Below are 62,298 nucleotides of genomic sequence, written 5' to 3'. Positions count from 1 at the left end.
ATGCGAGGTAAACCCTGCCGCTCACGGTCCTTTAAATCTACTTTCTGTCTAATTAAACCCCATGTCCCTGTAGACGGGTTTCAGGGTGGGGGAGAGATAATTAAGAGCGGTGTTAACAAAAGATCCAGAAAATTACCGCTGAACTGGCTCCAATAACAATTAATGCGCTTTAAATTAAATTCTTAAGAGGTGGAGAACAAGTGACTTCCATTCCAAGAGAGTATTTAACTTTCCCACGCATCCACTGTTGCCCAGTTTGCACTGCAGAAACACGGGGCGCTCACAATGAGCAAAATGTCAACATGGGGAAAGTGATTGTACGAGCTGGCTTGAGCGACAGGGACTGCGCACACACACACACACACACGCACACACACGCACACACACACACACATTATTCCCAGAGGGCTGTTTAGCATTACACAGCCCCTCGGGAATTTATGAGTTTTTATCACCTCCTGATGGCGCCCGTTAAGTGATTTGTTCACCTACGGCCCCTAAAGAGACATCTGTTGTTTTACCGTCGGCCATAACCTCCCGGGGCTTCCACCGTGTTTGAACTGTCTCTCTGGTTATGAGCCCGGGCTTTCGACATGCAAGCCACGCTTTCAGTGCAAGGCGAATAAGAGAGAGGGAGGGAGGGAAGGAGGGATGGGGAGAGTGGGATGAGAGGGGGGGCCGGGAGGGGAGCGGGGAGCAAACACCTTTAATGGTCTCTCATTCGCTCCCAAGTGCAAAGCATCGGATCAATGCAGGTCTATTGCAATCACATAATGGGAAATCAAATAGCATTATCCCTCCCCTCTTTCTCTCCATCTCCTCTCTCTCTCTCTGTCTTATTCCTCCACACATCTTTTTACTCACACACACATCCCGGCCAACCCCCCATCCCCCCCACCCCCTCTCTGCCCCCTCTGATGGGAATTCAAACACCATCTCGTCCCAGGAATATAGACAGTGTTTGCTCCTGCACTAAGTGAGCTTTTTATGAATCTCCAGCGTCGGCTTAATTGCCACTAAAACGTCCCTCATTCGCGTGTAATAACATTCAATAACAGGAAAGACCTTCCCAGCGCAGCGACTGGGGCCATTTAACACATTTTTACTGTAATAAATTACTGCCTCAAATTGGCCCGTAATCGCTGATCCTCAATCAGTGACGCATATCACCTGTTATTATCCAGCACTGTGTACCACGGACATTTTTATAGAGGACATAAAACATTAGAGGATCCAGCTTTTTTTCCCTATTTGATTTACAAGTCACAGGCTTCTCTTTTCACATAAAGATAAACAGAGCCACTTACTTGAACACGGGCCTCGGTAAGATCCAGACGCATTGCCAGCTCTTCTCTGAAAATAAAATGTATAAAAATAAAAAAAGAGGAAGAGACAGAAAGAAAAGATTCAAGGTTACAGGCCACCGTTTGGAAGAAACGTAGAATTGCTGTTTTGTCCCCTCCTGTTGTTCACTGTCAACAATAGACGACCGAAAATAGGCTTGATTTTTTTGTTCCCCTCCCTGGCATGGACTGAGAAAGACGCCATAGCCATATTCTATTTTCCCTGTCACGGATGGGTAGAAATAGGTCTAGTGATTGTTAGATTTTCCATAGCACAGGCCTGTCACTGTAACAACATAATGGTTGAAATAATGACATCTAAACTAGCCTGCCACAAAGCAATTGAAGCTCCGTTCAGCTGCAAGATGGGCTTGCAGTGTAAATTAGACCTACAAGTCGCCTTAAAGTAAATCGATTGGAAAATATGAATAATCCCAGTGGTAAGAAAAATCGAAAATGTAAGTTCTTGTGACAGTAAAGCTTTTACTTTCAAGCCTAAAATGCGGGTGTATCAATTAGCCTGTCACAATCTAATTGAGTAGGAAATAGGTCTGGAATTGTATTTAGGCCTAAAGAGTTTGTTTTGTTTTCAAGCTCTATAAAAATCTTAATAATGTGTTTTTCTGAAACATGTCTACCAGTTTAAACCCCTGAGGAAATTCATAAAGCTCTGTAGTTCACACTGTGCGTGTTATTGTGTGTGTACACGTGCCCTTGGGCTTGAGGTTAGGCCCTGAGTTTTTTTGTTTGTTTGTTGCAGACTGTATTCAGCATATCATGTCCAGCAGGTAACTTGAGCTGCACCGGTTAATTATTCCTCTTGAGAATAACAGCGCTTTCATTTGTATAAACAGGAGCGGATACAGATGATAAAACGTCCCCAGTGTTAGCACTTGCAGGCCTATTGTGTTCACTTATGCAGGGCACGGGTTGGGTGTAGCCTACAGTGTCCAGTTAAATTCAATTCAATTCAATTTTTTGTTAAAGACGTGTCGAATTATTTTTGGGAAACGTTAGGGGGCTGTTTAGGCTATTTAAAATGAAATGCTGTTAGCCTTGTTATTACCTACATCCATAGAATTATTAGAATACACGTTAAATGCGTTGTGTCTTTATGCGCTTCTTAAAATTGTATTCGAAAAGTAGCCATTAATCGGCTAACGATGATGATGATAATAATAATATTATTCTTTTAAGACACAATCAATTAGTGTAATTATTGTTTTATAGGCTATGCATGCAAATTCTTAGGCCTAGTTTTATCATTTAAAATTTTTAAACACATAGGCTAGGTCTACAATGCAGAATTTGTATAATTTTAACAGTAATAATAATAATAATAATTTTGGGGAAGACATTTTTTTTATTATTATACAGCATTTTTTTCATGTTTAAAAATCTAAACAAAATGCAGTTTAATTTCTTCTGACCTGGTGAAGACGTCTGGGTAGTGTGTCTTCTGGAAAGCCCTCTCCAGCTCCTCCAGCTGGTAACTGGTGAAGGTAGTCCTGTATCTTCTCTGCTTCCGTTTCAGCATCCCTTCCTCCGAGTCACTGCCCGCCGACAGACACACGCTGTCCTCCCCGTCCCTCACGTCCCCATCCCCGGCGTTCAAGCTCTCTCTCTCCTCGTCCTTCGGGGACAGAGCGGCAGCGTCCCCGCAGCTCTCCTCCTCCTTCCCTGCGTCCTCCTCGAATTTCAACGGGTCGAGCTCGACCAGTCCCAGGCTGCCGTCCTCCGAGCCCTCCCCGGGGCTCTGGTCGCCCTCTCCGCGGCTTAGCGACGCGTTCTCCCGGTAGGACTTGCTGCGACTGATGCTCACCGGCGGCGCCTGGCTGATTTTGAGGCTGTCGCTGGCTTGCTCCAGAAGGAGCCGCTCCCTGTCCAGCGTCTCTGCGTGGTCGTGGAGGTACTTCCCCCCGGCTCCGTACAGCCGGCGGAGCTTGGGTGGCAGGTGCATGTCAGTGCTGAGAGAAAGGGTGTCCTTCGTTGGCCCTGAGATGGAAGCGTGTCAAAGATGTCAAAATAACGAAATGGCAGTGAATACGCAAAGCAAACATATTCCTCTAGCCAAATTAAAGTGTAATACTTCTGTAGGCATCTTTCTGACTTTACAACAGCTGTTTAGTAAGAAATATTAGGCTAATTAAGCTAGCCAACTTTATGAAAACAAAATGATTCGCTGTAAACGTGTTTAGCCTACTTGCTGGCTAAAAAAGAAAAGAAAAACTCTTCTTGACGCCTTAACTAGCCTACAAAATTTGAACATAAAACTAGCTCATTTGTTACATGTTTATCCCTTACAATGCTCAAAAAAAAACTATGTATAGGCTAGCCTATCTTTTTAATTTCAGCCCAAAGAAAACTTACTGTCAGCCGTCTTGTCGAGCTCCCCTCTGCCGGGCAGACCAGTCAAACTTTGCGCCCCTATCAGTCTGACCTTACAAGGACTCCTGCGGCCCAGAATGCTGTCTATGCAGTAAGAGGAGAGCAGCGTCGGGGATTTACTGCTCTTCCTCTCGCCCCGGTCGTGGATATCTTCCTCAAACTGACCGCTCATGTCGACGCTTCGGTTCATCTACTTTCTGTAACGCCTGTCAGTCTCCCACCCTCTCTCTCTCTCACTCTCTCTCTCTCTCTCTCTCTCTCTCTCTCTCTCTCTCTCTCTCTCTCTCTCTCTCTCTCTCTTTCGGGGTCCGGTGGTCTCTTCTTCTTCTCTCCTCAGGCCGGAGTGACTGTTAGAACCGGGACCGTTCACTCCTCCTCTCTCTCTCTCTCTCTCTCTCTCTCTGTCTCTCTGTCTCTCTCTCTCTGTCTCTCTCTCTGTCTCTCTCCTCTGTCACGCTCTCAGCTAATGACAGACAGCGGTTTGGCTGCCTCGCGCTGAGCTCCGGTCTGCCAGGCGCTTCTCCGCTCCGCGCTCTCGCTCACTTATCTACGTGTAGGCTGTTATTGCGCGCCTGATTGGCTCCTATGTGTGTATATGGGAGAGAGACAGCGCGGAGCTGCTTTATATATTTTACGATTAAAGTTAATTTGAGGAAAGGCCACAAAATCCGTCATGGAGTGCTCTTCCTCCGTGGAACGAACTCAGCAGATAAAGTTACAAAAGCTTGTTGTTTTTTTTCAAATTGTCTAACCTTTAAAATGTTTATAATTAGCCTATGTGTGAGGGGCCATCAAAAATCATATATTTAAAAAATAATATTCACTTGAATTAAATTATTTGATAATGACAACAATGTTGCAACTGCACATGTGTGTTTTATAACATTAATCATATGCAACAATTGAGGCCTAGCAAACACAATAATCAGCCCAATGACTGTTGGTCAAGAATAAGCAGGCACCATAACACAAGATCACAATGTTCTGTCATTTTAACATGTAACAGTAAAGCACATGTGTAAATAATAAAAGCAATGGTGGCTGAATTACATTTCTGGCTCACGGTCAAAGTATCTTCTATGAAAAAGGACTATTTTGTACCTCTAGTCATGTCCATATGTAGGTCTACAACAGGATTACAGTATTACATCAGTACATCAATACAGTGTCAACATCCATTACTGTTGCTATCAATTCTTTAAAGTTAAAGTTGTAACCCCTTTTTACAATTACCATCTTAAGGGTTCAACTAGACTAGGCCTATATGGGCACACTTTTATTTGATGTTATTTATAGGCTATTGTATATTAATGGTAAGTAGTAATCGAGATAAAAATATTAATAACAATATAATTGTTTTAAGACACCAGTATTGTAGACTAGTGTAATTATAGACGTTTTATATAGGCTTTGCTAATAATGATGATACTAATATTATTAGCCTAATAAACGAAAATATTAAATATAATTTAATAATAGCCAGTTTTTTGTGATGATTTATTTGATATAACGACATGATATACATTTTTTCCTCAGGCCAAACAAACACTAACTCTTGAATCCTTGTGCCAAGTTAAAAAAAAAAATCTGGCGCGGAGTTTGTGTTCAACCTCAGAGCACCTGCGATGACAGCCATGTCATAGGCTAGATTGAGTCACAAATAGAAATATCAACATTGGGATCTGAATTTTTCCTAAACGTGTTTCAGGTTGTAGCATCTGAATATTGAGTTTTAACAGGAAAAAATAAGCTATCAATCTATCTATCTATCTATCTATCTATCTATCTATCTATCTATCTATCTATCTATCTATCTATCTATCTATCTGTCTGTCTGTCTGTCTGTCTGTCTGTCTGTCTGTCTATCTATCTATCTATCTATCTATCTATCTATCTATCTATCTATCTCTTTTTCTTGCTCTCTTGCTCTCTCTCCCTTCAATTGCCTGCTCTCTGCTGGAGTTGTGGATTGACTTAAAAAGTGAGGGTGGCGCGACGGTGATGAGACGCCGCACAGGGAGTCGGGACAGCACGCAGGGACTCCGCTGAGGAGAGGGGGACAGAAGGAGAGATGGATCGAGAATGTAATTTTAAATGAAAGTCTATTTAACCCGCTGTGAATGGCATGACCCTTATCCTCGCCTCAGAGCCCATCACTGTTAAAAGGATCATTTTCAGAATTCAATCCAAAAACTTCAGCAAGCTGCAATTTACTCTCTCTCTCTCTCTCTCTCTCTCTCTCTCTCTCTCTCTCTCTCTCTCTCTCTCTCTCTCTCTCTCTTTTCTTCTTCTTCTTCTTCTTCCCCTCCGTTATGTATCTGCACGAGTTAGAGCATCGCACCAAACGAAAAATAACAATAAAATATATGTCCAGAAAATTGCACACGTTATTCTTTTTTCTCTTTTATATATTTTTAAGCGATAGCTTTATGACCCGTTTGTGATTGAAACTGGAATAAGAGCGCCATTGATCTGTTTAGTTAAGGTGCAGGCACTTAGTAGATTCAGTGCAGGTAAACCCAACTTTTTATTTTTTATTTAACAGCCTTACAAAAATGTAACCAACACTGATGGAAGTAGAAAAATAATGCTTTTCTGATTAACCTTTTTTTGTGTAGCTAAATATAAAGTGTATGTTAGAAGACACAACAGAGACAGTCGTCGTGTTGTCTTCTGCATTTATAGCTAGTATTCCACACGGATCGTGTCAGATTCAATCCATCTGCAACTTATCGGTGTCAAACTTCCCAGCTTGTTTATTTGCACGCGCGTCATTATAATGGGTGTAATAACAATATAAAATGTTATGCCTATTCCTGCGCGGTCACAAACAGACGTGCGTAATACAGACGGGTATTTAGAGTCGCTCTGTAATTTAGGGGCCACAATTTGATTCATTTATCCGCGCACTGTTATTAACCCTGAGGAAAAAGAGATGTCAGCCGCCATTTCAGCCAGCAGGACATCCGCGCTTTGTTTAAATGCACTAATTACGCGCATACATTAGAGGGGGACGGAATAGTCTGAGCGCAATTTTCACATTTTCAATTTTCCTTTTATTTGACGTGCAGGTGAAGAGATGGCGAAGAGAGGCCGCCTTCCGTTTCAGCACCACCTCAACACCGCCTCCCCTGTATTTGCATAACATCCTAACTTGATAATATCCAGGGGAAACACCGGGTTGCATGCTTTCTGCTCGTTCAAAAACTCAGACACTGCCGCTGTGCTACTGTGTATTGGTCTGCAGGCCTTTCTGGTGCCATGCACCTTGGCCATTTAATTGAAACATATATTGAAGTCAGAAGAGGATTTGGTGTATTAGCCTAAAAACATGGCATAAGTACATTTAACAGCTCTTTCCTAAGTGATGCAGGCTATCTCTGCTCCCTTTCAGACTCTCCAGTGAAAGCCACGGAGGTGATATAGGCTAAATGATGTCTATCACTTAGGACCAGTAGGTTGTGCTTTGCCTTGCGGGTCATTCAACTGGCGCCATCTCCTGGACGGAATAGCAAACTGCTTTAACTGCTAAGACCCATTTATTATAATAGCCTATAACAGAAACTAAAAAAATAAAAAAAGTAACATTGATCTGCCTTCATATTGCACAATCCAGGATTAGGAATAAAGTCATTTATTGGAAGTTGAATCCCACATCCATACAAGAGACATGTATCCGTTATTTATTTTGCATTCAGATTTCTATTATCCCACAAGTGTGTCCCTATACGCAACACGTGTAAATACTGGTCCACAATGCACTACTAATGCACCAACTGGCTCGTGGCCTTGGTGACAACGACTCATCCTCCATCCATCCTCGTGCTCTGACATAATTGGACACTTGCTCTTGCTCGAGAGGCCAAGCAGAAAAAGAAGGAAAGGAGGTAGAGAGAGAGAGAAAGAGAGAGAGAGTGTGTGTGTGTGTTGGGAGGGGTGGGAGGCTTTTAAGGCGCGCGTAAGCAAAGTTAATTAGCGGTTATTAACAGCCAGCATAATGAGAGCGAGAGGGAGTCAATTTAATGACTTTGTTAGAGCGAGTTCAGAGCGACAGGCGATGATCGAAACAACAAAGGCGAGCGCGCACGCTGCCATCATCCGTAATTTCCAGCGGTAATGCGGTCTGATCAGAAACAAAGGGTTCTAATTTCGTTCAACTGACTCGATAATTTGTCCTTATGTAAGGAAAATAATTAATGACTTAATGCTTCAACAGAAGTAGCTTTCTTTGGGGGGGATTTCGGAGACCTCGTTTGCTCGAGAAGGTCGTAAGGAAATCAATTTCCAGGCCTATAATTATTTACATCACGAATTTAAAACGTGGATGTGTGCCTTTGCTCCCGGTTAGTTAGTTAGTGTGCAGACGAGTGAGAGTCTATTAGGAGAGGATTGAAGGAGCCTCCAAATCTTCTTCCCTCAGATAAATTGTGTGTGGCAACAAATGAGCCGCTTGTCATAATGTAGTATTGTAGTTTTGCCATGAGAACACAAAGAAAATCATGCAGAATTTGAAAGAAATGCAGGTTTTTAAAGCTACATGTGAAGCAGAATCAAACCCAAAAGATACATTTGATATTTAAGACTCATCATACCAATGTTGGAGGTTTTGGTGACAGATGATTGGCTACCGAGCTCTGCTGAAGTGAAGGCCCTCACGCCTGTACCTGTTCCCGGTAATGTGTCAGGTTATTGTGGATACTGCATCGCAAAATTATTTGAGGCGTGTGCGTCTTTACGCATGATTTCATCATTCCACAGATGGGTTGAGTCGGAGGAAAGATGTGAGCGCTATTATCGATTGCGGGAACATGAGCCGCCTGCGGGCCACTCTTGGATTCATGGCAGGTGCATAGGTCACCCACACGAGAGCGGCAATTTCACGGCCCCCATTGTCTCCACTGATTACTGCTTTGATCACAGGAATCAAGAGCCCGAGACTCTCGTAAACCCACTACGGAGTCCAGGAGCTCGTGAGCTGAAGAGGTCATCATCATCATCATCATGGCCATCATCACCTGCCACATCATCATAACCGTCATCATCATCGCTAGTTGACCATACAAACCTGGGGTGCCGTGTGCTTTCACAGCCGCGTTGCCCTTTATTGATTGCGTGCTTTAATTTTAATTCGATTGCGCGAGTGTCAAAAATTCCGCAAGAATCATCCTTGTAATGAGATAATCAAAGTAATATATGCAAATCAGTTATGTTGCCAGCTTATCAAAACCAGAGTGCCCCCCCTCGAGTCTGAAGAAGTCCATTTATTCAGTTAGTGGCAATACCTTGCGCAAATGGCGCGATGCAAATGACAGTTGATTAGACTAAATTAAGAACCTTGTTTCTCCCTGACCTTGTCTGAGTTTTATGTAAATTCTTTTTTTCTTGCTTTAATGTGATAAAAATGCACTTTACACCCTGGCCTTTATACATCTGAACAATATTTTCATGAGAGAAACAATGTCAGCCTCAAATAACTCACTGTTTCAATAGCTTGGATGGTTCTTTCTGATCCTGTCACTTTTGTGACAGGATCAGAAAGATCCTGTCAGAAAGATGTCTGTCTGTCTGTCTGTCTGTCTGTCTGTCTCTCACAAATCTCAGTATACCTTGACCCTGGTCCAGCTCCCACAGCGACAGAAAGTGTGCCGTTATAACTTCCTTGCTGTGGGGGAGTGTGCCTTGAAAATAGACTAGGTGTGTGTGCCTGAGTGTGTGTCTGCATGTGTGTGTTTACACAATTATGTGTACTCATGTGTGTACCATAACATATTGTCTTAGGGGACAGTGAGAGTGCAGTTGAGACTTCCTCTCTGTGGGGTGTGTGAGGCCTGTAGATGGGAAAGGAATAAATCCAATATAGATTGCAGGGCTGCGCTGCCTCCCGCTGGGGACCCTCAGACTTGCAGGCCAGGATCGAAGTGCTTTTCTCCCCCTAAATTGGCCTGAGAGGCCGCTGGAGCAACCAAGCTACACCCCCAACACTGGGACTGCCTACGACCTAATGATGGTGCTGGGGACAGACACATGCATACACAGAGACAAGACACGTGCAAGTGTACACACCGAAACTCGCACACGATCATTGCCATTTTGATATAACATCAGTCACACACTTGCACCAGTCAAACACACACTTGGACAAGAAAACCACACCGATATAAACACACCCTCCTCGTTCTCTGATGTTGAACACACTCATTCCTTGTCCGAAGACCATTCACCTCAAGTTTCCCTCTTCACATCTCACACCACCCCTCAAGACCACCTAGCTAAACTGCAGATTTAGAGGAGGCATCCTCACCACCTGTCCACACACTCTAGAGGGAGGGGTGAATGGTATAACTGGCACCACACTAAGTGTCTGGACTGATACACATTCCTGCCCTTTGGTTCCCCTACAAGGAAAACACCACCAGCAGCCCAGCGCCATTACGCTTCCTGCCAAACATCCAGCCACTGTCATTTCGGTTCTGTCCAGGGAGCTAATTCTATTCGCGATGAGGTGTCTGATGTGTTGCTGGGTCGAGTCCAGTGACAGTGTGACACACAATCTTATAGCTGGAAATTTGTTGTGGCTCAGTATGCCTCATTACCAGCTCATGGGGTGTTTCATGTTAACTACAGCATGCCACCACGTAGCTCATCTAGAGGGTAACAGGTTGCAGAGGTGGATACAAATATATAGAATAATGCATATCTATTCACAACTCACTTTGAACTGACAACTGGAATTGCTTGTTTTTTGGATGCCTGCATGGTGTGAATACCATATTGCTGCAGTGACCATAGCTTAACATCACCATTTCCAACTAATACTGCTCTTTCTCTCATAAATGCACTTGAATTATTGACATTTATAAACAATTTCACAACAACTTCCTGTCTACAAAGGCACAGAGCAGTAAAGTTGAGAAAACATGCTTCTAAGTTTTAAAGCTGGCCAGCACTAAGGTTGTAGTAGCCTACCTTAATTAAAAAAAAATATCATTACCATAAACCTAAAAATTATCTAAAAAATGCTTTGAAAATGTAGTCTACAAACAGTAGTAGTCTACAAACAGTTTATTTTTTAGGAATGACTAACTGAATTAACAAGAGACGATGGTTAAAAATTTAAAACATTTTCAACTACAGACGATAGCAAGGGGAAAAATAAATAAGTAAAGGTACTTTTAGCTTTAGCTAGCCATGGTTTGCTTTCCTAACATTTTACATAGATCTATTGCTTTAGCTGTCTTGTTGGCTGTCTTTCTTTCTTTTCCCACATATCAACAAACCTGAGTGCAATTGGCTTGGTTTTTAGCTTGCTTTTGTATTTCTGCAAAAAACAAAAGCTGTTTTAACAGAAATTAGACATTTCTATGAGGATTTTGATTACGATTCAAGTCCTAACTCAATTTTGAACACATATTTAGTTACTACATATTGGATATGTAGGGCAGTACAGAGCTTTTCTGTTCACATCTTCTCCTTTGCTTCATGTGCCATAGTACTTCCTTTTAGCGACTTAAAGGAGAATTCCGGCCAATTTTTACATTAATCTTGATCGCTATAAATATGCGAGTACAGTCGATAGAAAAACAAAATCGGTGCGGTCAACACGCAGTAGCTGCTGCTATGTCTACGAGCTTCCACTTAGCTAAAACGGCAGTTGTCTGGGCAAGTTTTAGAGTGCCTTTGTGCCTCTTAACAGACACAAAATGCAATTAAAATGTCTGTGCAACATGAACAGGGCCCTTACGTGACAACAAGATGCGTTTTCAATTCAGACCTTGTTTAAATTCACCTACCCTGTCTCTATCCTGCCGGTAGCTAGCTCGCCCTACTACTATCGACTGTACTCGCATATTTATAGCGATCAAGATTAACGTAAAATTGGCCGGAATTATCTCCTTTAAAGGCGCTGACACACCAAGCCGATAATCGGCCGTTGGACAATCTGGCGAGGTCAGTGACTCAAGTCTGTTCGGTGTGTTCCGTGCCGTCGTCCGTCCGAGGGGCCGTCGACTCAAATGACCCATCTGATTGGTAGAGTGCTCACCCGGAAGCAACATTACGAATCCCACTATGGCCACGCCAAGACCCGCCCTACGAAGCAGCTTGATTGGTTGGGGTTAGGCATTTGACCTCGAGTGGTTAAGGTTAGGGTTAGGGGATTGGTCAGGGGATAGGACCTGTACACGTAAGCGTGGACGCCTGGCCAATAGTAGTGTGTGAATGCTATTGAAGGGCGGGTCTTGGCGTGGCCATAGTCGGAAAAAAAAAATCTTTTAAACTGACCTTTGTCGATCTGAAATGAAGACAGATTCAGCAACTGCATGGCCTATTTCTCGCTTAAAATGTTTTCAGAAACACGTTTCGGTGAACTATTTTAGTACAATATGAGATCATATTTTGAACAAGCCGACATGATAGTCTGTCTTTGAATTTCTGGAGAAACTAGACCCACGTGACGTTCGTCCAATCAGCTGCCGGTTTTCATTTTTGGGCGACAATACAGATTAGCGCCGCCTGCTGTTATGGAGACATATTACGTCTCGTCGCTTTGGTGTGTTCTGAGGCACTTTTTTGACCAACTCGGGGAGACTGATCAGTCCAACTGCCTTTTCTGCCGACTGATCATTGTGTCTGCAGCTTTAGAGACCCTTATCTCCTTCCTTGTCCATTTATCTTTACTTATCTTTACTGTACCATCCTACATCTTTTCTCTCATTCCTTCTGTCCTCTCTACTATTTTCCACTTTGTATTTTCTCCCTTTCATCTCCATCACGCCTCTTGTCTCATGACACTAATCCACCTTTCACCTTGTTGTCTTTGCTATGGTGCATTACATTGTTTTTCTTACATCAGCCCTACTGTTAGTGGCTATTTTCATGTCTTGGTTTGATTTATAACTCATCTGTGGCTGTGTATCAAAGAAGAAACTCATTTGGAGATTGTGTTTCATGCGTACGGTATTTGCTCTGCCATAATTCAGCACAAATGCATACTAAATACCTTGAATGCAAAGGCAAACGCATGCATTACACAAACATAAGCCACAAACAGATACACAACAAAATCCTTTTGACATCAATAATTGGTAAATCCTCTGATTAACTTGTAGGAATTGTCCTTAGAGTGCTTAAGTAATTGTGTTTGTGTGTGTCCTTTTTATTGCATGCACCCCCATCTCTTTAAAGCACATCTTTATAACCAAGCAATTCCAAAGCAATTTTCTCTGTGGGAGGAGAGTGTAATTTTCTATTCTGTGACACTGTGATGTGTAAGAAACTGGGAGCTGGCGCTAAAAGGCGTCTGTAGCGTGTGTCTTGGTGTGGGTGTGAGGCGCTTTAATGGCCAATGCGGGGCGGGTGGCGCTGGTGGTGAGCGGGTGCATGTCAGAAAGGCCATCATTTAATGACTCCCAAATAGTGCCCTCCTTGTTAGAGCTATCGTCCTGGAAACACTAGGCTGTGAACCAGGAGAGCGCCACACGCTGCAACAGTCTTTTATCTTCCTATTAAACCATTTGCATAACATTACCACGATAGATAGGATTCAGGAGATACTCAACCTACTCAGGGAGAGACATACTATGTATACTACATGTCCTTGCAAATCTAATCAGCGTTAAATAGAGCTGTCAAATGTGTGTGTGTGTGTGTGTGTGTGTGGATGTCTCATGTCAGGAGTCATTTAACATTAAGCTGCAATAGTGTGTAACAGGGCTGTAATTACAAGAATCTAAGCTATTTCTTGTTAGATGTGACATCCAAATACAGCAGTTAGCTACCAGTGATACACAAGATGAGAGGCCAGTTGGTGACAGCCCACATCGTGTCCACCTGTGTTCGTCACAAAGTTTTTGTATTGTAAGTATCTTTTGACCATATTGAGCAATTTGTACGTCGCTGTAGCAACTCTACAGAATACAAAGACGTCGCCAATCAGAACAAAGCGCATCGCTACCATCAAAAGAAATCTGATGTGGTTCGCAATGATGGTTGAATTTTGTGTGATATCAGCAGGCTGACAAACGTCTCAATTTCATGTTTTGTGTAAATTCAACACCTGTCTATACTGTATAGTGGTGTTTTGCTTTGTGTCTAAAAGAGTATATGTGACAGCAGCTTTCCCCATGCCCAAAGGAGAATAAAGACAAGACAAATAATCTCATCAGAGTAACGAGCAGGAAAGTGTGTAAGCACACACTAATTAGTTGTTGCTACTTGCTACTGCCTGATTAATTTAATCAGAAGTACACAGTATAATGCACTGGTAAAAGCATTTTTTTAACCACTAGAACTCTGGCTATACAGTATATTGTCTTTAAGGTTTGACTATCATTTGAAAATCCCTGAATGTATCTGGACTATATAGATGATACATATTGTAAAGTATACTATATGTATGGCATTGCAAAAGCAATAGACCTTTTTCACAGCAGACATGTTGACATGTCATAGTAGGAAAAGCACAGGTGTATTCAAAACCATTAATGATGGCTGCATTCCACTTAGGAGAGGCCCTGGTATTGGGCATGCTGACTCACTGAAATAGCTTACTGGGACACTTGATGGAATTTAGCCATTGTTAAGGTTTCAGCTGTGCTTTTCCTACTATGACAAGTCAAAATGTCTGCTGTGAAAAAGGTCCACAGTGCATGCTGGCTGACTTGATAATATATAATACCATAATATTTGTAATCGTAAAGGCCATGCACACCCTGCAACAAACGTGTGCTTGATTGACATTTCATTGGACTCTTCTGTTAGCTTTGTTGCACCAATTGGGGCTGGACAAATCACACCTTTATAATTCTTACTTGTGCATTGAGTTTGGGGACTTTACATTATTCCCACAATTGATTCACCCAAATCTAATTATCCAGAATAATTGACAACAGCTGTGTAGGTGTGCAGGGCCTTTAAAGGATCAATACACCCAAATAACACAAAAAGGAAAAAACGCTTTTTCTCAGATAAGCATATAGCCATGTAGACTTAGTTTCACAAGGCTGAGGTCTTCTGTGTTTGAGAGTTCTGCCACCACTCCGATACAATGTTGTTGTTTTTTTTGTGGTGCTATCCTAATGGAAACAGCACACAGCGAGGTCTTCATTGTCCGTAGTATCTAGGTGATTGATTCTGAAAAAGACACATTGCAATGAGTTTTATTTTTTATTCATTTCATTTTTAAAGATTAGAGCAGTACATACAAAATTACTTTCATGTCCATTGTATTAAGGTGGTAAAATAAGTCTTGAAAGCAGATATCTGACAACATTGGCCAATAAAACCAAACAATACTGTGTGTGTGTGTGTGTGTGTGTGTGTGTGTGTGTGTGTGTGTGTGTAGGTGAAACTACCCTTTAAAGAAGGTCCGAGTATAGAAAAAAAGAGGTTAAAATAGCATATACATTGTAAGTAGGAATGAAGGTTTGTGCACTTGTATTTGCTATGATGAAAGGCTACAGATGCCACACAGAATATGCTAGTGTGCGTGTTTGAGAGAGAAAGAGAGAGAGAGAGAGAGATTGCTTGCATAAACAAGCAATCTCTCTCTCTCTGTGCTAGACTATGCCAGGTGAGTGTACCATTTACCATCACGCCATTGAGTTCAGCAGGCATCTAATAACAAAGCATTTATGGCCCACTTACACATGCATAGATATAACTATCAGTAGGCAACAACAGTCTCCTCTCTCCCGTCTCCAGCTATTCCTGCCTCTCTTAAAACACACAGGCACCATCCGGATTGGACCCAAATACTCTAGAATTCTATCATCAGAGTCGGGGATGAAATTAAAATCACTCAATTTCTTTCTCCATACAAGGAGCAGATCAATTTCCGGAGACGGGGACGTGATATTTTCCTGCCATTGGGCTTTCTCGTCTTTGGCACAGCACCCTGACTGGCTGCCAGCGGGGGGCCCGGGCCTGACTGCACGCCTCGCCGGAGAACAGTTACTTCTGCTGTGGCGAGTTTATTTGCGCCTCGCTATAAGAATTGCCATCATTTACCCTTCCCCAACACCTCCCAAAAAGAAAAGAAATTGACAAGAGGGGAAGCGAGGCAAGACTGAGAGAGGCGAAATTGATTCTTTTTGATACATGCTGCACGGGGGACATTAGGTACCCCTCGTTTGACCATCTATTTCAAGAAATGAACTGAATACATTTTTGCCTAAAGTAATATATAGGCCTTTTGGAGGCCTTCTGCTGTTGTTCATATCAAGAGCTTGCTGCAGCATGCAGAGGTTAACCTGTGTATTATGCTGGGTTTTAGGAGAAGCCAATTAATCGAGCAGCTGTACAGGAATGATAACTCACTTTAAATAAATCAGTAAGTCAGCGTGTGTTAAGCATGACGAAGTTATAAGGACATATTGATGAACCTGTGGAGCATAAAATCCAGAGAGATGGTGGCCCCCAACTTTTCAGGCTGCTGACACGTTTTCCGCCATTGCAGTCTAAACACTTATTTTTAGAATAAACTACTAAACGTAGGTTACAAAAAATTTGGGACTGGTGGCCTAAACTGAAAACTCTACTAATAGATTTTTGCGTGTAGATGTTTGTTTTGCAGGACGTGAGGATATGCATGCCACCATTGTTTGCACAAGCAGTCCCAGGGTCACCCCAATTTGACCACTATAACAGACTAATATTGTGCCTGTATACACCATCATGTATAGGCTGCTTATTTATTCTTACTTCCTTATAGCCTACATATGCCTATAATATTTATATTACTAGCTATAATTAGTTGATGATAATCTAGCATCTTCTCCCTTTATCAATATGCAAAAATGTTCTGATAGGATTACAGTTGTGAAACCATAACCTGAGATACAGTCTTCCTTTCCATCGTGAACTGTATAAAATAGTTCCTATTGGTTACATTTATGTTGCATTTTAAACGCAGTCTTGGGTCTTGTTTGTCTTGGCAGTGACACTGGTCCTTGTTTGCGCACATTTTGCCCATCCGACCCCGTCCTTAAAACTTTGCACGAGACCCTGCTGTTGCGTCACAGAGCCCGTCAAGGCCTAATTAAAGCCAGATTGAGAAAGAGCATGAATCCAGCCCCTTTTTCCACGTAGTTTATATACTGGCATGCACGCGCCCTGCAGTGGATTTTGGTCCAAGGGAATTGCAAGTTAATTTGTAACCACTGAGACACTTCAGGACGCTACAGGAAAGTTTTAACACACAGCACAATGGCTGGATTCAAGGTAAGGCAGCGTTTCTATTTAACATTATTTTCAATACTACGATCGCGCCATCATTAACTATAACAGAAGCAGACCCACTGGCTGTAGGGCGGCGTTGCCTTCGACCAATCAGAGTGGTGCATGCAGCAGCTGCCCAGCTGTGGTCTGAGACGCCTCGACAGTCACAGAACAATAATATTTCAGTGGAAAAGCCTCGTGTCAATAAAAACAACATTTTACATACATGTATTTTAGTAACTGCCATTAAAAGTTTCAAACCTCCAAACCATTTAGTGCAGCATGGGCTCTCAGTGTAGGCTACATTCATTATTTCAGTGGTTTGTCGATGCAAAAGCATTCTTATAATGTATTTCAGTATAATGTCTAAGGCGTTAGTGGAGTGTTGTGTCAGCTCATTGGCATACGTTTTCACTCAAAAGCATTTAAGAATGAACGTGACTAAATTACTTATTACCCGATTATGACTGACAGTTCATGCGATTTTAACCTTTTTGCCAAATGTTGTTGTTGATGTTTTTGCCCGTCTTGCTACTCTTAGTTGATTAAAACATTACATAACATTCTTTCTCGAAGAACAACCTGGAGACTCAAAAACGCTTTTACGCACGCACCAAACACGCATGAACGCGCACATATGGAACCCATAGATGCCTGTGAGCGTGCTTTTTTGCTGACCAATAATGACTCAGCAAGATTTCTTTACATTGTGCCAAGTTTCTCTGTTGTAGGGGAAGACATAGTTCAGCCATAGTTGCTTGTGATCAGTGTCAGTGCAGTGCAGAAGAGTAATAATCCTATCATAATTGAAAATATTGATCAAAAAGTACTGTGGATAATTACTCTGTCGCTGTAACACAATAACACAAATAATGGATGACTGCAAGGGGGAAATTTGGCATAACTGCAGTTTGTTTTTATCATAGATCTAATGTGAATCAATGTGACAACAATTAACAAAAAGACAAGCCTTAATGACAAGCCTTCCAATTTAATTATAACCAGCATGAACACATTTATCCTGCATTACAATGAAGCTGCATGGTGTTTACATGTGATTTTTTTATTTTATTTTTCACTTTAACTTGGCTTAACTTGAATGTCGCTTGCAGTACATGAGCGGTTTTGGGAACGAGTTCTCTTCTGAAGACCCTCGCTGTCCTGGATCTTTACCTGAGGGACAGGTAACACACACACCCACAAAAAAACGCATTGGGATCATTGTTTATTTAGTCATTTTGATAAAATGTTTTGCTTAGTGAATTGCATTGGAACACCACTGGAGTTAGGAAGTGTGACTCTTTCATAGTCAGCTTCAGCTTGCCTTTCTTCCTAACATCTATTGAGTCACTCTTAATCATTTGACTAACTGGCCTTATGTGACTGCAAAAGAAAAAATAATCACACACTATATTGTGCTTCAGACAGACCTGTGCGGACACATCACATAACACAAAGTATGAGCACCCTGTCTTAACACACTGGATTCTCTACAGAACAATCCTCAGGTCTGTCCCTACGGCCTCTATGCTGAGCAGCTCTCTGGCTCTGCCTTCACCTGCCCGCGGCCAGCCAATAAGAGAAGGTATGCATCTATTCCTGACATTTAAATCAGCTCACTTAAGACCAAAATGAAGCTTAGACATAAGGAATGACTTAACATTTGTTATTTTTCTTTCTCCAGCTGGTTGTACCGCATCTTGCCATCTGTCAAACATAAGCCTTTTACCGCAGTGCCCTGTGGAAACCTAACAGAGAACTGGAACGAGGTGGAACCTGACCCTAACCAGGTATATAAGGGCTCAAAATGTTTGAGTTCCTGCTAATATTCTAAATATTCCCTATAACACTTGTCTGCACCAAGGAATTCCTTTAAATTCTCTGTATATACTGAATAAGTAGATTCTGACTCTGAGTTTTTTTCTCACAGCTGCGATGGTTGCCGTTCACCATCCCCAAATCTACAGAGAAGAAAGTGGACTTTGTGGCTGTGAGTTTTTTCCTCCCATATTATTTTTTCATTAAAGATGCTCAGTTCACTAATTGTTATGTTGCAGGGTCTGCATACTGTCTGCGGTGCCGGAGATGCCAAATCTCGCAACGGCATTGGCATCCATGTGTATGCCTGCAACACCTCCATGGTTGACAGGTGAGTCTGTATTTGTGTGCAAATATGTCTTATAAGAAATAGATGCATTTCCACATATCAAACAGCTATATGATAGTTAATATTATGATATTATAACTATAATATTTGGGTATACTTTAAAGATAATTTCTAAGCTCTCTCTCTCTGTCTCTCTCTTTCTTTCTTTTTGTCTTTTTCTTTTTCTTTTTCTTTTTCTTTTTCTTTTCTCTTTTCTCTCTCTCTCTCTCTCTCTCTCTGTCTCTCTTTCTCTCTCTCTCGTTCCAGGTGCTTCAACAACTCAGATGGAGACTTTCTGATTGGTGAGGAAAAGGGCTGTTGGTGGTTTTCACTGTGATTCATCACGAGAACAATGATAGCTCAATCCTTGGCCCTTCTTCTCCTTCAAATTTTCTTTTCTCTGTTTGTCGCTCTAGTCCCCCAGCAGGGTAAGATCTTGATCACCACGGAGTTTGGGAAGATAATGGTCGAGCCGAACGAGATCTGTGTCCTCCAGGTGAGGTCTATGTTTTTCATTTCCCCAGTTTTCACACAGAAATGTACCACTGTGTCTGCCCCCACACCCCACTTACCATATTTTGAAAGACATGGTTTGGTACTTCTTCAAAAATTACCGTAAAGATAAATAACAGTACAAAGAGGTTTGAGCTACAGAAAGCCTGACCACCAGGATGCAAGTTTTCCCAAACACATTAGTCCATGAACCCATAAGTCCCCCCCAGCCTCGGTACATCCCACATGTGATTCATAACAGCTGTTCATATCCCCTCACCACCACTTCTTATGTTTTTTCCAGCAAGGGATGCGCTTCAGTGTGGATGTGTTTGGAGAAACCAGAGGCTATATACTGGAGGTGTATGGAGCCCATTTTGAACTCCCTGACCTGGGACCCATAGGTGTGTGTCTGTGCGATGTCTCTGAGTGTGGATATGTGTCTCCTATGTTCATCCTTTCTTTAAAGCGGCCACCAACCTCTTTGTGTTTGTTTCTATTACCTACTGTAAAGTTGTCCAAAATATCTCAACAACTATTGAACGGATTGCCGTAACATTTTGTTCTGGCATTCATGATCCCCAGAAGATGAATCCTAATGACTTAAGTGACCTCCTGACTTTTCCTCTAGCGCCACCATGAGGTTCAAATTTTAGATTTTTAAGCGAAATGTCTCAGCAACTATTGGATTGATTGTCATGAAATTTGGCACAGATATTTAATAATAATAATTACATAGCAGTATGGAAGCAGCGATAGAAGAGAAAGACACTTATGAGTTTATTCTAGATGGGTGCGGCCATTGCAAGGAGCATTGGCCCCTCAGCACTAGTGTGTAGAATTTCAATGTTTTGTGTATGTGTGCATATGTATGACCATTCATGTATGTTTTGCAGGAGCCAATGGTCTGGCCAACCCAAGGGATTTCCTGTGTCCAGTTGCTTGGTATGAGGATCGCACAGTGGCCACAGGTTACACCGTCATCAACAAGTACCAAGGAAAGCTCTTCTCCTGCCAACAGGTGTTTTTTTTGGTGATATTTTCTGTTTTTGTGCGTTAGTACACTCACATGTACACAGACTCATATGGCATACTTGCCCTATTACCGTATTTAGGTTTGCATACGCTTCAGAAAACACCATTGAACCGCAACAAAACAGGAAACTGTCCAAGTGAAGCATATGATCCATTAACTGCTCCTGCCGATTGAATTGCCATCCCTGATGATTTAATATCCAAGTGTTAGCTGTTATCCATTCAGCAGGTTTCCGCCTCGGCTCCCTTATGAGCCTTAATCACTCATAATTAGCTATGGCATTCTGGAGTTCTAGACTGTGTACCTGTGAAGCTTTGCTTTGTAGGAAAAACCTTTTTCCGAGTTAAGCATTCATTTCAGCATATTTCACTCGGGGAATGATCCGCCCCTCCCCAAATGTCCTGTTGGGCGCATAATTGGATCAACACATAATGTCTGAAAGGAGGTTTTTCTACTGAGACAGGGAGGAGGTGGAAGGAGAGGTTTTTTTAGAGGCAGGGGTTGTTACTGTGGAAACCATGTCAAACCACACTGTTATTATTCATTGTATAAACTACACAAGGGCACACAAGTCTTTTTTTGTAGCAAAACAAACATTTTTTCCATCTCTCTCGCTGCCTCTACTTGAGTATCCATGCCCTGTTATGTGCTGGGTGTCGGAGGTGGAGGCTGCTGGCTGCACCTGACCCTCTTTTCCTGGTGTCCACCCTTCCCCGAGCAAGGAGGGTGAGGCTACAGGGGTAAGGAAATATGGTGGGGGGACGCGGGCGTCATCTCAGGGAAGATGCTGCTGCTCCCGTCTGGTCCTGCTGTTTTGTTCCCCCGCAGAGTGCTGAAATTGCTGAAATTAACTTATTATTTGCTCGACTGGGCCAATATGTTTGTGTTTTGTGTGCATGTATGTGCAAGTGCTTGCTCTCCTCCATTTTTTCCTTCACTTTAATCAAATGTAGTAGAGTTACCAAAGATGAATGTCCAAGAGATGCACTGGGTTTCCCGAAGGCCTTTTGGTATCGTAGCTACAGTAAATCTGTGTGGTTAAGGCTTGCTCTTAGTGTTTATTAGTTATGTAATGTGTATGAATTTACTCACGCACGTGTTTGTGTATGCATGTGTGTTTCATTGTTTGTGTGTACTAGCTGTTCGTGGTAGTGTACGTGAGCATGTGTGCGAGGAGCACGGAGGTCACTAAGGAGGCAGTTTGAGTTGTAATGAACTATATTGATTTTAGAGCTGCTGTTGAATGTCTTTTTCGCAGTGGCATTATCAGAACAGAGAAACTATATGAAATTGCTGTAGTTTTAACAATCAAGATAAAGAAATATCTCTGCACCCACTGTTATTGCCCCCCCCCCCCTCCTCCAATAACTGTGCCGCTCCATCAAAATGCTCAAAGTTTGGGAAAGTTTGATTGGGAAGCCAATTACCCCATAATACCTGGAGCCTATTATCACAAAGAACAGGGGGAATGAAAGAGAAGAAAGAAGCACACCCTCTTTCACAATCAACCCTTTTCATTATGACCAGTTTTTTTCTCTTCATGTCAAGAAGTACTCTCTGTGAATTTAAGATTACAAAGACATTATTCATTATTCCTTGTGAAAAGCTCAATTTAAAGTCTCTTGTGTTTACCGCTTGGGCAGACTCGTCTTATTTGTTTGGTTCTGTGCTCTGCACGTAGGGTTTCTCTCCATTCAATGTGGTAGCTTGGCACGGGAACTACACACCTTACAAATACAACCTGGAGAACTTCATGGTTATCAACGCTGTGGCCTTCGACCATGCGGTGAGAGTCATGTTTAAAGACACACTCCAAAATACTACACTACTTTTCAATATACGTACAAGAAATTCATTCATTTCTCTTTGAAGTCTTAATTCTCAAGTCACATATTGATCTTCCTGTAGGATCCATCTATCTTTACTGTGCTGACTGCCAAATCTACGCGACCAGGTGTGGCCATTGCTGACTTTGTCATCTTCCCCCCTCGGTGGGGTGTGGCTGACCGCACCTTCCGTCCACCATACTATCACCGTAAGACCATGATAACACACACACACACACACACACACACACACACACACACACACGCACACACACGCACCGCACACACACATACACACACACCTTGCTTCAACTCTAAAGTGGTTTGTTCACATTTTGCAGGGGAGGACAAGAAGACTTAAACAAAGAATGAGACAATGAATTTTGAGAACTAGGTTGTTGAGATGTGGCTAAAATTGAATCCTTATTTGAATGGAAATGTCCAGTTCTGTCTAGTGAAGCTCATTGTAGTGTATCATGGAAATAATACAAGCCAGTCAGAAGCTGGCATGTCCATTTACACAACCAGTTTCAAGACAGCAGGTGATAACAATCCACCCGCTGTACGGCCACAGCACCTTTTGTCTTTTTTCACCACAGATATATAAGGCCATCTAGTGGAAATCATCGCCTTTCATACAGCAAAGTGTACACGTTAGTGTTGTTACAGCGCCTCCTTCTTGTCACTTTAGGGAACTGCATGAGTGAATTCATGGGTCTGATCAAAGGCCACTATGAAGCCAAAGAGGAGGGCTTCCAGCCAGGAGGGGCAAGCCTCCACAGCGCCATGACCCCACACGGCCCGGACGCTGAATGCTTTGAGAAGAACAGCGCCGCTGAGCTCCAACCTGAGAGGGTGGCTGAGGGAACCATGGTAAAATAAATATACATATAAAGCTTCAAGGTCAACTAGAGAAGCAAAATTAAAAGTTGGAAATCCAATCAGTGCCACCAGTGATTATATCTGTTACATGCATTGTCTTCCCTTCCTTCAGGCTTTCATGTTTGAGTCATCCTTCAGTATGGCAGTGACCAAGTGGGGTCTACAAACATGTCAGAAACTTGACAAGAGCTACTACCAGTGCTGGGAATCTCTCCGCAGCCACTTCAATCCCAACTGGAAGCCCAGCAAAAAGTAGAACAAAGTGAGATGAAATCTGAACCAAATATTGTTATACATGACAAAAAAAAAGGTTGTTGGAACTTGGATTTCTTGTGTTGTTTGATGACATTACAGAAGGTACAACATCATTTATTTTATGCAACTATGCAGGAAACTATGATTTGAGTTGCACTATAAAGATTCATACAAAGATTTGCTGTGTGTAATGAATTACGCTGCATGAATAGTTTCTGTACATGTCAGTCATGCTGAACATGTATGCCTTCTGTATGGCTCTCCTGCTGTACTTTCACAGTTTGGAAATGTAATACACCATTAAATGGAAATTTTAATTTGCTGGAAAACTGAGTGTTAATGTGATTTGTCAAATATATAACACATTTTACCTCTTATAAATAACAAGGCAAATTTATAAGCAATAGAAGGCAGCCTTCTCAGCTCAACACACTCCCAGGTTTTGCTGATGCAGTGGTCTGGTATGACCAGTAAGTTGTGGTGGCTAATGTTGGCAAACTTCAGATATTTCTGTAGAACAGTCACTGAGTCATTTTACTGACTTGAATATTCTTCTCTACTGTGCCACTCACTGATATCCAAAATTCACCACTATCCCATAATTGTCACTTGTGGTCACAGTGGTTGTCTAGCAAGTTACATAGTCACATACAGTCTCCCTTTAAACTAGCTTACTCATGGGCACAGCAGTGATCATTGATGATGAAGACGTGTATCTCATTTACTTTTCCTGTCCAAATTGTAATGTATGTGGCAAGGGATTTTAAGTTGGTGATCTTACTGTCAACGTTTTTCCCTTCAACTAAAATGTAAATTCACTCTTGTTGTCTCCAAGGTGAGCCTCCCTGCCCCAGTGTCTACTGGTTAATATGCTGCTCTAATACTTGTGTCCCTACCCTGGTCTGTGAACATGTAAATTGTGCCCACCTTCACAATATCATGTTTTTCCCACTTTTGCCTCCACCAATCCAAACCACATGACTGTTTTTGACAATATAATTTTATTTGGTTAATAATAATTACACACGCAATTGCATCACTAGAACATAAAGGAGGTCTTTAGACATCGGCGCTCATGAAGACAAACTGAACTTGCGCTCGAGGGTTCCAGCCTTAATCTGCTCCTCCTTCCTATCCTGTAAAACAGACGACAGACGATGGGTTAATATAGTTTCCATGGCAACAAAGTCATATCACCCTCTTCACCTTCCAGACATTTTCTCAATAGCATGTTCTATGAGTGAGCATTTTGTGATTGTCGAGCAGTTTTTTCCCTCCCACAGAGGGAGAAGAACATGATAGCCCAGTAGTGTGACAATTGCACCAAATTTTCTCAAAAATTTCTATTGGCGAGGATTTAGAGGGTGAATCTCCATGACAATGGGGAGGAAAATGAAAGGAGGCAGCATTTCAAATGAAGCTTTTATTTCAAATGTAAATGGAACTGGGAAAAAATCCAGATCAACTGCGCATCTACAACGGAATAATGTGTCCCAATCCTCAACTAAATATCTTTTCAGATCTATGATGCCATTCATGACCAAGTACCACATTTTTGAATTATTTTAGGCATCAGTGTATAAGATTGGCTAATAAAACTTATTTTTAGTGCTATAACATGGTAAAATTACCTAGTGTTACCTAGTTACCATGCCAATATGGTGTATATGCATAATATCAAATAAAGCACTGCTGTTTTGACCACCAGTTTGGCACTGAGTATTGTTAAAAATAACAGCAGAAAGATGCAATGCAAAGAAGACCACAGTAGGGATTGGAAATAAAGCTCAGACACCTGTAGAACAATGGCACTGACTGAGAGAAAGGACTTTAACCTACTGTACCAACATTTTTTGGGCATATCTTCTTGTCTTATTTCTGGTCTTATATTTGGTTGTAGTCTGTCAGTCTTTCTCCTGGTGGAGAATGGAGAAATGGTTCTCTAAATATCAATATTTGTGCCCATGCTTGATGTATTTTGATTCTGTGGGCTGCACGATATGAGGAAAATATCTAATTGTGATTATTTTGACTAATATTGCAATTGCGATAGTATTCACGATATTGGAGGGAATGATCATTTTTGTTTAATTATTCTCTAGGGCTGGGCAATATATCATCAAGATATCATCTTAGATTTTGGATATCGTAATATTGTGAAAGGACGTAAGTGTTGTCTTTTACTGGTTTTAAAGGCTACATTACAGTAAAGATGTATTTTTCTGAACTTACCAGACTGTTCTGTTATTTGCCTTTTCCCCACTTAGACATTATGTCCACATTACTGATGATTATTTTTCTAAAATCTAAGTGTGAAGATATTTTGTTAAAGCACCAATTGTCAACCCTAGAATATCGCCGCAATATCGATATCAAGGTATCTGGTCAAGAATATCGTGATATCTGATTTTCTCCATATCGCCCAGCCCTATTATTCTCATTGTCATTAAAACATATTAAAATGAAAATGATTATGATGATTGATGAGTGACTATAATCACATTTTTTCTTTAATCTGTAGAATACAATCTATAGGCCGGGACGTCCCTGCAGCACCACAACACTTCATTCAGAATGGTTTGACACATATTTTGCCTTTAACAAATATTGCACACCCCCTGCAATTAGGATATTGCACTAGTCCATATTGCGATTTCGATATAATTGCGATTAAGTATGCAGCTCTACTTCATACATTAACATGTGCCTCTGAATCTGTATGAAATAGACGTTAGTTATGCCAAAATCTGGTGGTTATTAAACCTATTGCTTAAGGAGCCACCGGTAAGCCGTGCCATTTATTCATCAACACTGAAAATCAAGCAAGAGTGGTCAGTGCATCTTGTCTCATACCCTGTCTGTCTTGAAGACGTAGTAAAGGACGAAGAGGGGCACAACTCCAAACATGGCACCCATCAGAGATGTCTTGAAAGTGGGCTTGAAGGTTAAGTAGGGGTTAGCGCGTGCGTACACCCAGCGTGTCAGGGCAGGGTCTTCCTGTAAAGACAGAAGTATACAATTCAATTTCAATGATCGCCCTGTATAAACGGAATTGTTGCAGATGAGAAAAAGTTGAAAGTCAAAAAATGATTTACTACAACAAGACAAGAGTATAAAATATATAGTATGACGACCCTAAAGCCCTTTATTTTAATTAACACAATGAAAAATCAAAACACATTAAAACAGCTTTAGGAGGGACAAAGGGAAAAAACTCTGGATAAGCAACAGATAAGGGATCCCTCTGCCAGCACAGACCTTTTTCATAGAGTTTTAACATGTCTTGAACAAAGTACAGGTGTAAATAAAAAAATAAATAATGATTGTTAAATTCCATTTAGCTCTTTTGATTTTAAGGGTCATAGTATTGTGCATGCTGGCTCACACTGTCACAGCTTAATAGGACTCTTGAATAAAAATAAAGCCACCGTTAATATCATTAACACCTGTGCTTTTCTTACTATGACCATAGTCCAAATGTCTGCTGTGAAAAATGCCACAGTGTGTAAAGAATAGACAGCAGTTGCCGTTGTAGTAGTACAATACAGAGAAACGCAATGACAATGATATGTATTAAGTAAATATGTACAAATTGACTAGTTTCATGTACGCTTGTATGTTTGTTTCAGTATGTTAGTGTTAGATGGGACAAATGAACATGCTTGTAATGTTAATTACGAGTCTACAACTGCAACAAAATAGTTAACTGGTTAACGGATTGAAGCAGCTGGAGATGCAGTCTGCACTAGGCTCCGTTTAGTTGTCGCAATTATCTCAACTATTTAACTTTACTTAAAGTAGCATTTTCAATTGGTGTGCATTAACTTTCTCTAGCATATGGCTACACTGTAGCATTTGAAACCATTTAGAAGATATACTACAGAAAGAAACAATACAGATACAAACAGTAGAAGCGATACTGTGACGTTAGTTTTGTCAAAAATAAAACAATATTAATTCCAACCACACATTAACACAACATGCACATAAACAAGCGACGCTAAACTATACCGACATTCTTTAGCTAGTATTACTGGGTTCGTGCAACTTGTGTGCCCTGGAATGCTACGGTTAGCAAGTAACGTTAGCCTGAGCCATTTAAGGGTGACATTGCTCGCTAGCGGGTAGCCACTTACAACGAGCTCTTTTCTGTGCGGGTTATTGAGTTGCGTCTGATACTGCCTCTTTAGATTCGCTCGTAGTGCTGCCCTGTCTTCTTCGGAACGCCGGTGATTCGGCGAAAGGTTGAAATACTCATTTGGATCCAGTGTTTTTGGCCGACTAGCCAAGGGCGCCTCTCGGTAGTCCGCCATAGTTGTTTGATGACGGATGGAATGGGGCGAACGCGAACTCGTGAAATCTCGCGTTGAACGTCCGAATCGTCACCATAGCAACGTCAAACTTTCTGCCGCTGCGTGTGTCTAATGAAACAATGAGCGCAAATAACAGAAATCAAGAAAAGGACGAGAGCGTTCTGGCTGAAAGCGATGATGACTTTCAGTATGAAGAAGTATATCTAGAAGACGACTGGAGTTTGACAGAAGGGGAGGAAGATTTGGAGGCAACGGTGAAAGCTATCCAAGACCGGGCAGAGGCCAGTGCTGCCGCCGCCGCCGCCGCCGCCGCTGCCGCTGCTGCTGCTGCTGCTGCTGCTGCTGCTCCTCCTCCCAGCCCCAACGCGACCTCCATCACACACCAAGCCGAGGCCGTGGATGACTTCTTACGCAACTTTCTCTTTCAAATGGGCATGACAGAAACACTTGATTGTTTTCAGACTGAGTGGACCGAGATGGTGATGAAAGGGCTGGTGGATACAGAACGGGTTGGTGTGGTACCGGACGTGTACACTGAAAATCAGCGTCTGGACAGGGAGCTGAAAAACGCGAAACGGGAGGGGGAGGAGTACAGACTGGCAGTCTCTGCTGGAGCTGAGACACTGGCCAAGGTCCAGAAAGACAGAGACTTCCACCGGCTAAAACATAAGCGTGTTGTCCAGGAGAAAAACAGGCTCATCGAGGAGATGAGAAAACTCAAAGTACAGTGCAACAGCTACAAACCTGCAGTGAAGCGGATGAATGAAAAATACCAAGCAGTTATAAAGCAGACCATGCTGGTGACTTTGGAGATGGACAAGGCCTTAGGACAGGCGACCAGAGCTCAGCAGCAAAACATCTCCTTCTGCGGGCCTGCGGGGGAAGAAGGAGCAGCCTGGACAGGAGAGCCAAGTGTCAAAGGGACAACTCATCCAGTGATCCGACCAAGACCTCCTACATCTGCAAATAGTCCAAGGAGTCAGACTAGGGTGAAGCCGGTGAAGGCAAATGTTTATTGAAATAAATATTAAGTCTAACAGTCTAACTTTCCTATAGCAGGCTGTTAAGCCTCGCTGTACAGTTTTGAGGTACCAACACTTTCCTGAGGTATTTACAGTTTGTAAGACTTTCTGGTTTTATTGTAGTTCAGCAGGAAATGTTGTACTTTGTACTGCACTAGGCTATAGGTTATTTACTGACCATTAGGCCTATGTGTGTAAGATAAGACTTTACACCCAAAACAGTACATGATTAGGCTATATAAAATAGTATGCACATATTTTATTTTATCCCCCATTTCCATTGAGATATTGACACATTGTATTACACGAAATAAAAGTTTTTGATTCTTCTGCCTGCATGTCCAATATAAAAATGTTTGATTAATTATTTGATTTATTATTTTGTTAGTTTTACCTTGATCTCATGTCCATCATGTTCTACCCAGTCCTGGGAAAGCTTTCCTTTTAGCAAAACACTCTAACAATGATTTAAAAAAAACCTATTGTTATATTACATCCATATTGTTTTCATATACAACCATATATATGATCATATCCATAATTTGTCTTTTCATTATTGTCAATATACTACTTTACTGGAGGTAGGGCTGGGCGATATGGAGGAAATCAAATATCACGATATTTTTGACCAAATACCTCAATATCGATACTGCAACGATATTGCAGTGTTGACTATTGGTTCTTTCACAAAATATTTACACAATGAGATTTTTAATAAAGAATCATCAGTAATGTGGATATAATGATTACGTGGGTAAAGGTAAATAATAGAACAGTTACAACAGTCTGGTAAGTTCAGAAAATGACATCACTTTACTGTAATGCAGCCTTTAAAAGCAGGAAAAGACAACAATTATGCCATATTACGATATCCAAAATCGAAGACGATATCTAGTCTCATATCACGATATCGATATAATATCGATATATTGCCCAGCTCTAACTGGAGGTCTCTAAGACATTCATTTAATCAGCCACCTGTCATTGAAGTTCAGACATGTTGCATTGTAGAATATAACCACAAGAGGGCAATCTCTAGCAAGCTTTGGTTACATAACCACAGAGTGAATATCAACTAACTGCAGCTTCAGGTTAGACTAGAAAAGGGAAATTTGTAGCAGCAGGGAATCTGCTGAGCTGCACTCAAAGATAAACCAGTAAAGTACCAGTGTCATTCCTGCTCATATGTGTGCTCATTTTTCCCTTTGACAACCACAGAAATGCTACCACTCAACAGCATGGGGTTTGGATGGAAAAAGCCACTACACACTGTAGGTAGGCAGTAACATTATGGAGCTAATATTGCTGCTGCACTGAAATTACACTAAACTCCTTGTGCAAAGATCACAATCCTTATATTGGCACAGTGCTACATTACTTTCCTAAATTCTTTGCAGCTATGCTTTATTTTGTAAGAGTTTATCTGGTTGTTGTACTTCGTTTTATTACACCAGGATGATGGGATTTAAGTAAAGCTGAACTGTCATATAACACGTTCACAGATATCTCTGTGGCTTTACAATTAGATTATGCAATACATAGATTTAACTCCTTACACAGAAGTTCTTTTTCTCCCTCTTCTCACACTTCATACTGGAGTTGTAGAGTACAGAGATGCTGAGAGAGCTCTTTGATCTGGAGAGGCGAAGCTACAGTATGTGTGACCAAATGATTTATTGTCCTCTCAGGACCTCTAAAGCACCACCCGCTCTGCAGTTTTGAAACATTCATTTATGACTTCAAAATTCAATGTGAGACCACACTCCTGGGCCAATAGGCCTTCTCTCTCTCTCTCTCTCTCTCTCTCCGCTCTCTCTCTCTTCTCTCTCTCTCTCTCTCCATAATGTTCAGAGAGAGATTTAGCCTGAAATGAAATATTAATATGTCTCTGCCCTGGCTGGCATCAGAGTTGAAATTTGGGAAGTTTCTGTGCTGTGTGCACAATAGCAACAAAAAGTCTTTTTTTCTCCCCTATTTCTTTACTTACAGCCTGCGTCCTTCATTTCCTCACCCCTTTATGTCTTCCTTTCCAAAAAACATTTGGTATTTTATTCTTTATCGTACATCAGTGATGCTGACTGACGTTTATGTGGATGCACTCACTGTTCAAAGCTTCTGACAGATAATCAGGAGATAAAGATGTGATATAGACATGGAGGCAGTTAGAGACTGGGAGATGGAACATGAATGAAAAGGCATGGAGGATTTCTATCAGCAGTCTGTGCCACCTTGCAAGACGTAATCACACCCAGTAATCAGAAGTTGTTTTGCGCTGTTTTGGTCTTTCAAAATGACATCAACATGCTTGGAAAGTAGAAGTAGGTTTCTTTTTCGACCACAAGCTATAAGTACTTTTCTCCTTGTTCCTCACCAATGATCCCTGAAGTGGTTTGTAGACTTAGAGACAATGACCTAATGTGTTATGCATGCTCTTTGGTACTCATACTATTTCTTTGCCCAGATACTCTATTAAAGGTGCTCTAAGCGATGTCACGCGTTTTAGGCTACAACATTTTTTGTCACATACAGCAAACCTCTCCTCACTATCCACTAGCTGCCTGTCCCCTGAACACACTGTAAAAAAACAGGGTCTCTGTAGACAGCCCAGGCTCCACAAACGCCAACAAAAAAACACTGTGCCAACCTGCACCACGAAACATAATCAGTCTTCCAGTGTTCCAGCCAATAACCGAAAGGATTTGAGTGGGGGAGTTGGGGGGTTAGTGCGCAGAAGCACGGAAGGGAGGGAGAGGGGACAGGATGAGGAGGAGGGAGGGGCGAGTTAGCCTCGTTTTGTTTGAAAATACTTCGAACGTCAACAAGAAGTGCCATCACCCAACATCACTTAGAGCACCTTTAATCTGCTGCCCTTGAGGAATGTTACTAAGGAATGTTATGTTCCTTACCACCCTTGGTTTCATCTACAGTAGGCCTACATAATTGTGCCAATTTAGAGCTTTTGTAAATTTCACAAATTAAGCAGGATGTTTCCAGCTAACATTTTGTACCTCATATACCCATACTACCGTTTTCAGCTGGCCCGCCTCTCCCTCCCTACTTATTCCTCAGGTCTGAAGAGACATGGTTTTCTTTCACAGCCTTTATAAGAAGTTTTCAACTTTGTGGCTTCATCTTGAATACGTCAGGCTGATTGAAATTCCTCCACTGCCTGCCTGGCTCCCTGTGCTGCCCCCTCAGCTCCTCTCTCCACTGACAGCCCTGTCCACTTCACAGCCCGCAACGACCTTTGTGTCATACCAAAGAGAAAGGAGAATGAGAAGGAGAAAACTTACGTTCCAGCCGACTTGGCTCAGGCTAAAGCAAACCTGCCTCTCGTCCCTTTATCTCTCTGCATCTGCGCCTATTTCTCACTGAATCATTTGTCTTGTTTATGTACTTAAGTACACCCAGCTTTGAATTTTGATTGATTGATTGAGAGAGATTGCTTTAGCCTAGTTACCAGCCATATATATGATGTGTTGGCTCCTTATTCCTCGATATATTTTTAAGAAATGCTGCTTTCCCAATTCATCATCAATTCTCTCTGCCTTCCTATTCTTATCTATATCTATGAAATTGATTCACCCTGTCTGAGAGTATTCTCTTCTTAATAAATCAGCTTTCCATGGACCTATGTAGTGGGCAGCGGGTCAAACTCAGCAGTATTTTCTGCTTTAATGTACTGAGCAGGGCAGAGATGGGGCCGTGGCAGTGAATAAGCAGGCATCCATCATCTCCGAGGAGAGCTATACAGATGAATTGCCCAGAGACTGCATTTTTCTTTCAGCTATGCTCGTCTCAGCCCTCAACTTTTACATCAACTTTCAGATTTCTCTGGCAATATTCACCCCAAAGCTAAAGAGATTCATTGCCTGTGAATTACTATGTGGGGACCCCTGATGCCTGGGCTGTCGAGATCAGTACCAGCATGTTGTCTTTGGCATGTGAACACCTTGTAAAACCAAGATTAAGATTGTAATTTCTTTGCTTCTATTTGGTTAAAGGACAATTCCAGTGCAAAATGAACCTAGGGGTTAATAACACATGGGTACCGAGTCGACCATTCTCTGGGATATGTTTTCATGCTAATCGAATGTGACCAGTTTTAGCGTGAACCGCTAATTAGGTTGTAACGCTAGTAGTCGGGGCACTGTTAAAGTAAAAAGAAATCGCTAATTTATACCACTAACAAGGCTCAAAATAGCACCACACTTCCACGGTAGCATAATGAGGGTCCCTACATGTAAACCGAATCATTGAGAACTTTGTAAGTGTACAGACAGTTTATTATAAAGAAAATATTATTTTCACCCATGATTTTTGTGAAAATCCACATGCTATAATTCACAAATAACGAAGTGAAATTACACCAGTCACCTCTCGTTGAAATCATCCAAACTATATATAAATAGATCCTGTGTTAACAAGTTCGATAAACATTTATTCCAGGCCGTAAAAGAGACATAACAAACACACCAGGCCGTCTTTTGAATAAGGAACAAACCCATAAACTCCCAAGATCATATGAATGAAGTATAGACCACTACAAATCTACGAAACCCCTAACTACTCAAAAGAGAACGCGAATCACAAGCTCAAAACTTCTCCATATAAATTTCGAAGAACAAAATAAAAAAATAAAATTCTGCAAAAACGATGATACTGGTTTTTTTATTTTTCTTATTTACTTATTCCAGAAATGTGACAGGTCAAAGTCAGGGGCGAATACTTTAGGCACTGTAGTTTATAAAGACAGTACCGTTCGCGTATACAGGCAGGCAAATTCAACATGGATTATAGGTCGAAAGTTGAATGAACGAGTGCTTATGTCCTTTCGATTTCTTAAAGGTTGAGTTGTTGTTGCCCATAACACGCTAGCATTCTGCTAATGAATGCTGATTGGTCAGTGAAGGACTGATTACGACCAGAGATCCTGCTTGACGGCGAACCAGAATGTCAGAGTGAATATTTTGGCATGGTCTTTAAAACATTAGCAAACCTCTTTCTAGCATGTGTATTGACAGGGAGAGCCGAACCTGTCAGCTGTGTTGTTGATGCCTCAAGAGAACAAAGGAAGTGACTCAGAGCTTGCTGTAAAGCAGTATCTCTGGCCGTACGATGTGTATGACGACATTGACATTTGAAAAGGCGACTTTAAAAAAATCTAACACCCAGCAGTGTGTATTTTCTTTGCCTCCCCTTTTGAATGCAACATTCAAATTACTAGACAAAAAAATTATATCCTGAGAAAAGTGAATTTTGAGGGGTATAGCTCCATAGAGTCCCATTCATTCTGCCCTCGCCCGTGAGCGCCCTATAGTGGAACCAGAGTGGAACTGCAACCAGTTCAGAAGCCGGAAGTATTGAGAGAGTGGAATTTTTTCCCTTATTAGAAATTCTTTGATTCTACCTTCATATAGCATACAGACATGATATCAGGTTAACTAATCTAACCCTTGGTAAAATGTGTTGATCAAAACTATTCCTTTAAACTAACTGTATCCAATTGAAACCATTCACAACATCATAGCAGGGGTACACTCTATGACTGTAGCATCAACCTTTTGCATTAACTGTAGTTCATGTCATTAGAGAATGTGACTACAAAGTTTGATCTAAATTAGATTTCAGCAGTGTCAAAGACATTTTGTAGACCTTTTTGTTTTTAGCAACAAAATGAAGGCAATGCAGTTGGCAGACTGCCTCTGGATGTGCAGATGAAGGCTTTGTTTATAAAAGGAAGCTGACAGATCCTGGAAAATCATTGAGTTCTGCATTGGCCCATAAATAACCCTCCCGCTGCCATACATGTTGAAAGGTCAGCAGGCTAATATATTGAGCTGACATCACAACACTGTTACTGAGGACTTACACATATCAGACATACATCTTGATTTGTCTCTCTGTCTTTCTGCCTTTCCTTCATTAGGACCAGAGTGATGTGACAGGGCCGGGCTGCTGTGACAGCAGTTAGAGTCTTGACAGGCAGAGTAAGGGAGGCTGTTTGTGGGAGGTGATGTCAGGTAGAAGAGGGGTGACAGAGGTGAGGGAAGACAGCCTACGCCCTGTATCTGATCTGATGGGAAGTGGCAGGACATGAAGAGAAGCAGCCAAATTCTGCCTGAAAGCGTGATCATAGTGTGAGGTCAGCGGGAACAGGAATGGACGAGGAGAACCACTCTAGGAATACTGAGTAGGGTTAAGGAATACCTTGTCTTGACTGTCAATCACAAATAAATCACACTTCACAGAGAATCTGCAGTTGCTACAATACTTTATTTACTTTTACGGCTCGATGCAATGATGTTAAAACATAATTCCAGTTTATTCCAACTTGTGTTGATTTTTTTTTAAAGTTTTGGCCTTACGCAGTTATGATAACATTACAGTGAGCAAAGTAACTGCTGTGATCTAGGAACACAGCAACATTGCTACACTGTAGACTGCCAGTCCGAAAAACACAAGCTGTTTGACTATCAGACAGGTTGTAAACAAGCCAACAGTAGAAATATTTTAGGTGTGCTCACTTTTGGTTTTACCTCCAAGTATAAAATGTTGCTAATAATCCCTCATTGCGTAGGAAAACTTTATGCAGTTTATGTCAACAAAGAACCAAGAAGTATATAAATGTGATGGATGTTGACAACAGTTTGGCCATTTTACCATTCATTTTCTCTTTCAAATAAAAGTTGGCTAAGACTGACAATCAGACTACATTGCCATTTTGTTTTATGTTATTCATTGAGCTTGACATTGTGTTAATGTTAGCCAATTTGAAAAACCCGCCAGTAGTGATATCAGTCCCCTGTCCCACCAAAAACCTTAGTGGTTGCTAGGAGAAGTTTTAGCTAACCCTTTTCACCTTATTCTAAGAAATATGTAAACTTTTTGGGGAATACACTTCTTACCAAGAGTTAGAAAAGAACATTGATTCTGCTGCGTCGGTCACTTCCAAGCTTTTCCATCGCTATTTTTGATAAATGTAGCTAACTAGCTAGTAAGCTGGTGTCCCCATTCTTATTACTGCTTACTAAGCGGTGAATCGTTTCTCTAGATGGGCACAACCGCAGAACTATCTGAATTGCTGAACAAATCAGAGATGTGGCTGGTGATTTAAAGTGTGGAACCAGGAAAAGTCTGGCTAGGATTTAGTTTAAAACCTGTATAGTCATCTGTCTGCTAGTGTTTTTTGACCCATCACCCTTTTTTCAGCTATGTTGACGCCATTTTTTTCCCTCCTGATTTCAGCAATTAACTCGGTGAGTCCATTTTATCACCAAAGCTACAAAAAGACCCAGTTTGGTATTATCCTTTAAATAGAACAACACTGTAATTCAAATTGCGATGAAAATAAAATACAAGACAGTGAATTTCATCACTGGATGGTTCTGCATAGTGTAGTTCCTGACTCAGGGTTAATCCTATATCTCCCTTTAAAGACAAACCATAGAACTTGTTTGTGACTGACTTTTTCCACATGTTGTTTGGGATGAGATGCTCCTGTCAACAGAAACTAATACTTACGCTGGGGTTTTCCGCTGCTTGAAAAGGATGTTGACTGTAAGCCACTAACTACATATGAACCTGACTGAAGCTTTTATGGGAAATTGTGACATATCACTCTGCTTGCGCCATTTCCGACCACAATCCTATAGATTGAAGGCTTCCAAATAATTTCTTTCTAGTGATTATCATCAGCTTTGTTCTCAAGGGGATGACTGAACCTAAAACAGGGAGGAAACAATGCCACACACCATTACACCAACCGCATTGACTGAAATAAGCTGTAAGGATTCCCTTTGTGTTGACCTCACACAGTCACACATGCTCAGATTGAAGTCTGAACTTTGATTTAACATTTATATCACTGTTATATTATATATCACTACAATTATAATATTGATTTTTAGGATGGATCTGTTTGTGTGTCTTTGTGTGTGTGCTTAGTGTCTACAACTGATGTGCACACACTCAGCCTTGTTCCATTAGGTCATCAACTATGAGTTTTCCCAGGATGCATTAGCCCAAGGGTACAGGCAGTTAGTGATACCCTGCTGGTAGCTGTCACAGACTGTGTGTGTGTGTGTGTGTGTGTGTGTGTGTGTGTGTGTGTGTGTGTGTGTGTGTGCGTGAGTGCTTGCATGCGTGTGTGCGTGCGTGCGTGTTGATGAAGATGACAGGGGAGTGGGCTGAGGCTGTTTCTCTTGTTGCCTCTAAATAGGAATAATAAGCGCTTGGTCCTTATCAGAGCATCACTGTTTTCTGAGAAATCCGAATGGCATCCTGTGGTTGTTTGTCACCAAGACAACACCAAGCTACCAGCTAATTCAGGTTATCTGATGGGTATGTCAGCAGCTCAGAACCTTACACTTGTCTATATTCTCCCAGAGCAAGCTGCTGAAGCATATTCAGCATCACTTATGTGCTCCAGAGAAAATGCCAAGTTTATAAATAACATTTTGTTGGGTTATTTTTTCCCTTTTGCTCTCTGTTTGTGTCTATAAAACCATATTAAAATGAGACCGAGTACTGCTTACCTACGTCATGAGCTTAGGGCTTTGATCGGTTAATGAGCAGAGGATGAGTCATCCTATTCATTTGGATTGCCCTACACTTTTACAAAGGCTTTTTTCCTCATCAGATTGCCTCATAATCATACACCAGATTTTTCTGGTGGCGTCACTTTGGGTGGTCCCCAAGTACAATTTTAGATGTTATTTTTGCTGCTTTTATTTTGAACCCAGCATACAATCATTACAGTACAGTCTGATATGCTGTAAATAGGTAGGGACCCAGATGCAGAGCAGCCCACAGAGATCAGATTTTGTGCACACATTTACGTCAGTGTCCTGCAGAAATACTCAAACAAACCTTCTGGTCCAGACCATATTCTGTGTTTCCATTCCCGGCCAAATGAATTAAAAATGACACAAGATATTTAAATAGACAAAGTTTGACTCAGATGAAACAGATGGTCTGGAATACATTTAGATTTTTTTCTCTCTCTCACACACCCAGGCTATTTGCCCTTGGCTGCAGTAATGTAAATGGATTAGGGCCTTTTATAGAAAAGAGGTTCCAGCTGTATTATTCTGCTGCCATCTTTGCCAACCATGCACCATGCATGTAACACTTGCCATCTCTGAGGAGGACTTACAAATGCCAAACCCCATGATACTCAATTTTATGAATTAGTCCTAGGCAGTTTCGCCGACCCTTGAGTGGGAAATGTAACGTGTCATTCTGGGTAAGACTTTGTGTGACAATGTGCTCCAGTGGAGCATAAAGTGCTTAATTTTCAAAGACTAAGACCATACAGTATGTCTCTACTCAACTTTTATTGAAATCCGAAGAAATATTTCTGCAAAAATATACCCCCAATCTTCAGAAGGAATCTGTGATTAAATAGGTTACAACAAAATGGCAAACTATAATATTAATATGGGATCATTCATGATTTTATAACATGCAGGAATATATTAGAAACTTAAAATAGTATATAAAAAGTATCCGTAAGTGCAGACTGGCTGATAAAAATAAGATAGCTTTCAAAAATAAACACGGAAGTTGTCAGATTTTCACACCAATCTTCAGTGTGTGTTTACATGTTCTTTAGGAAAATTCGGACACATTTGTTATGTGCACACCCCTTATCCGGCTTTGCCACAATGAGAAAGCACATTTTATTTTGCAGCATCCATCTTCTTTATGCTTCTTTTGGGTCTGTCGTTCTGTCCATCATTCAGTGGATCGCCCTGAGAACACACAACAAGTCATGTAAATATTCTTTGAATATCGTAAGTTTGTGTGTAGGAGAATAAACACTACTACTCACCAGGACAGAGAAAGCCCCAGAACGACCTGAATTCCTCTTGGGTGGCTCGATCTTTACCTGCCTTCTTGCTCTTATCACCTGGAAGTGAAATCCAAGATAGAAAAGTGTCTTAACATCTCACATTTGAGGACACAAACTTGTTTCAGCACACTGAAAGAGATTTTGAACATTTTCCAGTGCAAAAATGAAAGGACGTTATCAGAATGATATCAAAAAGCCATTTCAACAAACAAGATTAAACCGGCGAGTAGACCAAAGTGATCCAATAAAACCAAGGTGGCCTTATAACTCTGCCTGCATATCCGGCCTTTTTGCCCCAGCTTTTCCTTTGCTCGGGGGTTGTCATGGAGACTCACCTGTAGGGGGTTGGATGTCTTGTCGTTGGTAAGGAGGGAGAAGGAGCCGAGGCGGGATTTAATCTTCTTCTTTTTCTTATTCGCAGCTTGAGGTGTCAAGTGCCGCCTGGACCTATCAGCCTGATACACAATGGACACTGGGATTAGTATATACATTGCTATATCCTGTACACACCCTTTGTGTTCTTTTTAAATCCACTTAATTGATTTACAGTTTGGATAACACACAATTCCCAGCCCAGAGTTTTGAATATTACATCTACATCCCTCCCGATGCTCTTATATGGTACTTTTGTATCACTTTCATCAACAAATAATGTGGTTTCTGTGGATCATTTCTGTATTTCAGCATATACAGATGATTCAGGATGACTAAAACTTCACGGGACCTTTTTAGCAGCAGCAGCCACCGCTGAGAACCAGTCCCCACCCTACCCCGCATTTGGCGTCACTCCTGTGACTCCTGTGTGACTAAAGAAGAAGTGGTTTACCTGGATGAGAGTATTAGGGAAGCCTTTGATGGAGACGGACCCAGGCAGGCCTGAGTGGCTCTGGTTGGTGGGACCCCTCTGCTCCAACTGTCTTTTACGTCTGAACATAACCTACAAGGGTAAGACAGTCACAACCACATCCACAACCACAGATGGAAACAACAACTCCTGCACGTCTCTCCCTGTTTGGGAAAGTGCATCAAGTGCAATGTGAGCTGGATACTGAGTGGAGCACATTCTCATCTTCTCTCATCCTGTCTGTCCTTGTCACATTTAGGCAGTCAAACTCCAGCATTAAGGGGAGGAAACTGCAAAATTATTATTGTCAGTGACTCCACCATTTCCTGCATTTCTCATTGATCTGCTGATAAACGAAGCACTGCTATTGATCCACTCGTTTTCCTAATAAATGGACTGTCACATTAAGAAAACAACAGGTTTCAGTTTGCCATTTAGGACTTACAGTCTGTTACAGTGATTGCAGTTGACCCACATTTGAATTATTTTTAAGGTTTATTATTGTGGAATGAGCTTTGTGCAGTATTCCCTTGTCTTATGCCTGCTATGTAATTCCTATGACCATGAATCAGGCTCCCTCAGAGTAAAATCGGCTCTGAACTGGATCCCTGGCAAACAGGAACTAAAGGATTCAGACTGGAGCAATATCCTTAAGTAGAACAGGAGTACAGGACGGTGGCACATACCAGTTCTTCAGTCAAGGGTAGCGCCCTCTGCTGCTCGTGATCATCGTACTGAGAAGTGAAGGAGGAGAGGATCAAGAGTGATATTCTTACACTGCAGCATGATTCAATGCATTCACAGTTCAAACACTACTGACTGAAAAGCTGGCCTGTGCATTGTAAACAATTTATGAATATGTGACAATTTAGTAATTCCTTCACAGTCCTTCACATTGGTTATGTTTTCATTTATTTTTACTGTGTGAAAATAGTTCACTGACCCAGACAAACCATGACACATTGTCCTGTCTAACAAAATGTCACATTTATGTCATTACTTGACAAAACAAATAATTCTCCAGCACCAAAGTCATCATACATGGCAGCATTTTTGGCTAGGTGTGTGTGTGTGTGTGTGTGTGTGTGTGTGTGTGTGTCTGTGTGTGTGTCTGTGTGTGTGTGTGTGTGTGCGTGTGAGAGATAATAAGCAAAATTCAGGCTCCATTTAAACTTGACACAATCCATCTGGCTTTCTGCTGTTATGTGTTGACGAGTCCCATAAATGAGTAATTTAATGTATTCCACTCTGGTATAAATACAAGGAAACTAAACCAAATGTAGCCTCTGAAAAGATGCTGCATCGGTTATTAGTTAGTTCCCACCACATTTGATTTACAATTGCGCATGCTGTAATTAAAATACAAATAACTGCTGCATAAAAGCACAAATGTGGCAAAAACTCCCTCAGATGGAACAGAATTTCCAATGAAAACTCGTGTGAGTGAAAATCGTCTTCACTCCTAGCAGCTATGCAATCCGTTGTCCAGATGAGGGTGATTACTTTGGACAGAACATGAAGACTGTCCACAGAAAAATGCCAACCACAAGTTTAAAGTATAACAGCTGTGAGCCACATGAAAAGCCAAAAAAGGGAGCTGAAAGATTTTTTTCCACAGAGGGGTATATTTTTGGTGTGGTGACTGTAAAAACCATAACAATGAGACTTTGTTTCTGTTAGAAGAAAAAAATTATATGTATCCACAGGTCAGGGTTAGACTGTACATGTCTGCTGCCATCCTGACACACACACTTGACCACTATTATCGTCACAGCAGCCACTTTCGAAGGAGTCAGAGTGAACTTACATTCCATCAGAGTTACTGGCTTCCTCTGACCACTGTAAGAACACTGACCACTGTGTCTGAGCAAAAATGTAAAAACTAAATCAGTACGCTACTGGTCATTTAAACCTAAACTGAAAGTACAACCTCTTCAATATCACTGTTCTTTTCATGAATTATACTGATTTTTGAGGTAATTCCTAAATTGTTATGCCAATCACATGGAGGAAATGTTGGTTAAAAAGGCAGATGTGTTAGAGACCAAGCTTTTTAAGCTTTGAGTCAACTGAGATTTGGCTTGTACAAAAGCGACAAAAATGGCTAAACTATTTTATAAATTCACTGCAATTTTCCCAAATTTAAAACACTATAATCTTAAAATTAAAATCAAACTGACTTAACGTAACATTAGAGATGTAGCTCCACGTTTCACTGCCAGCTTGCATTACATAAAGTGCTCTGTAACGTCCTTGCTGAGGGAAAAAATGCTGATAATTCAGATTCTTTTCACTTTCATTAGAGAGAAGGGTTTGTTATTATGTAGTTTGCTCCAGCAAACAACATTTAAATAGCCTTAAACAGGCTGCACTTACCTCTGTAGTGTCACAACAGCACAGATGACTGACACATAATGAACACCTCTGGTTACCACTGTCCTTCCCTAACTATCACATCCATTAGAAGTGCGTCTCTTACCTGGCCGTCTGCGGTCTGTCCGCTGACACACAGCTCTCCCTGTGTTGCTCCTGAGCAGTCGAGGGCGTGTGACAGCAGGCTTGCTTGCAGGCAGAGCACGCAGAGCCAGATAGTAAACCCCATGATCCAGGCAGGAACTCGAGTGTTCCCAGCCCCTGTCAGCTCCGTGCTTTATACTCTCGGCTCTGCTAATGGGGAACAGATGCAGGGGAACGGGAGGCCATGCCAGCTTCACGCAGACAAACAGCCCACCGCAAGCCTGTGCTCTACGCCAGCCAGTGGCCTGCGGTCCTGCAGAAACATGTCAGACATCTTGAGGGGCCTCCCCTTTAAAAGCTGCCTCCCCCTACCCCGCTCACCCAACTCAAAGAGAAGGACATTTTCCACTTATGCCTGCACTGTAGCTCCTGCTAAACTGTGTGTGTGTGTGTGTGTGTAAATCAGAGAGAGCACAGAAAGAGTAGAAATAGAGAGAGAGAGAGAGAGAGAGAGAGAGAGAGAGAGAGAGGAAACTTTTGTTGTCAAACCTCTGTACATAAATGAAAAAATGGGTGGTTTGGTTCTTGTAAGGTCTTGAAGAAATGCTGCATTATGCAGTGAATTAGTCTGCTGGCTCAGTGTAGCTGAATCACTTTCCTTGTGCTTTCAAAATGTACAGTATGTACAGTGGCTGTTTATACAGTTCTGCACGTATCCAAACACTTCAGTAAGCCTTTTGGAATTACAGTAATTACCCCTCAGTAGGCTTCTTGGTGGAATATACAGCAGCTATCAACACTGTCAGTCCATCTTTCAGCTCACAGACTTCTGTTGACCGAACACTGGCAAAGGATTGTCAGATGTGGATAGCAATCATTATGGGTCTATTAGGGAAACTACTCATGATCATTTTGGAAAGAAAAACTGAAAAAAGACCTAGTGTGTTAGATTTAATTTCCTCTTTAAATTGTATGTTTTACATTATCAGGAATACATGTTGAGATAGGTTAATGTACCTCTGTGGGAGTTTATATGGCCTTTAAAACAGCACACCATGAAGAATGCATCTCCTGATGTGGCATGTTACACATGAATAGGCACCCTGTCTCAAGGTGTATTGCAGAATGGAAAGAGTGAGTGGGAGTAGGAGAATCTAGTCTAATGTCTTCAAACCTCAGGCTGTGGGTCACAGAGGAATTGTCTCCTGCTAGGATTGGAAACATGCACTGCTGTGAAAATTGTGGAAATTAAATAAGCCCATTCACCACTTCCCTGTGCTCCGGCGTATCAGTGAAATATGATGCATCTTACTCAAAAAAACTTGCATCAATAAATCTGTAATCTCTCTGACAATTTTCCATTGAGTCACCCTCAGCACACACACACACACACACACACACACACACACACACACACACACACACACACACACACACACACACACACACACACACACACACACACTTTTTTCTTTGACGTTGTGTCGGAACTGTTGTTACAAAGTTCTCCCTGGAGGTTCGGAGAGACTACACTAGACAGCTGCGGGCTAATGATGTGAATTGATGGAGAGGATGTTTAGTCAGAAAATATAGGAAGGGATTAGACCTCAAAACAGCAAACGCTGCTTTACTTGGCAGCCAATCCAAAATAGACTCAAGTCTAGGAAAGGACAAACATTTTACTGGACAGCCCAAGCAATTCATTCCAGTGTCAGACCTTTTGAGAATCACAGTCTGTGCTTCAGACAAACATCAGATGAATTCTCGTAAAATGGTGCTGAAATCAGTTACCAAGGTTACAAGTTTGCATTAGCCTCTCATAAACCACAATGTGGTCATGTTAAGAGACAGTAATCACAGCGAAGAAGAGTTATTTCATACCCTAAATCCCTGTTATTCCCTCTACACTTTCAAGTTAAAAGTAACTATTCAATGCATCTCAGGGAGTTCACTGTAAAACAAATTGCTATGCAGAGCCACTCAGTATTTGCCCTCCTCTGCCTCCCTATGGGGGAAGAGGCAGCGGCTCTGTTTTGAGCTGCTGTCAGTGTCTGAGGATAATGCTCTATGGCCAGCAGCTGTTGACCCTGTGAAAAAAACCAGAGATAAGAAGACTGGCCATTTGTGACACAGAAATACTTGTAGAAATGTGTTTGTATCTGCGTGTGAGGGTGTGAGGCAGAAGCATGGCAGATGAGAGAAAACAGGAAATGTGAATTACGAAACAACATCTGGATTAAGAGACATGACTCATAAAGTAATGGATGTTTTGGATTATGTAATTGAAACATCGACTCTCTGACGGCCACATTTGCTAAAGGGTTGGTTCACCCAAATTACAGAGAAACATTTTGTTTCATTTATGGTATCTATTCATGCAGATATTTTTGTTTTATTTGCCCTGATTTTGAGATATCTGAAAATAACGCTTCTGGCAAATACTATGGAGGTATGTGGAATTATGTTGGTGGTGCTGAAAGCATTACTAAAAAAAAGTAGCCTACAATAGGGTTGTGTTTTTCCAGACACATTCTCCCTGTTAGTCTACTCTGTATCTACAGACCTCGCTGTGAACCATTTTTACATCAGGACTATTTTTTGCCAAAAGAAATAGTCCTGATGTAAAAATGGTTAACAAAGTGGGATTAAGGGTAAATTAAAACATTTGTTTTTGTTGAAAAATTGCAACTCTCAAGTTAAGATGGGAAATGCCTTGATTCCATGTATAAAGAGAACTTAGCTTATTTGCTTTCTTGCCACTATAGCCAAGAGACAGTCAGCTCATTTTAGCATAGCATAAAAACTGGAAACAGGAAATCAGCTAGCCTGTCTCTAAAACTAAAAAATACCCCTACCAGCACCTCTAGATAAACATGTTAGTTAGTGAGCTTTAAAAGTGCTGGTAGGCAGATTCTGTACACTTTGGACAGAGCTAGGCTAGCTTTTTTCCACTGCATCCAGTCTTTATGCTAAGTTAAGATAACTGGTTGGTTCCTAGCTGATATCGAACGAAAATACAAGAGAGGGGCAGGCTATCAAGTGTTAGCTGTAAGCTAGTTAGCAAGATGCGTCTTTGCGTCAATATGCGCCACTTGGTGAATTTGCTTCTAACTGTGTTTTTCCAGTTGCTGTTATATTCAGTTGCACTGCCTCTTAAATTTGCTTTGCATTCTGTCTGAACACAGTAAGAAAATCAATCTTTGATTTGGAAAAGCCATGCATTCTCCCTATCACATAAAGGGATTGTCTTGGTCCTCAGCTCAGTGCTTTATAGAGCAATTTTGCTGTAAATTAAAAACTACAGCTACCCTTTATAGCTCTAGCCTACATATGTATGTATGTGAACACTAAAACAAATAATAGCCAGTGTGAGAGGAATTGCTTTGCTCTTGGCTTGCCATTAGATGAAATGATCATCTAACAGTCAATTAGCCTCCTTGTGCATCAAGGTGACATTTGTCCTATTTAGGCCTCCATTTGGCAACCCAAACTCAGTCATGCTCCAAATAACATTTCCAGTCGTGTCTCTGTGTAATTGTATGCAGTGTCTGTTTGGCAGATGAAGCCAAACAGACAATATGACTTAAAGAGCTCAAGATTCTATTAATCTTTAATATAAATAAATACCAAACTTGTGTTTTTATTTTAAAATTTTTGCACCAGCCAGCTTCCCTTCTGATGCCTTGTATAGTATTTTTTCAGTCTAATGCTGACGTACACAATTATAATACAAGATATGCCAAATATTTACATCTTCCAATATTCCGTATTAGGCTCTGTCAATTCTCTATTAGATACAGGGGAGCACAGCTATGGAAGTTATATCAACACTGCATTTCAGTCAACTTCCGTCAAAAAATTATAAAAAGAGGCTTAGGAACAGTCTGATTAACCAAACTTTAACTCTTTATTGATCTGAACTATTCATATCTGATTTTGTTTGACCTTTCTGTCTCTCATAACTACTCACACATAAGTCCACATATCCTCATTCTATCTATATTCTTGTCATTTATTTTATGCCTTTATTGTTTATGTAGCCAACCTTATGATTGTTTTTTTAAATTCAGTGCTTACTTGCATTCAATTTGTTGTTGTTTGTTTAGGACTCTTGTAATTGTAATTGCTCATTATATATTTTTTTTCTTCTCTTCCTTAGGTGAGATTCCTTCTATAAGCCCCTAGGGGTTTCCTTAACGCTTTAGTGTGTAACTTTTTGATATTAATGAATGTCCGTTACATTAAAGCCATTGCCAAATGAGTTGCTACAAAGCTAATTAAGACTACCAGCTCCACACAACTCTCTCTGTATTTATCAGTATGGTTATGTTCAGAAGATTGTGTTGGCTACTTTTGCGTGCAGAAACTCAAGTGAAGATAATTACCTCTTCTGAAGAGTCCATTATCCATTTTTTCTATATTTTTTTTTTGTTGTATATATTTTTTTAGGAAGGGTGGGGGCTTTATGTCTGATGACAAAAGGCTTGTATCATGTGGACACGCCAACTTAGAATTCCTCATGGGTGTGACAGAAACTACGCACTATAGCTTTAATCTCACCTTCACAATCTTTATTTTATTACTTTATTGTGTTACTGTTGTCTTGATTTTATTGTGCAAAATAAACAAATCCAAATTCAAATATTCAAGAGAACTCCTATGTGTGGGAAGGGTAGCCTAATGGGAGAACAGTGTGTGTATACTTTGTCGGGTCATGTAGATAATAACCTCTAGCTGAGAACTGAAATTCATGTCCCCGCCTTCACTCTGTACAACTGGACAGGCTTTTAAGTCTGATTATAAATCAATACTCCTCTACAGCACATTTTCCTCTTCTCTTTCTATGCAGCTGCTTTGGTAACAGCTTTGTGAAAGGTGCGAGTGAGAGAAAAGCAGTGAGGCTTTCAATCCTTTCATGTGGAAACAGCGGAGGAAGCCAAGGACGAGGCTGAGGAAAAAACGGTACGGCTGTGCTGCAATTTATGTATTTGTCATTGAACAAAGAGGGATTATTATTACGTTTCACTTTCTGTTTATGTGTCCTTGACTGTTTGAGCATTAGAATGCAGAGAAGTGCTCATTTGTTTCAAAGTAAACCTTAAATATATCATCATTTACAGACAGTATTTGTCTTTAATCTCACATATGATGCCCGCCACAGACTAAAGAAGCATTCGGCAATCACAGCCCTCATTTTCCCAAAACCAGACAGATGAAATATGGCTTTATTCCAAATGCAGTCCTTTAGATCTGTCTACAGATTGCCATAATCAAATTAGACATCAAAGCTCCCAGAAAGGGAAAACATTCTGTCTGTAGAAAATCAATTAAATCACAAGTCACTGTGGCTGGGGGTTCTGTGGAGACATGACGTCTCAAGGGAGTCAACACATAAACACAAATATCTTTGAAATAGTGGAAAACTCCTATCTTACTCCACAAAAAGAAGAAAGTGGGCCAGGTGCATGTTAAAACATTTGCTTGGTAACTGATAACAAAATTGAAGGATTTAATATGACGATTGACATTATGTGACAGTTAGACATGTGTGCTAACATTTATTCTGAGGATGTAAGCAGGTTGCTTTCCAGTTGTAAGCTTTGTTGACAGACATAGTCTTGGTAAAAGGAGCACTACAGCCTAAAACACTTCAACACAGAAATTAAACAGTAGCTATTTTCATAATGCAACTTCAATCTTTGGGTCAATTTTGTTGATTGTCAGTGTGTCAAGTTTGTTTGTTTTAAACCATAGCACTCCTTGATAGTGATTTGTTTTTCATGGCAACCCCTCTTACCCACTTCTACACGCACACCTGCTACCTTTTCAGCTTAAAATTAGACAAGCTATCGGTTATAAGAACCTATTGAACCAACAAAACAAATGACACTGATGTAACTTGTACAAACATCAATACTAAAGGTCCCATGGCATGGAAATGTCACTTTATGAGGTTTTTTAACATTAATATGCATTCCCCCAGCCTGCCTATGGTCCCCCAGTGGCTAGAAATGGTGATAGGTGTAAACCGAGCCCTGGGTATCCTGCTCTGCCTTTGAGAAAATGAAAGCTCAGATGGGCCGATCTGGAATGGTTACCTCCCCTTTCTCTGCTTTGCCCGCCCAGAGAATTTGGCCAACCCATGAGAGAGAGACATCATGGCTTTCAAACGAGCAAAGTGGTAGTTGGTCAAGGCCACACCCCCACCCTCCACCTTGCCCCCCCTCTCTCCTCCTCAATAGCTACAGACACAGAAATGGCACATCCTAAGGAAAGCTCATTGTGGGACTGGTTCTAGTGGCTGTAATTCTGCACCAAAGTTGAATTTTGGGAAAGAGACTTCAGATACAGTATTAGGGGACCACTAAGGTCTATATAAAAGCATCCAAAGAGCACCATGTCATGGGACCTTTAAAGTGATACATGTAGGTTTGTTCTTAATCATTCGGAGTAAGATCATTCAGAGTCAGCAGCTTTTACTGCCTGTATAAAGGTCATCATACAAGCCATTTAAAAGGAAAGTCTTTTTTTGCATGACCTTACTTGGCACAACTGCAGCCTTTGATAGCTTTTCCTTGCAGATGAGGCACCCCGGTGTGTCACAGCTAGCCTTTCCTTCTCCACTAAAAGCCTTAAGCCAAATAGCTTTCACCCAAACAAAATGTAAAAATGTAGTAAAACAATGGAACTGAACAAATCCTGCGACACCCTTTGCCCATCACTGAATCTTAGAAGCCACAGCTGTATAGGGTCATTGCAAAGCACATGGGGAATGAATAAAATCACAGCACACCGACCAGTGTTCAGTCAGCCAGAATACCAAACAGGATATCCAGAGAGAGTGTCAAACGTAGTATGGGTCGGGCCCTCTCACTATCTCTCATTTATTTCCCATCCTCTCCTTGCTCTGGTTACCATGGCAGCAAGGAGTTGGATTCAAACAATGCCACTAAGGGTTGAGGCCGTTGACGAGAGGAGAGAGCTGACCATATCTGTATCTGGGTTAGACAAGGTGTGGACATGTACGCTGCTGTACGGCTCTCTCCAGCTGCTGCCACACATGCATTATTACATACATAACCAGAGTACAGTCTATTTTTGTTAGGTGAATATGGATCCATAAAGAACATTGTTTTTCTCTGGATGTGTTGTTCAGATGCACATAGGAAGTGAAATTCTCTTTTTGTCTCTGTGAACATGTGGAATGAATTGAATCTGAAATATTATTTGACTACTAACAGGGCTTTTTTGCATTTTGTCCTCCAACACATGTCAGATGTCGTTGCTCTGAAAGTGAGGACTGCTACTTTGTCCACATACTAGACTATATACAAGACTTGCGAGTCCTTGACAATCAGCAACAAACAACCCCGCTCCCCAGAGGGGGATAGCAATCATGTTTGCAAAATTTCAATGTGGTAAAAATCATTTGTTTTTATTCATGTGCTTTCACTTTACTGTCATAGTTTGTTGTAAGTATCAAAAAATTCATAAAAGTGCTCAGTTACACCACAAAAACTCTTATGTAAAAATCTTCACATCTTGTAATTAAGGAAGCTAAAAAAAAAACACAACTATCTGCTATCTACCAACAGAATTACATATCCCATTCAGAAGCATGTACTTGTAAACTACCTGTGGAATGTAAGTCCAATATTGACGCTCCTTTCAGCTCTGCTCAAGTCTCCACCAACTCTTGAGTAACATATCTGGTTCATTAGCAGCTAATTTCTTTGCTATGTTTACCAGCTAGCCACTAACTTTGTTTCTCTGCCATTTGTTGATGGGCAGAAACAGTATCGCAGCTTTTTCTTTTCTAAAATCAGCTGTGTGCTGCAGCTTTAAAGGAGTTTGACGAGAGCTTTTAGATGTAAGTTTGTTATGGGCCATAACAAAATAAATGAACTGAAAGATGCTAAAACGTAGAGCTATGGGGAACTGCAGAGTTTGTGATAATTCTCTGTCACTACGAATGACCCCTTACAAATTGCAGACAGTAATTTGATCCATTGTTATAAAAAAACATTGATTAGTGCAACTTTAATTTGTGGAATCTTTCATCATTAAAAGGTCCAATGTGTAGGAATTTCTCCCATCTAGCGTTGAGATCATATATCGCAATCAACTCTCTCGCGCCACGCAGTTCAAAGTACGGCTACGGTAGCATTCACGCTTCAAAAAGCCGGTCTCTTGCTCTTTTCAACATCCTTTTTTCTTTTTCTGGGTAAAGAAGAAGACTCCTGTTCCTGAAATTTGGATTTTGAATACGTGTGGTCCTCCATGTTTCCTTCTTCAAACTTGTCGGGGCCGGGAAGCTACGATACCCATTAGCGGCATTAGCAGCACTTGTGAGCTTATCATGTGACAGCGAAAACGTGAAAGGTGGAGCAGTATGTCCTGTATGTCCCTTACCGGCTAACGTATTTCAAGATGGCGCATGAATATGGAGCGTCTACCCCAGTACATGCGAATGCAAATTTCAAGCCAAAAGGAATACTTGGAATTGATGGTGGTGAAAAATGAAAAAGGAAAAGTTAGTGAATGGGCATGTATATTTTAACTAGAAGATAAAATGAGTTGTAGGCATTTAATAAATTCATCTACATTTCTTCAGATATCCAGGTGCACTCATTGCTGAAATGATCATAGTCTGGCTTATTCACTGGTGGTTAACAAGTGTTGCTAAATCTGGGTGGCTAGCAACAAAAACACCTCTTTTGTAAACAGCTGTGGCTAAACTTGGCTGGAGAAAACTATTGGCAAGCAAACCGGGAAGTAGAGCGCCTGGCAAATTTACTCTCACTCATCCACATTTGTGAAATAAACACAGGAAAGGGGGGGGAGGGGGTGGGTAGCAGTGCAGTGTGACTAATATAGTCTGGAAGGAGATTGACCAGACTGTCAATATGTTGTGGTTTCTAAACATTGGAAGGAAAAATAATTAGTTATGGGCTGCTGGAGGACTAAAAGGAACATCTTAGAGTGTGAGCGCCAATCTAGAAAGCTTTGCACTACATGAAATACACAGTGAAATGGGATCTGGCCAGAAAATGTTCATACTATGAGGAGCTTTAAAGCTGCAGGCCAGCATTCCTCACAGGAATATCGGACCTCCTGTTGTCCAGACGCTTTACTTTCCATGACCTGGCATATTCATGCATTGATTTTTTAATTAAATTAATTTCTTAATAAACATCTCAAAAACATGCTCTGAAGGCATTTTGCAGTAAACGGGGGAAATGGCTTCATGACTCCCTTCTGCCACTGAAGCCCCATCCACCCTGGGGATTTCTGAAAATGCATTTATCAAATGTAAAAATGATGAAAAGCCAAAATCCATCCATCTATTCATCAAATATAAAAACATATATGAACACAAATATGAAACAAGCTTCTCTTTTTTCCCCCTCCCTATAAAATGAAATACTCTTTCTTTCCCTTACTCCACACAGTGAAGAGAACAATGAATGGAGTGACTCACTGTGTTTGTTTGGTATTTGTTTGCGTTGTTTCCAACACTGGGCTGGCCACTTACAGGCAATTAGTCATGCTGAGTGGGCAGAGGCTTCACCTCCACCTCGTCACTGACAAACCCAAAGAAAATGTATGTGAAAGCTGAGCGACTGCAGACTGAACGAGCCGACTGTGGTAAAGGGGGAGGATATGTTGCTCATCTTGGCATTAGTACATAGAAAGCAGAGGACTTAACAAAGACATTATTGTTGGATTAAAAGCAGGAGTTTTAAACCAAAATCAGTACTCTGACCCAGAGGTCTGTGGTATCTCAGGCATTTAATCCTTTGATAGCAATTACGACAAATCATGTATTTTATTAATTGTTTTCTATTGATTATCTGAATATGCTTTATGGGCTTGTTAACATCTGCTTTATAGCCACTTGTAGTTTACAGGGTAATCATATATAATTCTACTCAAGAGAGGTCAGTCTTTCCCTGCTGATGGAAATGATGCTTTTTATGTCTTAAGACATGCATGTAAACAGATTTTCAAATTACAGTACACTTACTTTCGCACCATTAAGCATTCACGCATAGTTAAATGTCTTTTTCAAAGATCAGACTCTAGAATGGTCAGTCTTAGATTAAAGGTGAATTCCGTAACTTTCCACATGTTGTTTCCCTCCAGGACAACACTGAACTACTATTGAACTACAATAAAGATGGGGGTTCTGGGAGTTGGCACTTTATCGGTTGGATTATCTGAATGACGGGATACTTGAAATGGGACACATCTTGTTGCCAACATATTTATTCTACAAATGCAGACTTTAAAGGAACACGCCGACTTATTGGGAATTTAGCTTATTCAACGTAACCCCCAGAGTAAAACAAGTCCATACATACCCTTCTCATCTCCGTGCGTGCTGTAAAGCTGTCTGACGGTTCCAGCGGCATCAGCCCATCACAGAACAGGCAGGTGAATGGTTCCAGTAATCCTACTGCTCCAAATAAGTGAGAAAATATCGCCAACATGTTCTTATTTACATGTTGTGATTTGTAGAGTCAGTAGCGGCAACAACGTAACATGAGACACAGCCATCTTCTAACCATAAACAAACCGGGAACTATATTCTCAGGCGGAAGAATATAGTACTTGGGCGAGTGATATGCTCGCAGCAAGCCTGTCTGAGAATATAGTTCCGGTTTGTTTACGGATAGAAGACGCGCTGTGTCTCACGTTACGCTGTTTTTTACGGCTGTGACTCTACAAATCACAACATGTAAATAGGAACATGTTGCCGTTATTTTGTCACTTTTGTCACAATTCGGAGCAGTAGGCTAGTTGGAACCAGTTACCTGCAGGATCTGTGCTGGGCTAAGCTAATGCTGGAGCCGTCAGACAGCGTTACAGCACGCACGGAGATGAGAAGGGTATGTATCGACTTGTCTTACTCTGGGGGTTACGGTGAATAAGCTAAATTCCCAATAAGTCGGCGTGTTCCTTTAAAAGACAATCTTATTGATTGGTGGCAAATTATCTGTCAGATGTGATTGAACACCTACTACCACATCTCAGAGGAGGTGGTGTGGCCTTAAAAGCTTCACCCTGAGAATCACCAGTGTTACCAGGTGGAGACACAGGCAGACTAATGTATGTAGGTGAATACAGATCATGAGTCACTGAGGAGTGACTGAATGTTGAGTGTCGCAGGTGCAAGAGCCTGTCTTCATAGTGCATCTGACGCACCTCCATTAACACTGAGACGTCACAGTGATTTCATTACAACAATATGATCTCTGAGCATTTTTTTTCAGAAAGGCACTCTTTGCTTTCAAAATTATAAATCCGCTATTGTGCTAATTCACACCGATTATTTTAAAGTGCCCATATTATGAAAAAATCACTTTTTCTGGGATTTGGGGTGTTATTTTGTGTCTCTGGTGCTTCCACACGCATACAAACTTGGAAATAAAAACATCAATGTTTCTGAATTTATCCTGCCTTCACCGTCTCCGGTGATCTGGTCAAAATCGGCAGGGCCGTCTACGTCATTGGCCGAAACATTTGGTGTGTGCTAACCACTTTAGCTAATACCACATCAGCTAGCTGTTTCTCCAACTTCGGTCAGTACAAGGCAGGATTAGCCGGGAGACTTCTTCTAAACGAGGGCGCACTTCCAACTTTGCGTGGAATACCTGCAGATGAGGGACATGTAAGTAGTTCTATAGTGTTGTAGCAGTGTTTTGCCATTGAGAACGAGGTGGCTAACCGCTAGCAGCGCTAGCTTCTAGTCCTTACCTAGCTACTGTGCATGTGTGACTCCCAACAAAGATGGAATAGAAGTGTGATGCCTCACTCTGTAGCTAAAACAGAGTGCTCAACACAGAAAAGAGGAGCTGCAGCAATGTGCAGTACAACTAAAATATGGTGTTTTTTGAAAATCAAACCATGTAAACCTTTTCTGGTACAACCTCAAAATACAATTATGAACCTGAAAATGAGCATAAAATGGGCACTTTAAAATGGACAGTAAATATTTTTTTTTCTTTGTGAGCAGGTAGTACTGGCAATTTTTACCTGATGAGATTCAGTTAACTGGAACATATCATGAATACATTTTTTGTTAAAGGTGCTCTAAGCGATGTTGGGTGACGGCGCTTCTTCTTGACGTTCGAAGTATTTTCAAACAAAACGAGGCTAGCTCGCCCCTCCCTCCTCCTCATCCCATCCCCTCTCCCTCCCTTCCGCACACTAACCCCCCAACCCCCACCCCCAAATCCTTCTGTCGGTTATTGGCTGGAACGCTGGAAGACTGTTTATTATGTTTGGTGGTGCAGGTTGGCACAGTTTGTTTTTGTTGACGTTTGTGGAGCCTGGGCTGTCTACAGAGACCACGTTTTTTTTTACAGTGTGTTCAGGGGACAGGCAGCTAGTGCATAGTGAGATGTTTGCTGTATGTGACGAAAAATGTTGTAGCCTAAAAAACGTGTGACATTGCTTAGAGCACCTTTAAAGAGGGTAGCGAGCTTTGCTATGTCAAAATACTTCTCAGACTAAAAACACTAATTCAACCATCTAAAGAATCAGCATTAAGCATACGATGTTTTTTGTCATAATCACCTTTTTTTCATGGACTATTTTGTGTATTTAGAAGAATGACTTCAGTTGAAGTACATGTTATAATGTCGAGGGATTTGTATAGTGCCTCTAAATCACCACATTTTGGATACAACCCCAAAATGTGTAGCACAAGCCACCCACAACTCCAGATATTTGAGGATTTGGGTTGTTTTTGGTAAATAAAGCAAAATCATGGATTGTTTTTTTCCAATGCATGAAATTATGACAATAACTCACAGAACAACCAAAAGGCAGATTTCATTTTGGAGGACCCCTGGTGGCTGAGCTTTGCGCCTTGTCATTACCTCGTCCAGTGGGTACACATTTGAGTGGTTAGTATTTCCTGCCTGCATGAAATTACAGTAATAGTACAAATTGTTGCCTTTCCAAAAGAATCACTGTTACAAGTTTCCCTGAAAAAACATCCATCAATCAACTTTTACTGGCTGCTAACATGCAGTGATGATTCATTGGCCATTTATAGGGTTTTGAAGACATTTGGTTAAAGGAAGAGATCATATAGTGTGCAGTGAAGCCCTCAGAAAAAAGGGACCTCATAGGCCAACAATCAGGCTGTGGAGCTGTAATCTGCCTCCAAACACACAGAAATACTGAATGTCACCGCAGACAATAGCCATACACATACACAAACAACACTGCAACACCAGCATGTGACACGGATAGAAGGACCAGAATGCTTTGCTCTCCTTAGTCACTCTTAATATTCCACTTTAGCAATCATGACTCCCCATGCTCGGAAAATCTATCACACATTGTTGATAGGCGTTAAAGCATACAGCTCTGACTTGCTGATTGCATTTTACACGGCAGCTACTGTGGATGAATATTCCCTCTGCTCTGATACATGGGATTAATAAAGTGTGTAAATTCACATACTCTTGTGTAACAAGCCCAAATCCCCCAGGCAGAAATGTTACCAACACCCATTGTATGCAGCCTTTTCGCAAAAAAAGAAAAGTTTGATGAAAAAGCCACAAAATGAATAGATCGTAGTTTTATTCGCCTGAGGTATGCAGATGTAAATGCAGTGTCATACTGCAAATGACTCAGCAGCAGAACATAAAGCATAAACACCAGTACTGGAGCAAGAAGCCTTTAATAAGCTTTACTCAAACATGTACTGTATGTGACCAGCAGTTGCCTTAAGGTTGCAGAAATGTGCTTGTGACCTGAGGATTGCTGACATGGAACCCTAGAATAACCCCTCACTCTACACTGGAGCTACAATACTTAGTGACCTACAATAGAGGACTGTGATTGTACTGGGAGTGTCCATGCAAAGTTGCTTCTCTTTCTATCCTCATGTTTTGACATCTACTCAGTTCACCTCTCTTCTCTCTCCTGCCTTCAGTTGAAGTCTGCATTGTGAACCTTGCCTTTGTTGTAGTGTTACACCAGCAGCACATGTGGTTATAATTCCAGTGTGTTTGTTTGCCCTGCTTTAACTGCATCTTGCAGACAAAGCAAGCAAAACAGCAGTTTAACAGTCCAGACGTGTTATTTAAATCTTCAAGCAATGAGCGCTGAACCATAATAAGCACACTCATTTTATTGAGTGCACCACAGAACATCTGCTAAGCAGTTATATTTGCTGAAGTTAAAGATTTGAATAATCCCCGCCTGTGACCTTCTAACAGTAATTGCCCAGACCTTATATTTCTCCTAGGCTAATTATAACAATATATACAGTAGAATCAAGTTTCTATTCATTTTAGCTGAAAAATGTATAAAAGTACTCTAAAATATGAGGTTTAGAAAAGTTACAAGTCTAGAAATTAAAAATGTACAAGAATCCTGACCTTACCTTGCAGCTTTTAGCAGTTTATGTTAATGCAAACAATGCGTCCCAGTGTTTCTGAGCGTCTGCTTAATGTTTAGGACCCAAATACCTTCTATTCAGGCTGGGGATGATGGCAAAGAGGAGATGCACAGGGTTGACAGGACGGAGAGACAGAGCAAATATTAGAATAAGGAGTGATGCAATTCATCTTTGTGCCAATCTTTGTTGTGAAAGAATTTTACAAAGCATTTGTGTGAATACACCTACATGAACTGTGTGCTCTCTGGGCTTAAATATTTGCAGTCCATTTTGTGTTTGTTTTATCTGTGTACATTGAAACTGTGATATGAATCAAATACCTAAGATTACACAGATAGACTTGCCACTGCAGCAGCATAATGACTCATGGAGATGTTTTTGCACGTGAAAATAGGGTCTAATAATTACAATACATGAACTTGGAAAAGTTTTCCTGGCAGTATATGTTGTAAAATGCAGCCTTATTTGGCTACGGCTCTAAAAAAAACGTCAGTCCAGCTTGATTTAAAGTAGCACATTATTACAATCTATCTTGTTAAAATGTAGTTGTTGAGCAAGTACAGCCCAGATAGTGTTTTTGCAATACACCACTGTCAGCCTTTTTGTCAGAAGGCTGTGCACTAATAAAGAGAACAAACAGCTCCTCTGATGCTCTGCCAGACCACAACTCAAGAAGACAGTGGGTACTCAAGTGGATCTGCAAAAACACAATCAGGGTAATATAACTTTGTGACTAGGTCAGGTTTTCTAAGACAGATAGATCGATGATCATTTCTATTTTTATTTTCTATAATTTCTCTATTCTATAGCTTTTTGTATATTTTAATTTTTTTTTATAATGCATTGTTATTTCTTATTCAACTGAAATATGGACGTTAAGTAAAACAGCTTATTCATATAGCGAGGCAATTAAATTGTTAGATACCAGACATGAGAATCTGAGAGATGGATTAATTGGGATGTTTTCATCTCTCTCCGAGGTTAATTGCACTGTGACTGGCTTTGTGAATGGAGCCAGCCAACACAGTGCCTCTTATTCCTCCTCCTCCTCCTCCTCCTCCTCCTCCAGGAGTAGCAGTGCCAAATTATGAGCACAGGGTGCCAGGTGACAGCAGAAATAAATGGGATTAGATATCAGATCAGCCAAGCAGAGAGAGAGACTCAACTATCCAACCTATAACTATTTCCAACCTGCAGATATCCCCTCACAGCTCCATCCCGACACCGCTCTGTGTCACCACCAATACAGGAAGTATCAAGGTTGGGTGCCAATCCCTCACCTCGCTCGCCGTGCGCCCTCCCTCCTCCTCCTCCTCCTCCTTTCTCCTCGGTGTAATACAAACCTCGTGATCACCCATTCAGCGGTGCCTGCGTCTGCTGCTTTTTTGGGGGGTGGGGGGATAATAAGCCGACTAGCCGAGGGTCAGGCAAGCCAAAAGTATCTGGGAGGCAGACAGGTGTCGCGGAAGTTTACACTTGCTGAGGCGCATCCCTCCGCGTCTTTTTGTCATTATCTGGGATAACGCGAAAGAGACTGTAACTGGCGGTCATCCGGCACCCACTGATCCTGTGTAAGTGATTCTCCACATCAACTCACTGCGAATATGTGAATGTAAGCCTGATATTATGACCAGGATGCATGATTGGAACATGAGCCTTGGTGACAGGTGGCTGCTTTTACATGTGTGTGATTTAAAGGCTCGGTTGCACGCCTGCATAGCTTGATATGAAAACGCACGTTTCTATGACATGTCTTTGATCACCTTTATTCTACACCGTTTGCTGTAAACTGCCTGCTTCACTGTCCATATATAGCTGACATTTGTCACCGCAGCATTTCACACAGATGTTATCATGCAGTCGGCCACTGTGGCAGTCTGAATGAAATGCTGTTTTTTTTGTTTGCGGGATGTGAGCTGGATATAATCAGGTAGATTTGCCTCACAGCTCGACACAGTCCAGAGTGCTGAGAAGAAACTGATCCAGATGCAGCAGGTGCAGGATGTGACTCATCTTTTATGGGATAGGGACAGTGGTTTCATTAGCTGGAGCTATTCAACATAAAGCCACGTTTTGTCTCAGAGCCATGGTTGCAGAAAAAAAAACCTTTAACCCAAAAGGATTGCAAACTGAAAATCCTTATTTGGCAGCAGTCGGTGGGCAGGTAGCTCAACTAGGCTCAGTGCAGTTTATTTCTGTTTTCTGTTTTGTTTGGTGGTGATGACTGTCACCTGTTGACAACAGTTATCTTGGGAAGCTCTTTAGGGAGACTCCAGGAATACTTTCACCCACATACTGGAAGAATCAGTCTGCTATTCTGAGATGATTCATTCAAGAAAAAAATGGAGATCACACAGCCAGAATTACAACCCATTCTTAGAGTTTGTGTTTGTGCTCAACACTTTGTCACATGCACACAGTCTATTATATAGCCTATATATTACAGTTTCAAGTAAGGTCCTAGATTATTTTAAAACTATTCAATGACATACTCTTAATTACCTTTTTTAAACTCTCTCTGTGCGGTTACATGCATTTCCCATGTGTTCAAACAAGGTGTATAGTCTACATGTCAACCTCCACACATGACATAAAGATCATTGATTCAATAGATTTTACTTTTTCAAGACATTACTTTGTTTGTCTTCCACTTTCTCCCATCCTCTGCAACCATAGACGGTTGCTTCAGCGGCATTGAGGGTTTTACCACATAAAAAAAAGTGATGTCAGTGCATATTATTTATTGTGTTTCAAGCTGATATTGCTTTATAAAGGCAATACTGGCCAACATTCTGCATATTATGCAAATTCTTTGAAGCATTTAGTTAATTTGCAGAAGCTAATGTTGTTTGTAACTGCTCTTCCCTTAAGGATGTTAGGTATGAATGAGGTTCCTTGGTTGACTGGTGTTATTAAATTCCTGACTGCCAACTGGCAGGTTCACACTTGGCTTCTTACTTCACATCTAGTCAGATGGTGGAGCAGTTGGAGGAATATTAATCATGAGTTGAGATGCAGTATGTTCCCTTAACTAAAAACTAAACTACAGTCCTGTAGTCCACTATTGTTCTCTTTTCTCTGATGACTCCTCTTGATGTCATTTTGACAGATACTGCTCATATCCTGGGGTTGCAAAAACACCTTGTACACCCATGTTTCTGCTGTCATGTGGATGTAGAAAGACAACTGACCAGAGAGACAAAGAAAGGCCATCACACACAAAAACAGAGGTCAGGTTGTAAAGGAGTTACAGCAAGCTATTCCCATATACTTTCAAGCACAGTGTAGGATAATCTCCTGCACATATTTCCCAATCATAAATGCATCACACAGAATACTTTGAATGGCTGTAAATGCAGATCTGCAAAGTCAGTTCACTTCAGGGAAGTCGATCTCAATCCCCTTCCTTCTGGCTGTGACGAAACGCTGATCCAATGGAGAGTGTCTAAAACAAGCAGTTAATTTAGCGCTTGGCTGCACCTGCCCTTTTAGCGCTCCAACAGGGCCTTGTCCTCAGCTCGCCCATCCACTGCTGACTCTCTGAGGTGATACACGGCAGCAGAGCCAAGTGCTCTACAGCAGAGATCTTCAACAGGGGGTCCTCAGAGTATGTGCAAGGGGGGCTGCCAAATTATGTCAAAAAACTTTTCTTTTTTTTAAAGTTTATTTTTTCTAAAATGAAAATATACATTAATATGAATTAAACATATTAAAAGCAAAGATAAATCTGCCTATTTGTGAAGATTTTTTATTTTTTATTTCTACATTGAAATAAGTGTACTGTTGGTAAGGTAGCCACTATGGTCGCCATACAGTTCATCCTAAGGATTCACTGTGCTTTCACATGTATGTTTAACATTAAAACATGACATATAAATAATATCCATTAATTTCATCCATCCAGCCTAGTTTAATATCCAACAAAATGTTATACAGTATATGTAGTAGGGGGTCCCTACCTCATCTCTCTTTCAGCTAAGGGGTCCTTGGCCTAAAAAACGTTGAAGACCCCTGCTCTACAGTATGGTGGAGGATGTGGTGTTTTTCTATGTGTTCGAGTGTATTTGAGATGATCTATATCCGTGTTACACCGCTGATTGATGCACATGGTGAGCTTTGGGGAAAATACAGGTTCCTGTTCATTCTCCTGAGAGATACATCAGTATTTTCCCCCTGAAGCATTCTCTCTCTCTCTTTTTTTTTTTTTTTTTTTTTTTTTTTTTTTTTTTTTTTTTTTTTTTTTTTTTTTTTTTTTCTCTCTCTCTCTCTCTCTCTCTCTCTCTCTCTCTCTCTCTCTCTCTCTCTCTCTCTCTCTCTCTCTCTCTCTCTCTCTCTCTCTCTTTTGAGCACTGAGTGTCAGTCTGAACTCTTCTTCCCCAGTTAATGACTTACATCAAGAAACTTTCCCCCTGAAATGTTCTGTTTAAATATGTAGATTCATTTAGAAGAAATCTACAGATGCAGCCTAAAACAAATACCATCTAAATATGTATTTTGGAAGTTATATTTCCATTAGAGAAAAAGAAGACATGGAAGCAAAATAGACCAAAATCTCAAAATTGACCACAACATGAAAATAGTGTCCTGCGTTAAACAGTGACTTCATAATTTTGATCGTAGGCTCCTCATCTAATAACAACAGTGCTTTTTATTATGTTTGCAGTGTTTCTTTCTGTAAAATTAACAAAATAACAGCACCTGCTAAAAAACGCCTTTTTCAGTTTAGTGTGAAGATTTTTGTTGATTTTGAAGTGTTATTTATTCCAATAACACCAAAAGAATTAAAATGATATATTGCCATTTGCAAAATAAACAAATTATTAGTAAAACTATGTCCCTCTCCTTGGTGCGGTCCAGTTATTCTAAAAATGTACTTGAAACTAGTAGCATAGAAAACATGAACATTGTGGCAGAGTTTCCTTTGCTATTGCCTGCTCTTGTTATTAACTTAGAGAATACTTAAGAAGACCATGGTCTCTGTGAACGGATTATTTTGTAGAATTCTGTTAAGTATTAAACAGTTGTGTGGCATATGTACATAAATGAGTGTGCCTATTTGGATATGTCCACAGTAGCTGTTAACATTTTGTGCAAAAGCACGTGTTCTCAATGGCTCAACCATTCAAACATAATTTTTTATGAAATTCCTTTGTGTGCAGAAAATGTTTGTGATACATCAGCCCAGCTTCCCCAGGAATTATGTCCATGTCGGGCAAGATTTATGTCCAATGCCAACGTTCTTTCAAAATGCAGGAAATAGTTTAGCCATCATGTAGCGAGGTGGAAAGTAAGGGTGTGGAGATTTAGGTGGTGGGTGATTTTCATGTAGGCCCGGAGACCTGGATTCGCCTACTGTCACAGACCTGCAGTTAATGTTTGCATTACAGTTTTCGTTACCTAATATTAATCATATTTCTTTTGCCATAGCCACTCTCTTTCCCTAAACATAACTCTGTACTTTTGTTGTCATGCGCAGATATTGCAGAAAGCGAAAAATGTTTGCACCGAACATAATCTAGCAGAATTGTCTAATATTGACATTCTTGTCTGGCGATAGAGCGGGATAAATTGTATTTGCTGAGGCATGCACACATACAGGTCAATTGTACTGATGATTGGAGACTGTGTTCAACAGGAATGTAAGGAAAGTGTAGTTTGTCTGATCAAAACAAGGAATCATGCTATATGCAGTCTAATAGCCGTTCTCTAAAAAATCTCTGAGAGGTGAGTATGGCTCACCAAGCTTACCAAGATGGTGTTCAGTTTAACCCACAACCTCTATTGTCTGAGATGGCTGAACA

At 41.0% G+C, this 62,298-nt stretch overlaps 4 protein-coding genes across 4 annotated transcripts in view; 1 reads left to right on the top strand and 3 right to left on the bottom strand.

Annotated features, from left to right (window-relative positions):
* arxa (aristaless related homeobox a) overlaps positions 1-4,295 on the bottom strand; it is a 6,996-nt gene extending 2,701 nt beyond the window's left edge. Inside the window, exons 1-3 of the mRNA XM_039789566.1 lie at positions 3,714-4,295; positions 2,774-3,338; positions 1,308-1,353 (exon numbers count right to left, since the gene is read on the bottom strand). Of these exons, the coding sequence (XP_039645500.1) occupies positions 1,308-1,353; positions 2,774-3,338; positions 3,714-3,921 (819 nt within the window). The 5' untranslated portion in view covers positions 3,922-4,295. The remainder of the gene's footprint in view (positions 1-1,307; positions 1,354-2,773; positions 3,339-3,713) is intronic.
* A 12,508-nt stretch (positions 4,296-16,803) lies between these two features.
* Positions 16,804-23,912, top strand: hgd (homogentisate 1,2-dioxygenase). The gene is made up of 14 exons (XM_039790660.1): positions 16,804-16,949; positions 18,059-18,130; positions 18,443-18,531; positions 18,631-18,736; positions 18,877-18,936; positions 19,004-19,095; positions 19,360-19,394; positions 19,509-19,588; positions 19,889-19,988; positions 20,481-20,605; positions 22,302-22,406; positions 22,529-22,655; positions 23,138-23,319; positions 23,441-23,912. The coding sequence occupies exons 1-14, from the start codon at positions 16,935-16,937 to the stop codon at positions 23,582-23,584; spliced, it is 1,332 nt and encodes a 443-aa protein (XP_039646594.1). The 5' UTR covers positions 16,804-16,934; the 3' UTR covers positions 23,585-23,912.
* Positions 23,913-26,430: 2,518 nt separating this feature from the next.
* ndufb4 (NADH:ubiquinone oxidoreductase subunit B4) lies at positions 26,431-27,934 on the bottom strand. The gene is made up of 2 exons (XM_039790661.1): positions 27,720-27,934; positions 26,431-26,580 (listed from the first exon to the last, which is right to left on the bottom strand). The coding sequence occupies exons 1-2, from the start codon at positions 27,894-27,896 to the stop codon at positions 26,431-26,433; spliced, it is 327 nt and encodes a 108-aa protein (XP_039646595.1). The 5' UTR covers positions 27,897-27,934.
* Positions 27,935-38,236: 10,302 nt separating this feature from the next.
* On the bottom strand, positions 38,237-56,568 carry si:dkey-12l12.1. Its single transcript, XM_039789535.1, has 7 exons — positions 56,483-56,568; positions 42,098-42,388; positions 40,305-40,352; positions 39,601-39,711; positions 39,110-39,229; positions 38,754-38,831; positions 38,237-38,673 (listed from the first exon to the last, which is right to left on the bottom strand). Exons 2-7 carry the CDS (start codon positions 42,218-42,220, stop codon positions 38,602-38,604), a joined length of 552 nt encoding a protein of 183 aa, XP_039645469.1. The 5' UTR covers positions 42,221-42,388; positions 56,483-56,568; the 3' UTR covers positions 38,237-38,601.
* Between the last annotated feature and the right edge of the window lie 5,730 nt (positions 56,569-62,298).

The sequence above is a fragment of the Perca fluviatilis genome, chromosome 22, assembly GCF_010015445.1.
Source record: "Perca fluviatilis chromosome 22, GENO_Pfluv_1.0, whole genome shotgun sequence".
In the NCBI taxonomy this organism is placed as follows: domain Eukaryota; kingdom Metazoa; phylum Chordata; class Actinopteri; order Perciformes; family Percidae; genus Perca; species Perca fluviatilis.
This window is presented reverse-complemented; position numbering and strand designations above follow the sequence as displayed.

Bases quoted from the DNA above. Each gene is read 5' to 3' on its own strand.
- ndufb4 (XM_039790661.1), bottom strand. From the start codon at position 27,896: ATGGCGGACTACCGAGAGGCGCCCTTGGCTAGTCGGCCAAAAACACTG. The intron at 26,581-27,719 runs GTAAGTGGCTAC...CTGTCTTTACAG, and splicing joins CGCACAGAAAAGAGCTCGTT to GAAGACCCTGCCCTGACACG.
- si:dkey-12l12.1 (XM_039789535.1), bottom strand. From the start codon at position 42,220: ATGGGGTTTACTATCTGGCTCTGCGTGCTCTGCCTGCAAGCAAGCCTG. The intron at 39,230-39,600 runs GTAAACCACTTC...ATTGTGTATCAG, and splicing joins TCCCTAATACTCTCATCCAG to GCTGATAGGTCCAGGCGGCA. The intron at 38,674-38,753 runs GTGAGTAGTAGT...GTGTGTTCTCAG, and splicing joins CTGGGGCTTTCTCTGTCCTG to GGCGATCCACTGAATGATGG.
- hgd (XM_039790660.1), top strand. The intron at 19,589-19,888 runs GTGAGGTCTATG...TGTTTTTTCCAG, and splicing joins ACGAGATCTGTGTCCTCCAG to CAAGGGATGCGCTTCAGTGT. The intron at 22,407-22,528 runs GTGAGAGTCATG...ATCTTCCTGTAG, and splicing joins CTGTGGCCTTCGACCATGCG to GATCCATCTATCTTTACTGT.